This window comes from Erythrolamprus reginae, chromosome 1 (genome assembly GCF_031021105.1).
Source record: "Erythrolamprus reginae isolate rEryReg1 chromosome 1, rEryReg1.hap1, whole genome shotgun sequence".
NCBI classification, from domain to species: Eukaryota; Metazoa; Chordata; class Lepidosauria; order Squamata; family Dipsadidae; genus Erythrolamprus; species Erythrolamprus reginae.
Genome location: NC_091950.1, coordinates 61,579,149 through 61,651,237, shown reverse-complemented (window position 1 = coordinate 61,651,237; position 72,089 = coordinate 61,579,149). Strand labels below are relative to the sequence as shown.

The following is a 72,089-nucleotide window of genomic DNA, read 5'->3' as shown; positions in this document are numbered from 1 at the left end:
CAACATCTGCTTAGTCTTCTATATTGAAGACAGAAAGTGCACACTGCTTCATATTTTCCACTAATCTTGTGGAACAGGAGGAAATATGAAGGAAGTCCTTCCAAGCTTCATGTATATTATTCATGTATATTAGAATATATGAAGTTTCAACTCCTTCAAAATATGGCTGTGTTGACAGTTAAGTGTGATTCTAGAGCAACTCTACTCTGAAACCTGCCAGATTGCCTCTGGATGTGACTCTATTAATGATCAATAGAGTTCTTTATGGTATGGGAACAGGTTACTTGAGCAGCTGGCTCTCCCAATTACATCTAGATATCTCATCAGGTTTGGCAGAGGTAGGTTCCTACCAGTTCTAATCAGTTCTTTAGAACCGTTAGTAAACCGGTGGGCACCGCCATGTTGGATTTTGTTTCAATTACATTCCTGATCAAATATGCTTACATTCAAAATTTGATATACTTCTCTCTTACATGTTCCCAATTCCTATTATTCATTCTTCATCAAGACAGATCTAAGCATAACTCTCTTTCTGATAAATTTCAGTGTCCAGATACAATATCAAAAGCATTCTTCTTGAGAGTCCTCTGGGAGTTGGGCAGCATATAAATTAAATTGATAAATAATAAATGAATTAATAAATTATATCTCTCATTTGAGTTCATTTTAAATCCTATATGAAGGTTCTGTTGTATATGGCAGTTTTAAATCTGATAATCCTATTCAGAAGAACAAAATAATGTGTATTTAAAATCATTGATGAAAGTAATTTGTGTTGCAGTTAGGCAAAGCTTTGACTGAATTTTTGAATTTGCATCAAAACTAACTGGCTGGATATTTAAATATATTGGTTCAATAGTACTAACCTTATATGAGTTAAGCCTGAATTTCAAATGATCCTAGCCACCCACAAGTTTAGGAAATAGTAATTTTGGAACAAATAACATTCCTCGGCATTGTCCCAGCTTCCCCATTTTATCATCCTCATGTTACCAATTTCATCTAAAACCATTCTTCTCCTCCCCACCCCATTCCACAACAGTCTTGGTAAAATAGAGAATCTTCCTCCAACTCAGTACCTGTCTCTTTAGAGCCCATTTGCTGGACTATCTTTCTCATTACTCCTTTTTAGTATGACCACTGTAGATAATGAAAATATACATCTGAGGTAAGTTAAGTTTTCTAATTCTGAACTATTTAGTATTTCAGCCATGCAGTGTCAGCTGGACAGCCATATAAATGTGTTTAATTGATTACATACATACATACATACATACATACATACATACATACATGCATGCATGCATGCATGCATGCATACATCAGTACACATGCCCCAGAGCATTAAACTCAATTTCATTGAGAGCCACATCAGGGCTGTGTTTGACATCAGAAGGCTGAATTGGCATGGCCAACTGGTTGGATGTGGCAAACTGGTTGGGTGTGGCAAACTGGTTGGGTGTGGCCAGCTTGACACCACTCCCTAAACTGCTGGCATGTTTCTTCTTTGCATTGGGTAGACTGGGCTGAATCCATGCAGACCCAAAGTTTCCTCTTCAGACTGGGTAGACTGGGCCAAAGTGATGCGGGCTGGCCCCTTACATTTTCCAGGACAGTCCCACGGGCTGAATCCTATGGACCTTGAGTTTGAGACCACTGCCCTAGAGTAAATTGCCATCCAGTGTAGTTATTCATACTAAACAAGTAACTTGACTTAACAGAATCCGTCTAAATAAACACATCATATTTAATTTTGATATTCCATAAGCTTGAAAGAGAAATACCTGTATACTAGAATTGTGCTCTGAAGATTTATTTTGGGCAATGGTTTAGTTCCATTCTTATTTTTCGGAAAAGAAAATGTAGATAAAGGTTTCTTTCTTTAGACTGATATTTTCATAAGTGTTCTAAAATAGAATAGATAGTTGCAGAAGAGACGGAGTAACGACTCGGACACAAGAGCTGGATTTAAACTTGGGTCATTTTTATTATAATAAATTTGCATAATTTATTAATTAAATTAGCATGAATTAGCATAAATTTGCATAAATCAACATACTTAACTATGACCCGGAACCAATGGACCTGCAGGGTCAAACAAACACTTCCGGGGCGGAAATGACGTAAAAGGTCAACATTCCTGGGCAACTATGGGCGTAATCGATGCTGGTCCAGGTGAGGGACCTCTCCCTCACCTGAGACCCTGCCATACACTCGCATGAGGGGGGTCCCGCCGGCTCACCCCTACCCTGGGACTTCAATAGCGGGACCCAAAGACAGGTTCCCCCCAAGTGCGCAGGTAGCACCCACCATGGTCTTGGAGAGAACCTGTCAATCATCCCCAAAGATGCCCAAGGGAGAACGCGCAGTTGCTGAAACCACCCAGATTTCCGCCCCTAACCTGCCACGGAGCGGGGGTCAGATCTCTATCTTGGCCCCCCGACTCCCCCCTCTATCTGCACCAGCTCACGCAGAGACCTCTGCAGGTCCTGTAAGAAAATGGCGTTCCCCTGTTCTGACAGGTGAACGCCATCGGCCCGGTAAAGCCACGGCCGATCTACAGTGATGAGGGGATGGGCAACTACAATCCCCCCTAATTCTTTGACAGTTTTTCCCACGGCCTTATTCACCCTACGTCTAACCCGGTGGATGGCCCTAAGGGAAATGGCGTCCCTCCAAACGATCCGTGGGAGGATCTCTGACCACACCACTTGCGTGGTGGGCCATAACGTGCGAAGCCGCCGCAGGTCTTCGCGCGCCTGGACGATCAACGGTAGACCGCCAAGCAGGCATAGGTCATTGCCACCGAGGTGCAAGACCAGCCATCTGGGTGCGGCTATGGGCTGCCGACCACCCAGTCCCATCTGGGCGTGACCCTGGGTAGCCGCCCGCCCAGCAGCGCCGGGTACCGCCCTGAGATGCTGCGTACCCAGCAGCGTCGGTAGGAGGCCCTCCCACCGCATACCCCTCCGGCCCATCCAAACAACATTGACCCACCGTCCCAACGACAGCTGGGTCCCGATGGCACTTCTGGCTGCTGAGCGGCCGGCCCAGAAGACCATGCTGTGGCCACACAGCAGCGCCGTCGGTTTCTGCCTGGACTGGGAACCTGGAAGAGGACACACACAGAGAGGTTACCTAGCCTAAACCCTGCCCCGGATCCTCAGCGGGCCTAACATAACCCAAATATGCCGCTGACCGCCAGCGGCCGATCTCCTGAATCCGTTGGGCCGGGAGACCCGAAAGTGCCGCGCTAGTGGCGGCGCCGATACGGAACGAATGCGTTCCATAGCCGGCGGGATCCATGCCTACCTGAGACATAGCCTTAGACACTATCGCCCAGAATTGATACCGGGTCAGGGGGGAACCATCCTGGTGTATAAAAAGGTACCCACGCCCTGATCCACGCAAAACACAAAATTGCTGCAAAGCAGCCACCGGGCAAACAGACTTATCGGTGGCTGCGCTAAGTTCAAGTCTAACCCCTCTGTGTAACTGATCTGTCTTGGAGTGTCTCACCAAAAGAGAGACACCCCCCTGTCTAAAGGTCAGATCAGCGAGCTGGAAGGCGCGGAGCGACAAGTCAGACTGCGAGGAGGCCATTGCCTCGCTGACCCTGAGGGCCCCAAAAAACATAACGCAAGTCGCTGCCCTGAACAGCCGAGCCTCGTAAGGAGAGGCACACAGACTGCCAAATGTCTGATTAATCAGAGACAGCTGCTGAACCGTCAGGGCCCGACGAGTGTCAGAGGGAAACCCCTGTCGCTCCCTCACCCAACCTTCCAGCATCCTCCGGATGCGAAAATCACCCGTAAAATCACCAACCCCCCCCGCCTTGGACAGAAAGGCGAGGCCGGCTAACCTAGCCCTGATAGTCCTCACTGAAAGGCCACGCCCCTTCAGCAGGACACAGAATTCAGCTAGGTGCTCAACCGGGGCAGGCCAGCAATGGGGGTAACCCTTACCCAGCCTGAAATCCCCAAACTCCTTACCTGCACGCTGATAAGCTCGCAGGGTACTAGGAGCTACCGATAAGGCGATCGCCCTGGAGGCCTCGTCTCTCCAGCTCTCGAGAGCCCGCCCAGGCTCCACAGGTGGGCTGGAAACACCTCCGGCGACTCTCGGGCCCACGGGGCCAGGGTCCGAAACCTGGACAACTGACCACGGGACAAGGCGTCAGCCACCCCGTTATCTAAACCAGGGACGTGCCTAGCCAAAAACAAGGCGTTCAAAGACAAGGACCTGTGCACAAAATGGCGGACAAGCCGCATCACCCTATCACTCTTAGAGGACAGGGCGTTCACAACATGGACAACCGCTAGATTGTCACACCAAAAATGCACAGTCTTATCCCTGAACTGCTCCCCCCAGAGCTCTAAGGCCACTATTAAAGGGAAAAGCTCCAAAAAAGTTAAGTCCTTAACCAATGAACAGGCACTCCATTCCGGAGGCCATGCCGACCAGCACCACTGGTCACCTAACACTACCCCAAAACCGCAAGTCCCTGCGGCGTCGGAACACAGCTGCAGCTCCGCTTCCAAAAGAAGCTCCTGCCGCCAAAACGACAACCCGTTAAAACGTTCCAAAAACTCCCGCCACACGCAGAGGTCAGCCCTGACCCCTGCACATAAGCGGGTACGATGGTGGGGCAAACTTAGCCCCTTCATCGCATCATACAACCGGCGAGAAAAAGCCCTACCAGGCACCACTACCCGACAGGCAAAATTAAGAATCCCAGCCAACTCCTGGAGCTGCCGAAGAGTAACCTTCCTGCAGCCCAGGACCGCCTCAAGCTTGGACCTGATTTTAATCAACTTATCCAGGGGCAATCTGGAAGATTGCTCCACTGAATCCAATTCAATACCAAGGAAGGTAATCCTGGTGGCAGGGCCTTCGGTCTTCTCGGAGGCTAAAGGCACCCCCAATTGAGCACAAAGGGCTTCGAAGTCCCGCATCAAAGCAAAGCATTGCTCCGATTGCGCAGGCCCGGCCATCAAGAAATCATCAAGGTAATGAACGACGGACCCCAGGCCACTCCGCCTCCTGAGCACCCATTCGAGGAAGGTACTAAAGCTCTCAAAAAGGAAGCAGGAAATAGAGCAGCCCATCGGCAATGCCCTATCCACGTAAAACCCACCTTCGAAATGGAAGCCCAGCAGCTCGAAGTCGCCTGGGTGAATGGGGAGGAGCCGAAATGCCGACTTAATGTCGCATTTACCCATAAGGGCTCCCACCCCACACTCCCTAACCATAGCCACGGCCGCATCAAAGGATGCGTACCGGACAGAACAAAGCTCGTCAGGAATGAAGTCATTCACTGACTCCCCTTTCGGAAAAGACAAATGGTGAATCAACCTAAATTCACCACTCGCCTTTTTGGGGACCACACCTAAGGGGGACACACGAAGATTCGGAAAGGGCGGCTCCGGGAAGGGCCCAAGGACCCTGCCCTCAGCCACCTCCTTTCGAATCTTAGCCCGTACAATGTCTTCATGTCCGACAACCGACCTGAGGTTGTCGGACATGAAGGCCCTCCTAATACCCACATAAGGGATCCTAAATCCCTCGGAGAAGCCCCTCAAGAGCAACTCGGCTCTCGGGCGAGGGTGGTAGTCGATCAACCAACCCTCAAGCACAGAAACATTAATTGGGCTGGGCCCCTTTTCCCCCAGCTGGTGGGGGAGGTTTTCCTGGACCCCCGCCCTTCTTCTCCGCCCCTTTCTTGGGGCGGGGACAGACTGAAGCCGCATGGGACCCCCCACAATTCCCGCAGGCATGCTTGTACTTACAAAAGGGACGAAAACACGCCCCTTTTGCAGCAAACTCATGACAAGCGGGCGAGGCCCCCTTGCCAGCCACACCCGGAGTCGCCTTGGCCGGCGAAGCCGCGCCGGGCTCCTCCTCCATAAAGTGCCCACTATCCGTGCGCTCACACCCTTCCTTCCCGGACATATGCGTGGCCCGGAACCACAGGTCCGGGACCACCATATCCCACGGCAAGTTGGGCTCCACCGACATCCTCATGCGGAAACCCTTATCATAATGGCGCCAGATGGTGCCCTTATATTCAAAGTGGGCCCTGGCAATTAAGTCTATATACTTAAACATGGCAGAGGCCATAGCCGGCTGCCGTTGGATCACCACCGACCCATAGGTAAGAAAGGCATACAGCCAGGAGCTGAAGCATTTCGTTACCTTGGTCTTCTTCGTTTTCTCCCCCGGGACAATCTCTTTCTCCTGCTTGGGAACCTCACGGTTCAAAAGCGAAAAGAGATCCACGTACTCACCCCGCCAAATAGCCTCCTTGACCGACGGGTGAAGGTGGCAACCTAGAGGGGTGGACGGCAGCCCGCACGGTATGGCCCCCGCTTTAATACAAGCAAAGGGGTCCCACACCGAGTTGGCCGCCACGCCAAAAACACCCGCCCCATGGGGGTAGGGGAAAACCGGGAGCGGGGGCATGACAGGAGGGGCCGGAGGAACCCACCCCCCTGCCCCTGGCACCGCAGGTGTCCCCGCAGGACCCGTCCCGGACAGCGGAGCAGCGCTGGCCGCCGACTGCCCCGGAGGAGGAACCGGCGGAGCCCACACCTGCCCGCAGGTGCCCGCGAGGGACCCCAAAAGGCTGGACCCACTCCCGACCCCCGCCGGGGGAAAACCCGGGGCGGGGGGAGGAAGAAAAGACAGGGATGTGGTGTGTGGTGCAGCCTCACCTGCCCCGTACGGGGTTGAAGACATCCACGGGGGGCCCAATGGTGTGGGGCCCGGGAAAGCCGCCATCGGCCCTGCAGGGGCCTGCCGTCCGAACGGAGCCGGCTGCCCAGCCTGGGCCGCCGCCGGATCTCTCCCCAACGCCGCGGGCACTTGATCGCTGGACACTCCGGGGACCGCACCGCTCCTCCACTGTTCGAGCTCATCGAGCCTCTCCAACACCCTGGCCCAAGACATAGCAGGAGAGAAATCAGGTTGAGGGGCAGGAGGCAACGAGACCACCCCCCCCTGTTCAGGGACCACCCCAGCAGTCCCCTCCCTGCTGGCCCGGGCCCGGGCAGAAGGCCTAAGGGCCCTCCTGGGGCGCGCTGCTGGCGGAGCCATAGGAGCAGTGGCAGGCCTCTTCTTAGGAGCCATCACCCTTTCCCCTTTGTCAGCAATAAGCCACTAAAACCACCTAGGCCGAAACCCCCAACACGAGTGGCAGGCCCAACTCCCCCCACAAGGCCCTACCTAGGGCCTGGGAGCCCCTGCTACCCCTATTAACCCCTGTATTGGGTATAATACGTACAATTATATATATATATTGACACCGTATTTATTGTTTAATGACAATTATGATTGCAAGCCTCCCTGCGCAGGCAGGCCTCAAAGGCCTGCAATCCAGGAACACCAACCGCCCAAGACCGGGGGCCCAAACCCAACACCCCCACCGCGCCCTCCTCCCAGCCGGGAGGAGGTTACCAGTCCCCCTCGGGCCCGAGGGGGATCGCTGAAGACAGCTCCGGTGAAAGGAGTAAGGCCTCAACGACGTCTTGAAGCAAGAGAAGTATTAGTAAAGCACTTTTCGCCCCCTCGGTAGCCACAAAATGGCGGCTGCAACACGAGGGAGACACAAAATGGCGGCCGAGCAGCACCAAACAAGTGTCTGCTCAGGCAACCAGGTCCGGGCGAAAAGGCTGTTTCCCGGCCTGCTGCCCCTTAAATAGGGCCAGCAGGCCCCGCCCGGACCCGACGTCATGCCCGGCCACGTGGGCAGGGCATTCCCGGCCGAAATCTCGTCTCGCGAGATTTCGGCCGAAAACAAGATGGCGGCCGCCATCTGAAGGGTCCGAGTCTGCCCGGCCCTTCAGCAACATCGCCGTGGGGCCGGTGAGTCAGCCGGCGTTAATCTTTTGGGGGATTCACTATATGCATGCAAGGTTTCAAACTAAAATGAAATAAGTTGAAATAAGTTCTGCCAAGCATTTTTTGAGATTCTGTTGCCTTTGTAAAAGAGGTTAAAATATTTCTTTTAAAAAATCCAGAACAAGATAACATTCAGAAGTGCTCAGGAAGATGCCCTCCTAAATCAGAGGGAGTACTTTATATTTGCAAGATTTATTATATTTAGTCTCAGTACAAGTAGAGTTAGCTTTCCCATGAGGCTGATTTCAACACCAATCTACCTAGTGAAGTTGACAGGGCGGATAAGAGCAGCTCATCCATATCCTTGGTTGAATTTGAAGTTTTCTGTATGGGAGCTGTGATGTTCCTTCAATATACCAGGGTGATTCGACACAAAATGTAACTCTTCCCTGGTACAGAGCTGAAAGGATTGGATAATGTAGCCCAAAGGTTAATTCTCTGCCTTACAAGGCAAAGGTTGCAGGTTCAAGTCCCAGTGAGGGTATGGCTAGCTGATGAGGCCAAAATAAGTCTGAAATAGATCTATCCTAGTCTCCCTTAATTTTCAAATTCAGCAAAAACATGTGACAAATATATATATATATATATATATATATATATATATATATATATATATATTATATATATATATATATATATATATATATATATATATATATATATATATATATATATATATAAAGATGTGCATTAAATTAATAATTGGAATAACATTTTTTCAAAAGACATGATTTCAGTGCAGTATAAAGCAATAGTAATGTTTCAACGATCTTGATACAATCCCTCTGTTGATAGTTAAGTGATTGTCCACTAGGACTTAAAGAATCAGACAGAGAAGATTTGGTGCCAGAGGCAGGCATTCAACCAGGGCTTTCAGAACCTCCAAAGGCTGCCATGAGTGAAGAAGAAGAAGAGGACAAGCCTGTTCTCAATGCACACTTGCACAGAGTGCAAAAAGGCAAGACTAGCTCTTGAGAAGGACTCTTGAGAATAGGGCTTGGGGTAATTGGCCACTCCCATAGCCTCTTTAAGGGATGAAATCAAAGGGGGGATTTGCAGGCAGCAACTTGGTTCATTTCACATCCTGATCTTTGCATTCAAGCCTCTTTCTCTATTCCCGTTTGAAGTCATCAAAGTTGCCTGAAAACTGTTCCTGGGCATTCAGTCAAAAATAACAAAAAAACTAACACCCCTTTGCTGGAAATGTCAAAAAGAATACGGATCATACTACCACATATGGTGGCAGTGTGAAAAAGCCCAGATTTTCTGGAAAAAAATTGGGACGTGGATTGATGAAATACTAGAGATAAACATAGAAAAAAAATCCACAATGCTTCCTATTAGGGGTTATCCACCAGCAGCTTAATCAAAATTACATTTATCTGATTATTCATACTACCACTGCAGCAAGACTAGCTTTTGCCCAAATGTGGAAGAAAGGAGAAATCCCACAAGAAGAGTTAGTATTAGAAAAAATAACTCAATGCGCAGAAATGTCTAAATTAATCTTCAAAATTAAAGACAAAGAAGACTCACAATTTTATGATTGCTGGAATTTACTCTACTACTGGTTAGAAAACAGAAAAAACTCTAGCTAAGTACACTACAAACACTTAAATATGTAAAAAAATAAACTATACCTGATGAAAGCTAACAGAGCAAATAAGATAAAGTGATGAATTATTAAGTTAGACTATCATCTGATTTCTATGTTACTTATATATTTTGCTTCTATTTTCTTTTCTGTGTTATCTAAAAGAGACAAATTGATCTTTGACAATAACTATAACTGGGCTAAAGAGAATTTACACAGTTTCAGAAGAATATATAGACCGATCTTGTACTCGCCTATATTTTAATATGTATTTTCGATGTATTGGGGGGGGGGAGTTATCACTTCTTTTTTCCCCTTTTTCTGTATTATATTTGTAAATAAAACTTTTTCAAAAAAAATAGCAAGGTTCATGTGATTTATCTGCCATTATCTGGAAGACTCATCATCTGACTTAAGTTCTTTCGTTTGGACTATTGCCAACTGTTAAAAACCCTAATTAACAGCTGTTGCACTGAAAAGATGGATTTATACTTTATTTGACTTTAGAACAACCGCTAAACAAGCCAATTAGTAGCCGTTATTATTAAGCAAAGTTAGTACCGACATTGTGTTAGGGTCTGTTATTGGAAGTTGAGTCAGAACAGTGATGCTATCTGCCATCCCTAGCTTACCAAGAAATACACCGTAGTCTATTTTGAAGAATGCCTTATTGAAGTCTAAATAAACTATGACTAGTGTTGCAAAGTTCTGGTTCGTGCCGAACTTTGCAGTGTTCGGCATGCCAAACCCGAACTTTTTTAAAAGTTTGGGGTAAAGTTCTGCTTCTGGTTCGGTGTTCGCTGGAACACTGAGAAGCGGCAGTGCCCGGGAGGAGAGTGGGGAATCCCATTGTGGGATTTCCCATCTCCTTTTCCTTGCAGTGCTGCAAGCAAAAGGAGGTGGGAAATCCCACGATGAGATTCCGGGGGTGGGGCTTTGACATCATGGAGACTACTTCCTGGCTGGCCGAAATGGGGAGGAAGGAGTCTCTGTGATGTCAAAGCCCTGCCCCCAGAACTCCACTGTGGGATTTCCCACCTCCTTTTGCTTGCAGCCCCGCTGCGGCATCCTTTTCTGTAAAAATAAAAGGAAGCAAAAAGAGGTGGGGAATTCGCCACCTCCTTGTTTATTTTTACAGAAAAGGACACTGCAGCAGCTTGCTGCTGCTCGAGTTCGGGTTCAGGTTCGGGTTTGACGAACTCACCCGAACTTCATGGCAAAGTTCAGTGAGTTCGCCAAACCCTAACTTTGTTTGGTTCGCCCAACACCAGCTATGACCACAGTCACTGTCAAAGAGTGCAATAATATTTGTCTGGCATGATCTGTTTTTTAAAAAACAGTATTGGCTTCTAGTAATACATTTGCTTTTTTTCTAGGCATTCACCGATCTGTTGCTTGATTCTCTTTTCCAAGATATTTTCAAGTATTCATGTCAGGATGATTGGTCTGTATTTTCCTGGAACCAATTCCCCTTCCCCTCTTTTTTTCAAGATTGGAACCAATCTTATCCAATCTGCTATTAATTCCTTGGTCTCCAGGATCTTTGATAGATTTGGTTCAGTGGTTTTGAGATCCCATCTGCCAGCTGTTTCAGAACTCATAATCCATTTGGCCCTGGTGATTTGAACTCATATAGAATGAATACATGTTCTCTTAGCATTTTCTTTCCTACTTTGACTTGTGTACCTAATCTTTCCTTTTACAGTACTGCTTTTGATGGGTTGTGTTCTGTCCCCAGTTATGAATGTATCACAAGCACATGGTTGGAACTAAGCTTGTTTAATTAACGAACCACTGCTAATCACTGGCTTAGCAGTGGAAAATACACAAATCAAAAGAAACAATTCATTCAGAAAGTCAGCTGCTAATTATTCTTCATTAGCAGCTGGCATAGGTTCAATCAGTTTTAGGTCATGTAATGTCCCAAGGCTTGACCAAATGCGCCCGATAAGAAATCCTATGCAGGAAAAACAGGACTTCACAATACAACAGATATCTGAGTCTGAATGAATTGATTCCTGCAGCTTTCCAGCTGTCTCTATTGTTCTTAAATAGACTATAGAGTGGCCAACTAGCCCCCAGTCTTACTCCCAAGAAGACCTCCTCTGGAGTAAACCATCCTGCCTCTTGGCAGCCTTGTGTGCTCTTGCATTCAGGAAAGGAATAGCCCCTCCTTTCTCATCACTGACAAGAGGTGCTATAGGTTCCAAAGCTGTAGAGGCTGGAATTTCCTCTCCCACTTTTTTTTTTGTAATGATGGATGCAAAGAATGAATTAAGCAGTTTTTCTTTCTCATTGCTATCTGACACCTTCTTGCTATCTTCTCCCATTAGCAGACTGATCATTTTCTCTTTTTTTGCTTACTTTTTTTTAATTGAAACATTTTTCATTGCTTTTGACATTCATTGCATGTCTTAGTTCATTCTGTGCCTTAACTTTCCTGAGTTCATCTTTGCTGATTTGGGCTACTTGCCAATATTCTGCTTTAGTTATGTGTCTATCTTTCCATGCCACTTATGTCCAGTGTCTTTTTTTTTTCTTTCTTAGTGGTATTGTGCTAGGCAGAGCTATTTGTTCTACATATTTATGGTTTAAGAGTTAATAAAAATGATGTTTTTAATTCCCATATCCATTTATATCACACATAATATGTATTTCTGTGCTGTTAGTGTTTATATTATCTTCCATTAGTTTAGATGTGTAAAAATTCAATAAATTTGTAACTCTAGCAAACCAATTTGTGATTTCCCAGCTGCACACTACACTACCCTTCTCCAAAAGAAATGCTGCAAGAATTCACACTTTGCATATAAAATTATCTATTAATACCAATAAAACTAATGTGAATATTTGTCATCTAGATTTTATTCTAAGTGTCTGCTAAGTACTTGTATATGAATCCTACTTATATAAAGGTTATGAGACCTGGATGTATGATTTTATATTTATGGTAATAAATTTGCAAGCTTACTTTGCTGGAGAGACGGAGTAACGACACGGACACCAGAGCTGGATTTAAAATTGGGTCATTTTTATTAACATAAATTTGCATAATTTATTCAAATACTTTGCATAAATTAGCATAAACAACTATGACCCGGAACTGGACCTGCAGGGTCAAACAAATACTTCCGGGGCGGAAATGACGTTATGCCAGTAAACATTCCTGGGCAACTCATGGGCGTATCTCGATGCAAGGTCCAGGTGAGGGCCAGGCCGTCACCTGTGACCTTTTCTGCCATGCTGTGCATGAGGGGGGTCCCACCGGCTAACCCGAATCGGGGAATTAAAGGTGCAGGACCCAAAGACAGGTTCCCCCCAGCTGCTCAGGCAGAAACTCCCTCCATGAGCTTGCAGAGAACCTGTCAATCATCCCCAAAGATGCCCAAGGGAGAACGCGCGGTTGCTAAACCACCCAATTTTCCGCCCCTAACCTGCCTACCCAAATGACCAAAGGTAAGCCAATTAACCTAATTAATGCAAGCACCCCCTAACCGCACAGCCATCACCCCAGTGTGGAATGGGCGAAAAAACAGCTCAGCTAAGAGGCAGAACTGCAAAAAATTCCCATTCGGCCCCCTAAGGGCGACCCCTAAGCACACTGCAAAATAGTGGAGGGCGGGCGGGTGTCTGCTCAGAAGCTTGGTCCGGGCGAAAAGGAAGAGCCCCGGGCCTGCTCGCCCTTATATAGGGCAAGCAGGCCCCGCCCGGACCAATCAGGGCCTGGCCAATCAGGCCCCGATCTCCCGAGCGAAGTCTCGCATCGCGAGACTTTGCCCGGGATCCAAAATGGCGGCCGCCATGAGGGACCGTGTGTCCCGGTCCCTCCAGCAAAGCCTGCCTGCCGGGTAAGTCCGGCGCTGCCCTTGCTGGAGAGACGGAGTAACGACACGGACACCAGAGCTGGATTTAAAATTGGGTCATTTTTATTAACATAAATTTGCATAATTTATTCAAATACTTTGCATAAATTAGCATAAACAACTATGACCCGGAACTGGACCTGCAGGGTCAAACAAATACTTCCGGGGCGGAAATGACGTTATGCCAGTAAACATTCCTGGGCAACTCATGGGCGTATCTCGATGCAAGGTCCAGGTGAGGGCCAGGCCGTCACCTGTGACCTTTTCTGCCATGCTGTGCATGAGGGGGGTCCCACCGGCTAACCCGAATCGGGGAATTAAAGGTGCAGGACCCAAAGACAGGTTCCCCCCAGCTGCTCAGGCAGAAACTCCCTCCATGAGCTTGCAGAGAACCTGTCAATCATCCCCAAAGATGCCCAAGGGAGAACGCGCGGTTGCTAAACCACCCAATTTTCCGCCCCTAACCTGCCACAGGAGCGGGGGTCAGATCTCTATCTTGGCCCCCCGACTCCCCCCTCTATCTGCGCCAGCTCACGCAGAGACCGCTGCAGGTCCTGTAAGAAGATGGCGTTCCCCTGGTCAGACAGGTGAACGCCATCATCACGGTAGAGCCATGGCTGGTCTATTGATATAAGGGGATGAGGTATTACTACTCCACCCAACTCTCTAACTGTTTTACCCATAGCCCTATTCACCCGTCGCCTAGCCCGGTGAATGGCCCTAAGGGAAGAGGCATCCCTCCACACAATCCTAGGTAATATTTCTGACCACACCACTTGCGTGGTGGGCCATACCTCACGAAGCCTTCGCAGGTCTTCGCGTGCCTGGATGAGCAGCGCCAGGCCTCCCAGTATGCACAGGTCATTGCCACCTAAGTGCAATACCAGCCACCTGGGTGCGGCCACAGGACGCTGCCCTCCCAGACCCCTTTGGGCGCGACTCCAGGAGCCGCCCCCCATATTGCCGGGCGCAGCCACAGAATGCTGACCGCCCAGCAACGCCGGTAGGAGACCCTCCCACCGCATACCTCTCCGGCCCATCCAGGCAACGTTGACCCACCGCCCCAGGGACAGGTGGGTCCCGATGGCGCTCCTGGCTGCCGCGCGGCCGGCCCAGAAAATCATGCTGTGGCCACACAGCAGCGCCGTCGGTTTCGTGTTAGCCTGGGGACCTGCAAGAGGACACAGACACAGAGAGGTTACCTAGCCTAAGCCCTGCCTGGGATCCTCAGCGGGCCTAACATAACCCAAATATGCCGCTGACCGCCAGCGGCCGATCTCCCGAATCCGATGGGCCGGGAAACCAGAAAGTGCCGCGCTAGTGGCGGCGCCGATACGGAACGAATGCGTTCCATAGCCGGCGGGATCCATGCCCACCTGGGCCATCGCCCTAGATACTAAAGCCCAGAATTGGAAACGGGTCAGAGGGGTACCATCACAATGCCTGAACAGGTACCCCTGACCTGACCCCCTTATACCACAATAAAGCTGTAGGGCGGCCACCGGACACACCGACTGGTCGGAGGCCGCACTAAGATTCAAGGTAACCCCTCTGCGCAGCTGATCCGTTTTAGACCTCCTCACTACAAGGGACACCCCCCCTTGTCTAAAGGCCAGATCAGCGAACTGGAAGGCCCGGAGCGAAGTGTCAGCCTGAGACGAAACCATGGCCTCGCTGACCCGAAGGGCCCCAAAAAACATGACACAAGCCGCTGCTCTAAAAAGACGGGCCTCGTACAATGAGGAACACAGACTGCCAAAAACCACGTTGATTAAAGACAGCTGCTCCACCGTCAGAGCCTGACGAGTGTCACCTGGGGCCCCCGCTTGCTCCCTAAGCCAGCCCTCCAGCATCTTCCGGATGCGAAAGTCACCCGAAAGATCAGCAAACCCCCCCGCCTTGGACAGAAAGGCGAGGCCGGCTAACCGGGACCGGATCGTCCTAACTGACAGGCCACGCTGCCTGAGTTGGACGCAAAACTCGGCCAAATGCTCTACAGGGACAGGCCAACTAAGCTGGTAACCCCTGCCCTGCCTAAACTCCCCAAACTCCTTACCTGCACGCTGGTATGCCCTGAGGGTGCCGGGCGCTACAGACAAGGAGATTGCCCGGGATGCCTCGCCTCTCCACCACTCTGGATCCCTCCCAGACTCCAGAGGTGGCTGGGGAACACTTCTGGCAATTCTCGGGCCCACGGGGCCAGGGTCCGAAACCTGGACAACTGACCACGGGACAAGGCATCAGCAACCCCTTTATCTAACCCGGGGACATGCTTAGCCAAAAACAATGCGTTTAGAGACAAGGACCTGTGCACAAAATGGCGGACAAGCCGCATGACCCTGTCGCTCTTCGAGGACAGGGCATTCACCACATGGACAACCGCTAGGTTGTCACACCAGAAGTGCACGGTCTTGTCCCTAAACTGCTCCCCCCAAAGCTCTAAGGCCACTATTAAGGGGAAGAGCTCCAAGAACGTTAGGTCCTTAACCAACGAAGAGGCACTCCATTCCGGAGGCCATGCCGACCAGCACCACTGGTCACCTAACACTACCCCGAAACCACAAGTCCCCGCGGCGTCAGAGCAGAGCTGCAACTCAGCTTCCAACAGAAGCTCGTGCCTCCAGAAAGACAACCCGTTAAATCTATCCACAAAATCCCGCCACACGCCGAGGTCAGCCCTGACCCCAGCGCAAAGGCGGGTACGATGATGGGGCAAACGGAGCCCCTTCATCGCATCATACAACCTCCTGGAAAAAGCCCTTCCAGGAACAACTACCCGACAGGCAAAATTAAGAATGCCTGCCAATTCCTGGAGCTGCCGTAGGGTCACCTTCCGGCAGCCCAGGACCTCATCAAGCTTCCGCTTAATCTTAACCAACTTCTCTAGGGGCAATCTAGAAGATTGCTCCTCCGAGTCCAATTCAATACCCAGGAAGGTAATCCTGGTAGCGGGGCCTTCGGTCTTCTCAGAGGCTAAAGGCACCCCTAATTGAGCACAAAGGGCTTCGAAGTCCCGCATCAAAGCAAAACATTGCTCCGAATGCGCAGGCCCCGCTAACAGGAAATCATCAAGGTAGTGAACGACCGTACCCAGACCACTTTGCCTCCTGAGCGCCCACTCCAAGAAGGTGCTAAAACTCTCAAAAAGAGAGCACGAGACAGAGCACCCCATGGGCAAAGCTCTGTCCACGTAATAGCCCCCCTCGAAATGGAAGCCCAACAGCTCAAAGTCGTCTGGATGTATGGGGAGGAGCCGGAATGCCGACTTAATGTCGCATTTACCCATAAGGGCTCCCACCCCACACTTCCTAACCATGGTCACGGCTGCATCAAAGGACGCATACCGGACCGAACACAACTCGTCAGGAATGAAATCATTCACTGACTCCCCTTTCGGAAAAGACAAATGGTGAATCAACCGAAATTCACCACTCGCCTTTTTGGGGACCACACCTAAGGGAGACACCCGAAGATTCGGGAAGGGCGGCTCCGAGAAGGGCCCAAGGACCCTGCCCTCGGCAACCTCCTTCCCAATCTTCTCCCTAACAATGTCTTCATGACCAACAACCGACCTAAGGTTGTCAGACATGAAGGCCTTCCTAACACCCTGATAAGGGATCCTAAATCCCTCTGAAAAACCTAGCAAGAGAGCGGCCGCTCTCGAGCGAGGGTGGTAGTCGCCCAACCAACCCTCAAGCACCACTAAATTAATTGGGCTGGGCCCCTTTTCCCCCAGCAGGTGGGGGAGGCTTTGGGGGACCCGAGCCTTTCTTTTCAATCCCCTTCTTGGGGCGGGGGCACACGGCTGCGGAATGGTTTCCCCCACAACTTCCGCAGGCGTGACGAAACCGGCAAATGGGGCGAAAACACGCCCCCTTCGCCGCAAATTCGTGACACACGAGAGTGGCCCCTTTACCGACTACCCCCGCCACGGCCTTGGCCGGCGCGGGCGTAGCCGGCTCTTCCTCCATAAAGTGACCGCTATCGGTCCTATCACAGCCCTCCTTCCCCGACATATGTGTGGCCTGGAACCACAGGTCCGGAACCACCATATCCCAGGGCAAGTAGGGGTCATGGGCAATACGCATACGGAAGCCCTTGTCATAATGCCTCCATATGGTGCCCCCATATTCGAAATGGGCCCTCGCTATAAGGTCGATGTACTTCAGCAAGGCAGCGGCCCTCCCCGGCTGCCTCTGAATGACCACCGACGCAAAGGTCAGAAAGGCATACAGCCACGAGCTAAAGCATTTCGTGACCTTTGTCTTTTTCACCTTCTCCCCAGGGACCACCTCCTTGTCCTGTTTAGGGACCTCCCTGTTCAAGATGGAGAACAAATCAACGTACTCCCCCCGCCAGATTGCCTCCTTAACTGACGGGTGCAGATGGTACCCTAAAGGCGTAGCGGGCAACCCGCAAGGGATGGCCCCAGGCTTGATGCTGGCGAACGGGTCCCACACCGTGGTGGCCCCCGAGCCCAGCACCCCAAGCCCAGGTGGATACATGAATGGGACCGGTGGCATAATGGCCGGTGGGGGAGGAATCCAACCCCCCACCCCCGCCCCAGGTGGGACAGGTACCCCCAGCGCCCCCACTGGCGGAGCTGGTGGAGACCAGACCTGACTACAGGTGCCTGCTGCCGCCCCCGTAAAGCTGTTGCCACCCCCCAAAGCTGGCGGGATGAACCCAGGACCCTGTATGGGCAGGAGCGGAGATGTGCCTGCATGTGGTGCAACCTCACCTGCCCAGTAAGGGGTAGAAGACATCCACGGTGGGCCCATCCTGGTTGGGCCCTGGAACGATGGCCATTGCCCAGGCTGGGCCATCTGTCCAGCGTGGCCCGTCTGACCGATGCTGCCCGCCTGTCCGGTGCCCGCCATCTGTACTTCGTGGGCCACTTGCCCTGCTGGGGCCGACTCCTCTTCGGGGTCTGCGCCCCATGCTGCGGTGGCAGCCGAGGAAAGCCCCTCCGGGCCTGCCCCCGACCGCCACCTCTCCAACTCATCGAGCCGCTCCAGTACCCTGGCCCAGGAGAGAGAAGGGGACACCGCGGGTTGAGGGACTGTGGGTGTAAACCCAACCCCCCCCCCACCGGGATCCCCCCCGGGGGCCCCTCTGCCGCCGCCCGAGCCCGGGCAGACGGCCTGGCAGCCCTCCTAGGCCGCACCACTGGTTGGGCCGAGAGGGCCTTAGCTGGCCGCTTCTTAGGGGCCATTACAGGAAGAATAAATCTACTTTCACAGAAGGGATAGAGCAGAAACAAAGCCACCAACGAACCCTGCCCCGCGTTGGCAAAGGCCTGCCTGAAGCCGCAGGCCTCCGCAGAAAAAACCCCCTCAGGAGGCTAATCCCTCCTCCCCTCGGGCAACAAGGCCCGACACCAGGCCTTTATCCCAGGCCACAAGCCACCCCGGGAACACCGCAAGCCCGCGGGGCCTCCCAAAGGCAGCACCACCCACCACCCCCTAAAGGGCAATGAGGCTCCAAACCGGAGCGGAGTCCAGCCGATGCTGGCTCCGCTAGGCACAGAATAAGGCTCTTCGCTAGAACACAGGCCACAAAATGGCGCCTCGCACGAGGTCGCCACCTAAAATGGCCGCCGGAGCAGACGAACGAACGTCTGCTCAGAAGCTTGGTCCGGGCGAAAAGGAAGAGCCCCGGGCCTGCTCGCCCTTATATAGGGCAAGCAGGCCCCGCCCGGACCAATCAGGGCCTGGCCAATCAGGCCCCGATCTCCCGAGCGAAGTCTTGCATCGCGAGACTTCGCCCGGGATCCAAAATGGCGGCCGCCATGAGGGACCGTGTCTCCCGGTCCCTCCAGCAAAGCCTGCCTGCCGGGTAAGTCCGGCGCTGCCCTTTTGGAATTGCTTTCCCTAATTCTATTTTGGCCTGTGTGTTGTAGACAATTTGTAATCAATTACAACATGCCAGACCTCAAGAACACTTAATAGGATGACTTTAATGGGATATATGGCAAAACAGCCTCTAGCAGAAGTAAATCCGCTGGGCTCTTTTGGAAAAGCAAAACAGAGCAAAGATAAAACATTATGCTATTGCAATATTTGAGAACTCTGATTGCAATTTCACACATATTGACACTCTTTGTACAAACTTGAATTTAATATTACAAAAATCAAAAATGCAATGTCATAACTTTGTAAAGCAAGTATCCATATTATTATAATTACCCATATTATTATGTTGTACTGAATACTGTCTTGTGCTACATTCATTTATACTCCAGCTGAGCACACTTTGCAAATGTTCTGAAGAAGTACTTTGTACGTCTGCTCTTAATTAAAATGATATTCATTCATACATTCATACATTCATTCATGGTTCCACCTTAAAAATTTGAAATAAAGATTTTACTCTATAAAGTACAGTGGTACCTCTACTTACGAACTTAATTCGTTCCGTGACCAGGTTCTTAAGTAGAAAAGTTTGTAAGAAGAAGCAATTTTTCCCATAGGAATCAATGTAAAAGCAAATAATGTGTGTGATTGGGAAAACCACAGGGAGGGTGGAGGCCCTGTTTCCTCCCAGGAGATTCCTAAAGAAGCCCCAAGGAGGCTTCTCCCCACCTTTTCCAGCCCTGTTTCCTCCTAGGAGATTCTTAGAGAGGCCCCACGGAGGCTTCTCCCTGCCTTTTCTGGTTACAGTTTCGGAGGCTCGGGTTTGTAAGTGGAAAATGGTTCTTGAGAAGAGGCAAAAAAATCTTGAACACCCAGTTCTTATCTAGAAATGTTCGTAAGTAGAGGCATTTGTAGGTATGTCCATTGAATTTATATGACGTTAAAGCACCATCACCATTGTTTGTGATGGATTTTTTAAAAATGCAGACACACAAAAAAATTTGTCCATATTTCTACCTACTAACTTGGTCCTGGGTGACCACAGAAAACTTCAGAAGATCTGACATGAGAGGCTTCTGTGACAGTACTTTGGGAAATCCTGCCTTTATTTAAAATTATAGATTTTAGCTTTCAGGGTTGAATTCTTTCAAGTCAATTCCTAAGTATTTGTGCATAGTGTAAAATCAGTATAATTTTAAAATCACGAAGTACAGAAGTGTGAGTTTAGTTTAAAGAACAGGAAATAGTGAGAAGATTAAAATAATACAGGTAAAACTAAAATACAATAGCAGAGCCTAGACTTCAATCTGCTTAAATTCAAATATACTGGAACAGTTATAGTGGTTGAGCATTATGTATTTCAGCATAATGTGTGATGATCTGTTCACATCTGCACATCAACACTTGTTCTAGCAATGAGTAGTGAGTTAACGATGTGAGCATTATACCCTAAGTATGTGAAATGACTGAAAATGTTGAAATCTATGACTATAATTCAACTCTGTGCTTGTTCTAAAAATGCAGTTATGTTAGCAGACTATTTATTTGTTTGTTTGTTTGTTTGTTTGTTTATTTGTTTGTTTATTTGTTTGTTTATTTATTTATTTATTTCAATGAATGAAATAAATAAAAATGTGTCTTCCTGGCAAGCCTTCAGCTGTTAAAGTCAACAGCACAAATTTATACAGCAAGTTTTGGCAAATTGTTTAATGAATGACATAGCATTGACTAAGAACCCATGATTTCAAAATAAAAATAAATCCAAAACCAACCACTTTGTTTCATTTTATTGAGGAATAGTTCCAAATCCTGATCGTTTAATAGGAACTGAGAGTTACGGAGCTATAAAACCTTCACTTCAGACCAGGTCAAATCTCCATTTAAGTGATATAAAATTCACTTGCCTGAATTGGGCAGTTAACTGGGACCAAGTTTATAAAACATAGTGTTTTCCCCCATCGCAAACATTATTTCAGTGGGATTCACCGGTTAGGTGAATTGAATTGTATTTATTAAGTGCCTCTTTCTATCAATTCCACCTTCTCGTCTCGTTCACACGCAAGAGCTCAAAATAGGAAATATGAGGATCACCTTTTATTTTAACCTCAAAGCAGCATCTCTATTTGTTAATTTAGGCTATGCGAATGTGAAAAGCTCCAAGTCAACTAATGTAAATTTCAGGATGTATTTCTTAGTCCTTATCCAAGACTTCATGCACTACCCAACAGAGGCTCTTTGTAATGTTTGGCAGCATTGCTACATACAGCAGCAACAACAATTTGATTTTTTTAAACTCATACAATTGATAAACTACAATTTTAATTCTTAAATTTGAACAGAAATGGGACCCCCCCCCCTTTTTTTTACTGGCAATCACAAACACCTTAGTTTAGTAAAGGACTATTGGCAGTAGTGGGTTGCTACCAATACAGTAGAGGATGGTGCAGAGGTAGCAAATATTGTGCTGTGTGAGCAGCTTCAGTTCTTTTGTGTGTGCACACATCCTAGCATATTTTTGCTTCATGCACATCCACAGAAGCAAAATATTGTGAAGGGACACATGCAAGAGATTTCAGTGATTTCTGCCCCTTACCTGCTAAACCCCAGTGACCAAAGGGATAAGCCAATTGAAACCAGATTGAAACTAATGTGTGCCTCACCTCCTAACTTGTCCATCCTCACTCTCCAGTGTGAAGTAGGCAAAAAAACAAATAAATTTTGGAACCGTAAAAACTATCCTACTTGGCCCCTAAAAGGCGACCCTAGAAGCACACTGAAAAATAGAGGAGGGTGGGCAGGTGTTTGCTCTTGCTGTGACAGCCAGGTTGAAAAGGATGAGCCCCCGCTGCGCAGCCCTATTTATAGGGCCGCAGCGCAAGCCTCTGGCTGTCAAAACAGCCCCAGCCTGTTACCAAGGCAACAGGAAGATGGGGCACAAAATAATATTCTCTGCATGCACAGAAGTGAAAAAACCACCGAAATCTCATGCATGCGTCCCCTTGTGAGATTTTTCTTCCTGCGCATGCACAGAAGCAAAAACATGCTGGGACACATATATACACAAAGGAGAAGCAAAGCTGCATGTGCAGTGCACCAGCAATCCGCCCCTGACTATTGGGCTACTGAGTCTAATCCTTGTTCATTGCAGGAATTCAATGGTTATCTATGTGCCAGAGGTGCCTTGAAAGGATTTCACTTCTTCCCCATTCCCCAGGAGAACTAGAGATAAATTCTTCTTATTGAATAGCAGTAAGCCCTTGCAGAGTGCTATCCCTTCCCCCAAACACACACACACACCTTCTCTTCTTAGAATTATAGATTCCTTGTTCCCCAGACAATCCAGGTTGCTCTTGTCTGATTTTGTTGCAAATTGTCCAACATGGTACTTGTTATGCCGCGCTTCATGTTACAAGCCCCCAATTAAGTCCAAAGGAGAAATTAAAACACACACATTTGTAAAGTAAACAAAGTTGGTTTATGAAAAGTAAAATACTGTCCAAAATGCACTTTTAATCAGCCAAAGTGCTCTCTCACACACAACAAGCCTTGAATGCTGTGAAAAACATAAAACAAAAGCAAAGCAGATAAAAAGCAGCTGTGGAGATGGCACAGTCACCCCCCTTCAAGAATCCTCACAGTTAAACTTAACTGTGAATTAGTCCAAGAGTCCTGTAAAATCCTGAAACAGTTCAAATAGTCCTTGTACAATCCAGACATAAAACACAGTTCTCTTTCTCCCTCTCTTCAAACGGATAAACTCCCACACCAAGAGGCAACAATGCTGGCAATTTATCAACAGCCCCTGTAGGCTAATTGCCCCAACCACAGATATTCTCCCTTATTTCCTGTAATACTTGCACAGTTGTTCCTTCCTTGACATCAACCTGCACCTGAGAACATCTATGAATGCCTCCTCTTCTGAACCTAATGATGATAATGATGATTATGGTTCACATGGGGTAATTAGTGAATGGGCTGCCTGCAATTACCTCCTCCATTGATCCTACTTCACTAGAATCTTCCCTGACACAAATACTTCACTGTTGGAAGCTGTTGGCAGTAAAACTGGCCTCTGATAATGTGAAGATTCTCCCACATCAACCCCCAAGTCCTTGGAGCAGGAGCTGGCCCAGAGTCAACCACAACACCACTCAGAACAGAAACCAGTAGGTAAGTGGAGTTTAACTGATGCAGAATAAAAATGGAACATTTGCTTCCTTGTAATTTTGAAACTGTACTTTATCAATGGAGCTTGAAATTTTGATGGTTTTCTTTACAGCCACATCACCCTGCTGAGCAATCAATTTGTAATCTAAGATATTTCTGACATGTAAAACTAGTAACTTTACCTGGATGCTTTCCATGTGAAGAATCTGCATGGTCTGTGTTACATTTCATTGTTACATCTAACTTGCTTTCCTATATATCAAGATTTTCAATTACTTTTCTGTCTTCTAGGTTATTAGCTATCCTACCTAGTTTGATATAAATTGAAAAAAGTAATGTGTTTTTCTCTTCTTTATTAATAAAGAAGTGTAGCACCACCCTTCTCTTAGGAAAATGAAATATTCTCCATAGTGTGTAGAGCTAGCCTCAAAGGGTGGGAATACACTGCCCTTTAGCCAATCAGGACCGAGTCTGAAGTATAAAAGCACTTCACTACTGTCATCCCCCTTCTTTTGACTCAGTCCTAGCCATAAAGGACAATTGCTATCCTATCCTTGGAAGGTATTACACCAACTACCAGTATCCTGTTTCAACATCTTATTGCATGAGTTACCTCCCCAGTGACACTTGTTATTGGGTAGAAGGGAACGACGGGCTTCTGCCCATTTGCTGTTTGAGCTCTTTCATTGTTACTCTCTCTGAATAAAGTTTTTTTAAAGCCCTAACCAGGGGATAAAATAATGTGCTAAAGCTGACCAGACTAAGGCTGTTAGCCAGATGAATACTTGGTAAGCATATTATTTTCCCTATTTTCCTCCCAAAAATCTAAGGTGTGTCTTATACTCCGGTGCATCTTATACTCCAAAAATATGGTCGATACAAAACAGAGGAGGAGATAGTGAACAATATGATTAGTTGGGAAAAAAATTGGATGTCTGATAGAATTAGACAAATGGGAAAGACTATGGTCTTTCAAATGGCAAATTACATGATCAAATACACTCAAGAAAAACTAGTGCAAGATGTTTTATTGCTGGCACGTATCACCAGAAACAATATCAAAAATGTTCCCGAATGCATCCCCTAGGTGCTGGAAATGTAAAAAAGAAAATAAAACATTCTATCACCTATGGTGGACTTACGCAGAGGCAAGAACTTATTGGAATATGATAGGGAAATGGTTAAAAGAAGTTACAAAAGAAGAAATAGAGAAAAAAACCAGAAATATTTCCATTAGGTGTTATTAACAAGATGTACAAAAAGGAAATTTAATACCTGATTATCCATATTCTCACAGCATCAAGGATCACCTATGCACAGTAAAGGAGAAGTGAAGAGGTGTCAAAAGAAGGAATGATAATTTTAAAAAATCATGGACTGTGCAGAGATGGACACGTTGACAAGGAAATTAGAAATTGGACTGTGCAGAGATGGAAACATTGACAAGGAAAGAAGATTCAGACTGTAAGATAATGGATAAATTTTATAAGTGGATAAAAGAAAGAAATGATAAAGGAAGTGTCTTCAGAGAGGGTTGGCATACAAATCCAATAAATAAAATAATAAATAAATAAAGTGAAATTAAATAGAAATATATCCTAAGAGATTAATAATAGACAAAAATAACTTTATTTGTAGTTTAAATAAAAACATGCAAGCAAAATGTTAACAAAAATAAGGTAAAAATGGGGATGTAAGTATCCCAAATGTATGTTTTTATGCTTGTTTTTGTTTGTGTATTTCTAAATCAAAAAATAATATTTTTTTAAAGGAACTTTGATATGGATCTTTCTGTTAAAAGAAAAACCACTCAGGCAAGATTTCTTCAGAGGCTCTGCTATGGTTTTTATTCCTTGCCTGCTGTAACTTCCTCAACCCTGAGAAAAAAGCTTTCATAGCAATTCTGTGTCAAGTGCATAATTGTAACCAAATGCAGGATAGTAACTGTGGTCTGCCTTATTCCTGTTTATTGAAAAATAGTTTGGAATGGTATGAACTACAATGTCAATTTATGCTGAATCTACTGTCTTTGAGCACAGTGGTGTTTTAATGACAGGCTTGGGGTTGAGTTACTTTGATTCACTGCAGTAACTGAAACCAAGCCAGAGAAATAGGCTGCTGTATCATTACCACAGGAAAACTGACTTTTAAATTCAAATGATATACAGGACTGACTAGCTATTTTTAACAAAATCACATTTTGTCAGGTAAGTCAGTAGATTCCCTTTGATTTATTGCATTCACTAAACATATCTACCAAATAATGTTTTGATGATACAGGGAATCTTATGAGCATAATCGAGCCCAATTTTTTTTAATTGTAAATCATTGTAGTTGTTACATGAAACAACCACCTGATTGTCTTCCTCAATGAGTACAATCTGAGTTTTCCCCATTGCAGTTGTTAAGCAATTGCATAGGATGTTAATCGTTCAGGGATGCCTCAGGGAATGGCGGAATTCTGGTGTCCACCAGCCCACAGAAACCTATTGCAGCTGAAAAGCCTCAGCCAACCAGGCCTAGCAATGCATGGGCTTCCTTCTTTTCTCAGGACTCTCAAGACACTTGACTTTACTCAAGTTTGCCTCAGAAAATCACATTTAATCATGCCCTATTGTTTTCTGGCCACAGAAGATTTCAATCTAATATTAGAAAGTGGGACATGGGAACAGAGGAAAATTCCATAAGTAACTTATTATTCAGATGGGGAACTTCCATGGATTGGATTAGCCCCATATAGTGAAATTTTCCTAGGTGTGTTCAAAAGACCACGAAGGCTTTCAAATTTAATTCAGGTAATAAACAAGACATATTTATATACTACATGCTAGATCAGAATCCATTTCATTCATTCAGGTAGCATTCTTTGATTATAGACATGTGCAAGAGACATGTTTATCAAAGTGAATGCTAGGAAATTATCTAAACACTTTGATTGGAAGCATAAACTCACAGGTCTTGCTCTTCTGTGTTGTAGCACTGTTTCACTGTAATGATCAGAATTTAGGCAGCGCCACAAAGTATATATGTCACTTAGGACAACCTTTCTGTGTTTTCAAAGAGAGAAAGTGGAGGAGAGAACAAGAGATTGTTTGTTCTCTTCAAGAATCACTCAGATTTTCAACAGAGCTTCTAAGATGGAAACACAGCTATTACAATATACAATTTTTTTTTGCATAAAATAAGTGTTACTGGTCTTAAAAAGAGATATGGAGAGGCCATCACTTCCATTTAATCATACCAAACAAGCTCTTTAAACAATTTGTTCTGAAATTCTTCTAATTAGAGCATGCCCTCCAGGTAATGCTCTGATCCGATTTACCAGTAGGTATAAATTAGGGACATTATGTAATTAGCCCAAAGACCACAAATGAAAGAACAGCTGGGTGGCTTGGAAGGGAAGCAAATAAATAGTTCCCTTGTGGCTCCTTAGCTGGTATTCTTACAACTGTGACAAAAAAGAAGAGGGCATCTATTTTAATTAGTCTGCAAACAAAATATTTTATATTTCCCCCAGTGTTCTCTTTAGTAATTCCTAGGCTGTTGATGCTCATTCCATATACATTGTTCTGATTACAGTTTCTTCCTTCTGAGCTTTCATTTCCAACATGTGGCATGCTTGGTTGGTTTGGAGGATACACAAGCCACATTGATTTAAAATTTGCATTGCCTCTTTGTATAAAATTTAATTTGTAAGATGAGAGCCGGGGTGGCGCAGCAGGTAGAGTGCTTTACTGCAGGCCAATGAAGCTGACTGTAGATCTGCAGGTCAGCGGTTCAAATCTCATCACCGGCTCAAGGTTGACTCAGCCTTCCATCCTTCTGAGGTGGGTAAAATGAGGACCCAAATTGTGGGGGCAATAGGCTGGCTCTGTTCAAAAGTGCTATTGCTAACATGTTGTAAGCCGCCCTGAGTCTAAGGAGAAGGGCGGCATAAAAATTGAATAAATAAAATAAAATAAATAAATAAATGATGAGATGCACCAAATATAATAAAAGTATGGAAGCCTTCTCAAGTTACATTTTACTCATATTATGGCATCTCCTGCTTGAGCAGAGGGTTGGACTAGAAGACCTCCAAGGTCCTTTTCAACTCTATTATTTTGCATGCATTTATTTAATTTTTATAGTTTCCGAATTCAACTAAGTGATTCTGACTGTACTAATACTATACTATTACACCCAGAAAGACCCACATAGACACAGACACAATATGTGTATAGGCTTCTTTTACAGCATTTTAAAAACTCCCAACTTTTAAAGTTGTAAATTACAACTTTACCCAATGAAAAAAACAAACAAACAGAAAAGGACCTAACCTCTGACTGATTTGAAGAAAGAAGAAATGAATGCCATAGAGTAACCTAGGAATTACAATCGTTGGGGCAAAAAACTCCACATTCTCTTAAAATATGATTTTAAAAATGAAATGCAATACAAAATAAAGCCCAATATTGGAATCAAAAGTGTGGTGGGAAAGGAAAGTAAAGCAAATTAATAAATGGCTTGAATGAGATCTAAAACTAAAAATCATGAACTAAAAAGTTATTTCTTGCAAGAAATATTTATTGTCATTTGTAAAATCACTCAAAAGAGTCTTGAGGAAAAACTGTTTTTTCTTTCAAAATTTTACACAAACACACACGCACACTGCTCAAAAAAATAAAGGGAACACTTAAACAACACAATATAACTCCAAGTAAATCAAACTTCTGTGAAATCAAACTGTCCATTTAGGAAGCAACACTGATTGACAATCAATTTCACATGCTGTTGTGCACATTCAACTTTGTACAAAACAAAAGTACATTGTGCAAAGAAAAAGTACAAGCCATATGGATTTATGTGTATCCAACTATATCAAATGTCTTATCAATAAACATTCTTTTTTCTCTCCAGGGAACATATTGGGTCTGCTTGCACATCTTTAAAAATTATGTTTTGTAATCCAGGACTTTTCTAAAGAATTTTGCCATGAAGGCTTTCCCATCGTCTGGTTCCTGATATATAACCATCTATCTATCTAGTCTAACTGCATCCTTAAACCTTGATATTTCTGTGAATTGCACACTGATCTATGAATGTGAATCACAATATGCAATATGGCAAGAGGAAGTACACTGAGGGATGCAAAAATACAAAAGGTAAATACCTCATCGAGATATAGGTATTCTTTTATCTGTAAAACATTTATTAAACAAAGAAAACACAATGTTATGTGGTCTTTTCTTTCTTGATTCTAAATCTTTATTTCAGAGTCAATTATTATGTTTAGGTAATACCAGAATGGAATAACAATTTTGAGACCACCCAACACCTTAAGAATTTTGCATACAATTAAGAGAGGGAAAAAACCCAGCATAAATAAAAAATAAATAGAAAAATAACAACCAAATTAAAGAATATATGCTCCCAATTTTTAAAAAAACCACGAGGGTCTCTGCTAAACCTTTAATGATTTTCTGAATATCATTATCTCTTCGAAGATGTCATTCCATTGTTAATCCTATTAAAAATTAATTATGCTCATGATAAAAGAAAGGAAGCTCCATTCATATAACTTTATGGATTCAATCTATAAAGTAAAACATGTTAGAATACAAGAAGAATGTGCTTAATATGAACAAATATTAAGGATTTATATTTAAATCCATTCTTCTAATATGTTACTAAGTAATTTCAGTAGATACATTTGTTTTTGAATAAATAATCCTTTCAAAGAAATCATTCTTCCTTCATATATATATTTTTTTAAATTAAATATTTTCCAGCAATGCATGTGAAACACAAATGTATCATCAGTTGATAGCCTTGTAAATGTTTTATATCACCGTCTTCTTTTACTTTAATATCTTCCCCTTTGGGTACCATACTAAAAGCAAGTGTTCTTCCATCCCTTACATTATGTATAATGCTATATTGGCAAACCAGATTCTAACCAAAAACTGAATTTCTGCAGGAATGTGTAAAATACCACCAAGCACAGTTTCATCAAAATGTTATTATATTTCTTAAGTCTATATAAAAGTACACTTTACTGCCCCGCTCCACCCCGTATCATAGAGTAATGGTCACAGCTTGACATTTTCTTCAGAAATTTCTTGCAAAAGGGGTGGTACTGCTGACAAAAATATTCAGAACAGATTCCCATAAGTTGGACAGCAGCAGGTTGGGCAACATAATAATTGCTAGCACATAAAATGCCTTTAAGCATTTGAACATTTGTAAGAGTGCATGCTATTCAGAAGCTCGGCATGTATATAGATTACCTAGGTAGCATGCTACAATGAAAGCATTTATAGCAGTAAGTGTTTCAATATCCCATATTGTGTTCACAATTCGATCAAGTGTGATGACTAAAACAGCTAAGAGAAGCTTCAGTTGCCAGAACAGCTGGGATTTGTATGCTGCATTTTATCACACCCAAACAGGTTTTTTTCCCGCTACTTCTTCATTTTAAATTAACGAAAGTAGGTATTACGAGATGTGGTTTCATATCTATTCAAGAATGAAAGTATTCTTCCCCCATCAGACAATAGTGTTGGTGTTCAAGGAGAAGAATCCAAGACCTGTACAATAAAAAGTATCCAGTGACTGATTGACAGGAAGAAGGCATCAATTCAGTTCATGATCAGAAGCCAAATCTGCTTAATGCCCTGAGCTCCACCCCTCCAGGTCTTATCATCTTGGCTATGAAAAGTTCTGTTGTTGAGATCTCCACGATGATCCCTTTCTTAATAAGAACATTTACCAAATTTTTATATGAAGAATCATCATCATCATCAAACCATCAAGTGCCACCAGACAGAATCCTACAGATACTTGGGCATCTTGCAACTGGATAATATCAAGCATGGTCATGTGAAAACTGTGATCAGCAAAGAGTACATCCAGAGGACCATAAATTTTTTGAAGAGCAAACTGAATGGTGGCAACACAATCAAGGCTATAAATACTTGGGCCATACCTGTCATTAGTTACACAGCTGGTATAGTGAACTGGACTCAAGCAGAGCTGGACAACTTGGATAGGAAAACCAGAAAATTAATGACAATCCATTATGCACTACACCTCTACAGTAACATTAATGAGATCGGCATACATAATTCACCACTACATCACGCAGTCCTAAGTGCTTGGGAAGCACCTGACTGGTGATGAAATATGAAATCCAGCAAACCTTCCCAAGCTGAATGAAATCAGCAACTGACAGATGATCTGGATGTGTTTTACCGCAGACTTGAAAGGAAACTACAGCCACCTGTCTCCACAACCTCCATCCCAGACACACCAACAAAGCCAAACCTCCTACAACTAATCCCATTTCATTGGGTTCACAATCCCTGGTGATCACAGAAAAGCAAAAGCAAGATCTATTTGGCATACAGAAGCCAGTAAAAGCACCAGACCTAGCCAAGATAACTCCTTCTTGCTTAAAGTCTGTGCTGATCATTTGGCCCCATCTTCATCCAAATCTTCAATAAATTGCTAGACATGTTCTTTCTTGCTTCAAATGCTCCACTATCATCCCAGTGCTGAAGAAGCCCTCTATCAAGGAACTGTTGCTCTAATATCTGTAGATTACGAAAACCTTTGAAAGGCTAGTGATGTCCCATTTGAAAACCATCATGGATCCACTGTTAAACCCCCTTCAATTTGCATTCTGAGCAAATAGATCCACAGATTATGCTGTTAATATGGCTCTGCACCACATACCAGACATTATTCTAATTAAACTAAATCAGCTAGCGGTACCTGAACAAACTTGTAGGTGGATCACACACTTCCTAATGGACAGGAAGTAGCAGGTGAAACTAGGCAAAATAGCAATAGCATTTAGACTTATATACTACTTCACAGTGCTTTACAGCGCTCTCTAAACAGTTTACAGAGTCAACATATATTGCCCCCAACAATCTGGGTCCTCATTTTACCCACCTTGGAAGGATGGAAAGCTGGATCAACCTTGAGCCTGGTGACATTCAATCTGCCAAACTGCTGGGGGCTGATGGTCAGCATAAGTAGCTTTCTGTACTGCACTCTAACAACTGCGCCACCTGTACAATTAGCACACAGAGGACACAGCCTTGGGTGGGGGTGCTAACTGTACAGGTGGTGCAGTGGTTAGAGTGCAGTACTGCAAGCTACCTCTGCTGATCTCTTCTCTCTCTATACCAATGATTGCATCTCAAACGATCCATCTGTTAAACTACTGAAGTTTGCAGATGCTACAACAGTGATTTGTCTCATTTGACATGACAGTGAAACCACATACAACTAACCTCGTGGTGTGACCAGAACAATCTGGAACTGAACACACTAAAAACTGTAGAAATGGTAGTAGACTTTAAGAGAAATCATCCTATTCTACTACCTCTTATGATACTAGACAACACAGTATCAACAGTAGAGTGTTCGGAGACTGAAGATAGTCTACAATGCAGCAGCACGAGCTTTTATGGGTGTACCTTGGTAGGCCCATATAACACCAACACTCCCTGTGTTGCACTGCCAATTAGTCTCCAGTTACAATTCAAGGTGTTGGTTATCACCTATAAATCCCTACATGGCTTAGGGCATGATTATTTTCAGGACTGTCTCCTGCCACCTACCTCCCAGAGGCCTAATAGATTGTACAAAATTGTGCTCCTCCAGGTCCCATCGACTAAACAATGTAGGTTGGCGGGACCATGGGGGAGGGCCTTTCCTGTTGCTGCCCCGGCTCTATGGAGCCAACTCTCCCCCGATGTTCGCACTGCTCCCACTCTACTGGCTTTTTGAAAAGCTATTAAGACCTAGCTTTGTTGACAGGACTGGGGGCTGTGAACTCTAACATCAGACATGCCCGAATTATGTTCATCTGGATGTATGTTTGTTAGATTAATTTTTTAGGGTTTTTATAATGGGTTCATTAGGGTTATAATTGAGTTTTAATCTACTGTTGATGTTCGACTTCTTTTTATTATTGTATTATTTTTTATTGTTGTAAGCCGCCCTGAGTCCTATGGGATTGGGCGGCATACAAATTGAATAAATTTAAATTAAATAAAATTAGAGAGCTTCAGCTTTCTAGGTTCTATCATATCTCAAAACCTGAAATGGACACCTAACATCAAAAATGTCATCAAAAAAGCACAACAAAGAATGTTTCTTCAGTGCCAATCAGGAAGCTCAAACTGCCCAAGGAGCTGCTGATACAGTTCTACAGAGGAATAATTGAGTCTGTCATCGGCACATCTATAACTGTCTGGTTTGGTGCTGCAACCCAACAGGACTGACAGAGACTTCAGAGGATAATCAGAACTGCAGAAAAAAAAATTAGTGCCAACCTGCCTTCCATTGTTTACTGCATGAATCAAAAAGAGGGCCTTGAAAATATTTACTAATCCCTCGTATCCTGGACATAAATTGTTTCAACTCCTACCCTCAATGATGCTACAGAGCACTGCACACCAAGACAGCTAGACACTGCTAAACAAATATTTCCCTCACCACTATCAAACTATCCACTAAGGCTGCATTACTATTATCTACCGCATGAATCCCAGCGGCCAATAAGGTCCCACAGAGTTGGCCTTCTCCGGGTCCCGTCGACCAAACAATGTCGTTTGGCGGCCCCCAAGGGAAGAGCCTTCTCTGTGGCGGCCCCGGCCCTCTGGAACCAACTCCTCCCGGAGATTAGAATGGCCCCCACCCTCCTTGTCTTTTGAAAATTACTTAAGACCCACCTTTGTCGCCAGGCATGAGGGAGTTAAGTTATCCTTTCCCCCTAGGCTATTACAAGCTATGCATGGTATGTTTGTGTGTATGTTTGGTTTTTTATAATAAGGGTTTTTTAGTTGTTTTTATTAATTGGATTGTTCATGTTGTTTTACCACTGTTGTTAGCCGCCCTGAGTCTACGGAGAGGGGCGGCATACAAATCCAATAAATAATAATAATAATTAGTCTTCTCATCGTTCCTATCATCCATCTCCTCCCATTTTGACTGTAACTTGTTGGTTGCATCCTTATGATTTATATTAATACCGATTGCTTATTTGTACCCTATGCCAATCATTAAATGTTGTACGTAATGATTCTTGATGAAAGTATCTTTTATTTTACGAACACTAAGAGCATATGCATTAAAGACAAATTCCTTGTGTGTCCAATCACACTTGGAAAATAAAGAATTCCATTCCATTCCATTTTATTCCATTCTTATTCTCAACAGGCTTTCATACACGGCTCACTCACAAGCACACTTCATTGAAGTAACTTCTAAAACACAATCTCATCTATAAAACAAAGGCTGCAACTTGAATACCAAATTCCGTACCTTGTTCAGAAAGTTAAGAGCATGAGACAGTGAAATGCTGAACCCCAAAGAGCATAAGCCAACAATTTAGCACAAAATTGCTAGCTAAAAACATTTAACTGGACTTTTCTTTTTCCATGAATTCCACATTTTAAATGTGGGCATGAGAAGAGTAGCACTCTTATGTTTTCCCCTTGAGTTATGCATTTGTATTAAAATTCCCAAACCATTGGAAACCTTTAATCCTTGAATATTCAGATTAGCCTTGGCTAAAATAAAAAGCAAGTGAAGTGTAATATGACACAAAAACCATAATAGAACACTGTACAATCCCCTCTGGTTAGGCTGTGTAGTCAGAAATAAATAGCTGATCAGTTTCCACACTGCAGAAACATTTTTATCCAGAACCACAACAAAATATACAGACACACATTGTTTTTTAGGAGGGAAAATGCTTCTTTGTCAGTAGGAACGAATTCTGACATGCTCAGGTCAATTATGAAACAGCCCAGGGCTTGAGTTTGGAATTTTATTACCTTGATAGCAAAGTAAACACTTTTGTAAAGTGTTATTCAGAAACTTATAGGTATCTCTCTACTACATTTACCAATCTGGAGGATTCTGGAGTATAGGGGGTGCAACTGCAAACACCATCTGGCTCATGTGTGAAGCTGAAATTATGACTAATTCTCAGATTATTATGTGTGCACAGAGTACACTTATCCGGCCTTAGCAACACTCATACAAACATGCATCTAACAAAAGTAAAAGTTTAAAAAAGAAGAAGAAGAAATGAAAGTATAGGGAGCAAGCACATATTTCTGGCCCATAAATATAGTAGAATTCATTTTCCATTGATAATAAAAACCCACGAAATGTTGATGCTAATTTGACAGAAGAATCATGTGCTTCCTGACATCTGGTGCCTTCTTGTGACTATACTTCTGACTATTAATTACTGGCAGTCTACAGAACAGCATTCTATGTTATAATTAGTGATGGGCAAACCCAACGGTGTTCGGGTTCGGTAAGTTCGGATGAAATTTACGCAAAATTCAGCCGAACCCGAACCGAACCCAAACCCAAACCCAAACCCGAATGGGAAATCCCACCAAAAGATTCCAGGGGCGGAGCTTTGACGTCACGTATACTGGCAGGTTGCTAAGGATGCCAAGGTGATCACTTCCTGGATTCCATGGAATCCAGGAAGTGGTCACCTTGGCGTCCTTAGCAACCTGTCGGCGACGTCAAGGTTCAGCCCCCGGAATCACTTTGTGGGAGGGATTCCCCAGCTCCTTCAAAGGGAGGTCTTCACATAAAAATAAACATTGTTATTTTTACAAAAAAGGACGCCGCAGCGGCACTGCAAGCAAAGGGCGGTCCTTTCATGTAAAAATAAACATGGAATCCAGGAAGTGATCATCTTGGCGTCCTTAGCAACCTGCCTGTGACATCAAAGCTCCGAACACCGAACGCGACCCCGAACTTTGCCTGAAGTTTCAAAAAAATTTCAGGTTCGTGTTCGGCATACCAAACACAGCAAAATTTGGTATGGACCTGAATTGTGTGGGTTCGGTTCACCTATCACTAGTTATCATCTAAGATTCGGAGACACAAGAGCCTTAGGCTTCATATACAAAGAACACTGGTGGTTCTGGGAATACATCTTTCATGTTTTCTTCCAAAGAAACTGTTTTGTTTCATTTTCATATTTGGCCATCTTGTTTTGCATTTTGTCCTGAAGTTTGCCATGGCCTGGAAACAGCTTGCAAACATTTTAAACTTCAGCTATTTTCATATAAGGCTTTCTTTGAACAGCCTCTATGGTCATATATGCCTCTATTATAAGAGAAATCTATGGCCAGAAATGCTGTATTTCTTTCTGTATTTATTATATTAATTTATTGTATTTAGTCCTATTTAAAATAAATAGTTGTAAACATAGACGTTGATAAGAAAAATGGAGCAATACTTGTTACTTTTATACTCAAGGCCTCTCGGGTCTAGGACAACTCACCACTGCCAGCTTGCTGCTGCTAGCTCACCCTGGCTGACTCAACCTGGCTACTATACCTTGTCCAGCTCACTGTGGTAACTCACCCTGGCCAATGGAAAGTGCTGGGGGGAACTTTCTCCTCCTTATAGAGTTCAAGAGGTATGTATGTATGTATGTATGTATGTATGTATGTATGTATGTATGTATGTAGTTAGTTAGTTAGTTAGTTAGTTAGTTAGTTAGTTAGTTAGTTAGTTAGTTAGTTAGTTAGTTTTTATGCCGCCCTTCTCCTTAGACTCAGGGCAGCTTACAATATGTTAGCAACAGCACTTTTTAACAGAACAGGCATATTGCCCCCACAATCCGGGTATTGGTGGGAATGGTAAGATAGATCAAGGAGAGATGAGTGAAGGAGAAGGAGAAAGAAGGAAGAGGAGGAGGTTCCTCTTGCCTCTGGCTTTCTCCCACAGCAACTTGTCCCACAGCGAGAGAGGGAGAGAAAGAGGAAGGAAGTTTCCTTCGCCTCTGCAATCTCCCATAGCAAGCTGTCCTACTGCAAGTAGGCTGCGGTATATCAGCCAGGGTGAGTCAGCCAGGATGAGTGACTGGGGTGAGCCAGTAACTGTGAGCTGGCCTGGGCAAACTGGTGGTGGTGCCCCAGTGGCAGCAAATTGTTCCATTTCAAGCTCACTTGGATCACAAGTTGAACAGCAAGGGCACAAACTATAAATATTAAGTGTAATATAAATGTCCCAAAATGGGTGCACAGAGGTTGTATGTGACCATCCTGATTTAAGTATTAATCTTATTTAATTATATTATTATTTATATGAACAATCCACACATATGATGTTGACAAACAGAAAGACCTGCATGAAATAAGACTAATTCTAAATTATTCATATATGGCAACCATTTATTTATTGGATTTGTATGCCGCCCCTCTCTGGAGACTTGGGGCGGCTAACTGCTACCTATTCGATTATCTCTGATCTTGCTTGTTTTCTTGCAAATATTTTATTATCCAAACTAGGCAACGTCATCAGTGCTAATCCTGATCACACTATCAACAATGATGTTACCTATCATATTTTTCAGAGTATAAGATGCACTGGAGTATAAGACGCACCTTAGAAAATAGGAAAAATATCCACCTACCAGATATTAATCTGGATAGCCTCCTTTTTGGTCAGTTCAGCATACTATTTTACCCCCTGGTTAGGGCTTAAAAAACCTTATTTGGAGATAGTAACAATGAAAGAGCTTGCAAGCTGGTAAAAGCTGGGAACATTGTTAGCACCTGGTTAGAGCTGGAAAGAAACATTCAGAGCAAATAGAACAATGGAAAAAAATGCAAAGACTTAGGATTGGAAAACATTCTTTGCAGAGAATAACAATGAAATAGATTGCAAGTCTTAAGAACTGGGAACATTGTTAGCACCTCATTAGGGCTAGAAAGAAACATTCTGAGCAAGTAGAGCAATGAAAAAAATCCTGCATGGACTTAGGGCTTGGAAAACATTTTTCACAGAGAAAAACAATGAAAGAGCTTGCAAGGTAAGAGCTGGGAAGATAATTAGCAGCTAGTTATGTCTGGGGAAAAATGTTACATTCAGAGTATAAGATGCCGCCAAATCTTTAGTCTCTTTTAAGGAGGAAAAATATGTGTCTTATACTCTGAAAAATATGGTAGTTGGATAATGAAACATCTGCAAGAAAACAACCAAGTTCAAAGAGCACCAGGAATGTTATCCATTCAAAGGTGTTGAACTTGTTGATTCTATGAGCCAGGTATCTCCTCATCTTCCAATCTTGCACTATTTCTTTGAGTTTTTCTGTACTCTATTTGGTTTCAGCTTTGATGGTGTCCAGTCACTGTGTTGTTTGGTGACCTGGTTTCATTTTACTGCTAAGTCTTCCAAATACAATTGCTTTCTACTGTGAGGGTATAAAATACTTTTTGAAAATGTCCACCAAATGGATGGCCAGAAAGATTATTTAAATACATTTAAATAATGTATTTAAAGTGGGGTATGGGGTATTTTTTCCTCCCCTTTGTAATAATGGTAACTGCCACATTTAACAGAAGTCACAGTTAATAGCCTAGAGAAATGATTGCACACAGAAAGAAGGTCTTTCACATGCACTCTTTGGCCATCATATAATTAAATAAATGCAATCCAAACAGGAACATTTCTCTAAAATAATCCTTTTCTATGAAAGAATGAAAAAGAATTAAATTGATTTCCCCGCCCCTATATTCTAATATAATTTGTACATATGGGTGGATACATTTATGGAAAAAATGATAACTCTGGATAAAATAAATGAAAGGAGAAGAAGATGCCAACAGTCCATGAGATGAACAGATAAAATACAGGAAACTATAGGAATGCACCTGCAAAAATTGTGTAATACAGGGGAAAAAGGTGCAGTTCAGAGAGTTTTTCTCCATAGTCATCCAGAGTGGCTATGATTCAGTGGAACATAACAGCAACGTGAGTTACGAGAATGAGAACTGGTAAATAAAATGCAAGTTTGTTTGTTTTTCTGCCCAGCCTATGTTGGCTTTTGAAACTTCACAATAAATAAAGCTGGGCAATGGAATTTACCAATATAATCTGTATTAATTGCAGAGAAACCATTGAAATATAACTGATGCTAACATCAAAGAAAGAGCCAGTACTTGAGGTGGTTTCAAGTGGGAAGAAACACTGGAAACATGGAGGCTGGCTGGAAAGATGGTTTATTGAGGGACAAGACCTGGCCACATATGGCCACATGGAATGCAGAGTGAGAGGTATTTATACCCTCTCTTGTGCTTTGAATTTGAGCTTCCTTTATTTTATTGGCTGCTGTCAGACTTCCATGGGGCTGTGCAGGGGTCATAACTGAGGTTGTCTGAGATAAGTTTGGATGAACCTTGCTGGGTGATGCAATGTCCTTAGGAAATTTTGAAATGCAGTGAGCCCTAGATGATAGAAGGCTAATCCTATTATATCCTGAGGGTCATATCTTAATCCCATCACCCTGGAGCTGAAGATCTAATTGTCATGTAGATAGTCTGGCCCAGTCCTGCTCAATGGGCACCAAATATCTACTGGGAGCAGAGAGCTGCTCTTTATCTTTAAAAATATGTTTCTCCCTTTCTCATCCAGGGAAGTTTAATATTCTGCCTTTTTAATATTTCTTAGAATACTTCATTTGTCTAGGGGAGGAGCGGGTGCTAACTTTCTCGAGATGCAAGCCTTTCACCCGGGAATTAAAGCACAAAGTGGAGTAGGAGTGGGATTTACAGGACTTCTGGCTTTAGATTTGATTTGATTTGATTTGATTTGATTTGATTGGATTGGATTGGATTGGATTGGATTGGATTGGATTGGATTGGATTGGATTGGATTTCCACCCAATCCCGATGGACTCAGAGCAGCTTACAATGATATAAAAATACAAATACAATAAAAAAGAAGCCAAATAAGGAAGATCTAAAACTGTAAACTCCAATTAAAACCCCCCATAACTCAATCAATCCAGGCAACACACACACATACATACAGCATAATTGACCCTGACAGATGTCAGTTTCATGGTCCCCAGGTCTGATGGCACAGTCAGGTCTTTGTGGCCTTTTGGAAGGCCAGTAGGGTGGGAGCAGTATGGGCCATCGGGACGGGATTTCATAGAGCCGGGACGGCCATAGAGAAGGCCCTCCCACACAGTCCCACCAACCTGCATTGCTTAGTTGATGGAACTCGGAGGAGGCCAACTCTGTGTGATCTTATTGGTCTCTGGGAGTCATGCAGCAGGCTTGTAGCATGTAGCAAAATAAATTGCTGCCATTGAGCAAGGCTGTCAAGAAGGCACACAAAGTGGAGTGGTGGAATTTATCTTTGCAAAATACTGCACTTGAAAACACAACAGTTTGCAAAATACAGTACTTAAAAAGAAGCAAAGCAGTTTTCAGAGTGCTTTCAAACAAACAGTTATACAGTAACCAAACAGAATATTTTAAAATACTTCAAAAAACAACCATAGAACTCCAGTCCTCTCCTCCACACAGCAGAATGGGAAACAAAATGGGTGCCAGCTGCAAAAACCCTGGATCTTGTTTGGCCATGTGACTAGGGAAATATAAAAACAGCCGACCATATGGGCTTCTGGAAATTGCCTGTCATAACCCCAAATGGTCATAAGGTTAAAAATGGCCACCGCTGCAGAGTGATTGAATCCAAGTCAGACTGCAGAGGCTTCTTCTTACTTGCAATTTTGAATTCCTTGTGTAAATACACTTTTGGAGTAAATTACCTGTTTATTTAGCATATACTTGTGATTGATTGCTAAATGGACATTTGTACCCGAGGCATTCCATATGCTCCATGAGTAAAAATCTGTTGCCTTGTTTTTATTATTGTTATGGATGGCACGAAGAGCCACTTAGCAAGGTGAACAACTAAACAAGTCAGTCTGCCTGACTCCATATACAATGTCAATCAGAGTAACAGTGAAAGATTTGCTCAACAATAATAGTTTAACATCTAGGTTGAAGCCAGAGGACCCACCTATCTTTTACTCATTATATTGGCCTGTTGAAAGTATCACTATGAGAAATTACTTTCTCTTTAGTTTTCTGTGTTTGCAGCAGTAACCACTCTGTTGAATTCTCCTTTTTTCCTATTTTCATCTTAATTTGGCCTGGCATCTCAATCTCCAGATATTTATTGTATTGCTTATGCAACTGCTATCCACAAAATTATATCATTTTATTACTCTGCTCTACTTTTGGCAAGACATAATCAAAGAGAAGAAATATGAAAAAGAACCAAGGAGAAGAACAGATACATACCAATTAAGGTGTCCCAGGTTTCTTCAAAACAAGGGTTTTCTACTCCTCCTGTATGCTTATATGGAGAATTAATTCCTGAAACATAGAAAATATATGTACTTTTTCAAATGATATAATACTCTTTTTATAGAAAACTATCTTACAGGTATTCCTCAGTTTATAACCAGAAATAGAACTGGAACTTTCATTGTTAAGTCCAATTTCGCAACCTCTTTTGCTAAAGTTATTAAGTCACCCCATTTGTTTAGTGACTCACGTGGTTGCTAAATAAATCTGGTTTCCCCCATTGACTTGACTTGTTGGGAGCCAGTGGGGAAATTTGCAAATATTGATCATACGACTCTAAGACATTTATCACTACTATAACTGTCAAAAATACACAATGGTTGCTAAGCATATGAATTTTGATCACATGACCAAGGGGATACTGCAATGGTTGTAAGTGTGAGGACCAGTTATAGGTAAGTCATTTTTTTCAGTTCTGTTGCTATTGCAGATAGTTGTTAAACTAAGGGTTGAGGACTACCGATATTTGCCTTGTTAGATTTAATCAAAAACTATTCTAATCGCAGATTGTGTTTCACCAGTAAAAAGAAAGAGTCCCTTGTTGTGATGGGTGGCTATAGAAATTGAATAAATAAGTAAATAACCTGCTGTGAAATTTACAAACAAATAGTGGATGTTGTGTCAAAACATGTTCCTCCCAGATAATTAGAATAATTATTCTAAGGATTATTTTGTTGAAAATACTATATTTATCTGCCAGTTCTCTCTTTCTAAAAGAAAATAAATCAATATAATAGAGATAGCCGAAGTACATTCTTGGCACTTTCCTCTAGCATTCAATATACTGAACCAAATATAGACTCAATGGAAGTAAGATGGAGTCCTAACAGGACAATTAACTAGTGGAACAACTTCCCTTCATAAATTGTGGGTGCTTCATCAATGGAAGTTTTTAAGAAAAGATTAGATAGTCTGGAATATTATAGGATCTCCTGCTTGAGCAGGGGGCTGGACTAGAAGACCTTTCTTTTCTTTCTTTTTTTAAATATTTTTTTTATTAATTTTCTTAAAATAAACAGACACACATACAAACATTAAACATAAAGTGGGGGTGCATTTCCCCCACTTCTCTTGAAAGTATAAATTCAAGTACAGAAAAAGAATACATAATTGAATATATGTTGAATATTAAAAGGTCTAGTAAATTTGGGTTAGGATTTTAAAAGTCTTAAGTACTATGTATATATAAAGTAAAGTTCTTAATATATTGCTTATACATAGATTAATATACCATAATCATCAAAAAATACCTTTAATCTAATTTTAACTACTATACGTGTATAAACCAAAATTCTTTATATATTGCTTATATATAAACTAACATGCCATAATCATCAAACAATACATTTAAACTAATTTCAACTACTATACGTATATAAACCATAGTTCTTCATATGTTGCTTGTACTTAAACTACTGTATCATAGTCATCAAAAAATACATTTAAACTAATATTAATATTGTTATCACCTAGGTAAAAACAAATACAAAAAATTAACTAAAGATAAATTTGCATATCTTATTTTTTCTTATCTATCCATTTATAAACATTGTTCCATGTTTCATAGAATTTAGTATCTTCTTGATCATTTAATCGTCTTGTCATCATATCCATTTCAGCGCAATCTAATATTTTAGCTATAACTTCTTCTTCCTTGGGGATTTCTTCCCCCTTCCAATTTTGCGCATATATTATTCTAGCCGCAGTTAATATGTGTATAATTAAGTAAAGAATTTCTTTCTTATAAGTCTGGTTGGTAATTCCTAATAAATAGAATTCCGGGGTATTTTCTATATCTTGCTTTACTATTTCTTTTATTATTTTCTCTATCATCTTCCAGTATATTTTAGCTTTACCACATGTCCACCATTGATGGTAATAGGTTCCTATTTCATTCTTGCATTTCCAACATAATGGGGATGTTTTGGGAAACATTTTTGCTATCCTATTTGGTGGGAGATGCCACCTGTAGAACATTTTAATTTGATTTTCTTTTAGTGAGACTGATTTAGTCATTTTCCAGTTATTAATCCAAACTTTCTCCCATGTGTCTATGTCTATTTCCTTGCCAATATTTCTGCACCATCTTATCATAGTATCTTTTAAAGTCAACTCTATGTTTTTATGAGCAATGAGGAATTTGTATATTTTACCTATCATTTTTGTTGGATTGGTAGTAATTAGATTACTTAACAAATTTTTACTTTTGTTAAAAATATAAAGAGTTTTATCCTTCTGGTATCTAGATCAAATCTGAGCATAATGCCACCAGTCTATTATTATCCCTTCTTCTTGTAATTTAATCCTAGATTTTAACTTCATCTGGTCATTTAGTAAGTCTTTATATCTAAAAGATATTTTCTTGTCTTTTATAGACTTCGGATGCGTTATTGCTTCAAGTGGGGCAAGCCATTCTGGGATATTTAGAAAATGATTTCTCCTTATGTCTTTCCAAACCTCTAGTAGATACTTCCTTAGTGTATGTCTTTTAAAATATGAATGGTTTTTTTCCTTGTCGTACCATATAAATGCGTGCCATCCAAGCATAAGATCATGTCCTTCTAAATTTAATATTCTTTTGTTCTCTAGAGTTATCCAATCTCTAACCCATGTTAATGCGGCAGCCTGGTAATATAATTTCCAGTTTGGAAGGCCAAATCCTCCTCGTTCTTTGATATCTTCTAGACAATTTATTTTTATCCTTGCTTTTTTCCCTTGCCATATAAATTTTTTAACTAGATTTGTCAAAGTTTTAAAAAAGATTCCCCCTGGACTTATTGGAATTACCTGGAAGAGAAACAAGACCTTGGGTAGAATATTCATCTTAATTGTTGCCACTCTTCCTAGAAATGATATTTTCAGGTTATTCCACATTGCTAAATCTTTTTTAATTTCTGTTAGTAATTTTATATAGTTATCATTTTTTAATGTTATTGTTTTCACTGTTAGATTTATTCCTAGGTATTTTACTTTTTAAACAATCTTTATTCCAGAAATGCTTTCTAATTTGGTTTCTTGTGTTTTGCTCATATTTTTAGTTAAAAAAAGTGTTTTACTTTTGTTTATCTTTAAACCTGCTACCTTTCCATATTGTTCAATAGCTTGCAATAATGTGGGGACTGTTATTATCGGTTCTTCAATTATAAACGTTAAATCATCTGCAAAGGCTTGGACTTTATAAGTTTCATCTCCTACAGTTAAACCTTTTATTTTAGGATCTGCTCTTATTTTAATTAATAGAGTTTCAAGAATCATAATAAATAGCAATGGTGATATAGGGCAACCTTGACGAACTCCCTTATTTATCTCAAGTGTTGGTAGTTGGTTATTGTTCAATATTATATTGGTTGTTTGTTTTGAATAGATATTCTCTATTAAATTAACAAATTTTGGGCCAAATCTCATTTTATTTAGTTGCATTTTTATGAATATCCAATTGACGTTATCGAAGGCCTTTTGGGCATCTAGGAACATTAAAGATACTGTCTTACCTGGATATTGTTCATAGTACTCTAGTGTGTTTATAACTGTTCTGAGATTATTTTTAATTTGTCTCCCTGGTAGAAACCCATTTTGATCTTGGTGTATTATTCCATTTATGACTCTTTTAAGTCTGTCTGCATAAATAGCAATAAATATCTTGTAGTCTACATTTAATAATGATATAGGCCTGTAATTTTTAATTTTTTCTGGGTCTGTACCCGGTTTGTGTATTAAAGTTGTTAGTGATTCTGTCCAAGATTTAGGAATTTTGCCCTCGAGTCTACATAGATTAAAGGTTTCTAACATGTGATTTCTTATTGTTTCATTTTCTATTTTGTACCATTCTGCCGGTATGGAATCTGGGCCTGTGGCCTTATTACTTTTCTGTTTTTTAATTGTTATTAGGAGTTCTTCCATTGTTATTGGTCCATCCATGGTGGCCTGTTGGTCCTCTGTTATTTGTGGTAATTTTGAAGATTGTAAATAGTTAAAGACTTCATCTTCACTAATATTATCTTTTGCATATAGATCTTTATAAAAATTATACACAATGTCTGCCTTTCCTTCTGTATCATATTTTATTGTACCATCTTTGTCTTCTAGTTTTTTAATTAATTTTGATTGACTCTGTTTTCTAAGTTTATATGCTAGCCATCTGCCTGGTTTGTTTGCATGTTCAAAATAGTGTTGCTTTGCTCTTTTAATTTTTTCAGTTATTTGATTTTGTTCTATAATTCTTATTTTATGTTTAATTACGTTTATTTCTGTTTTTAAATCTCTATTCTTAATATGTTGCTGCGATAAAAATTCTAATTGTTTTAATTCATTTATTAATTGTACATACTTTAATTTGTTTTCCTTGTTATATTTTGCTGTGTAGGATATTGTTAATCCTCTTATGTAGGCTTTAGCTGTATCCCATAAATTTTGTGGAGTGGTGTCTGAGTTTTTGTTAATTTCAAAAAATATTTTTAATTCTTTTTCAATCCAATCCTTATATTTCTTATCATTTAAGATATTTCTATTCATCCGCCAATTATTCTGTTTATTATTCATTCTCATAGAGACCACTATTGGATTGTGATCAGCCCATGTATTGACATCTATCTCAACCTCTTTTATTTGTTCTGCAACCATTTTTGGTGCCCATACCATGTCAATTCTTGTCCAAATTTTATGGGGGTTGGAGTAGAAGGTATATTGTCTCTTGTGAAGGTGTCTTTCCCTCCAGACATCATTTAACAATAATTCCGCTTTCATTTTTTGAAAAGTGCTAGGTAGCAAATTCCTTCTTGTTTTTTTATTTTTTCCCTTTTATTATTACCTCCCCCCCCCGAATGGTCTAGTTGTCTGTTCGCAATAGCATTAAAATTACCAATTATTAATAAATTTTCAATAGCTAGTTTTATTATTGTTTGGTGTAAATTTTTATAAAATGTCATTTGATCTTCATTAGGGGCATAAATAGAAACAATAACTAGAGGTCTAGGTTCAATATCAACTTGTACAATCAATATTCTACCCTCATTATCCTTAAATATTTGTTTGGAATTTATAGAATTCTCAACATACATCACTACTCCTCTTTTTTTTTGGTCTGCTAATGCAGCATACATTTTTCCAATTTTGGGATTCAACAGTAATTTTTGGTTATTTTTTTTAATATGCACTTCTTGTAATATTGCAATTTGAGCATTTTGATTTCTGATTTTAGAGAAGATTTGTTTCCTTTTCCTTGGTTCATTAAGTCCATTGACATTTACAGAAAAGATTTTTAAATCTTTAGTTATTGTCATTTAGTAGGTTTTTTGGTTTCTCGCTGAGGTTGAACTCTTCTGGCGCCTTGGTCCTGCTCTATTGTCTGAGCAGTAGCCCCCAGGTCTTCTTCTTGTTGGATTACTGGTTTTTCCCCTGGTTGCTGTTGTACTGGTTGTTGTTGGACCGCTTGTTGTTTGGTTGTATAGTCCAGATGGCTGATGCCACTGTTTTCAAAGAAGTACATCGCTTGATCTACGTTTTCCAATTTGTATCTTGTAGAACGCTAAGTCAGAGAAAGGCCTTGTGCAATAAGCCAACGGAAAGTTATATTTTCTTTGATCAAAATTCTAGTTAGAAAGTGATAGTCTCTTCTGCTTTCTCTGACACTTCTTGGAACTTGTTTTAATATTTTTATTTCAATTCCTTGATGTTGGAGTTTGGAGTTTCTTGACCAGTGGAGTATGTCATCTCGCAAAGCTTTTCTTGTGAACTTGATGTGTATCTCTCTCGGGAGGTTATGGCGACGAATGTAGCTATTCGAAGTTCTGTAAACTTCATCGATTTCTTTCAGTAGTGCTGTGGGATCCTCTTGGAGTATTCCTCCAATAGTTTCAGCCATAGTCATTTTTAAATCTTCATCTTTTTCCTCTTTTATATTCTGAAATCTTAGCCCATACGAAGCACGTTGCATCTCCAACTGAGTGATTGATTCATCATATCTTCTGTATCTTGCATCAGCTCTGCCTTCAAGGTAGTCCATTCTTTTTTCAGTTTTGTCAGACTTCTCTTCAACTTTTTTAACTCGGTCATCACTTTCTTGTAATGTTTGTTGCATCTCCTTTATCTGATCTTTCATCTCTCCCATGTCAACTTTCAATTGAGCCATCTCCGTTTTAAATTCTGCCAGCTCGGATTTTATAGCTTCTCTTTGTTGTGTTGCGTCCTCTTTTATGGCCTCTCGTTGTTGGGTAGCATCTTCTTGAGATTTAAACATAAAGTCTTTCAAAGTATTTAAAGTTTCTTGTAGTGTTGCAAAGTTGGACTGCATTGTTCTGTCTTTGTCTTTCTCCCTGGTAGACATGGTTAACACCTGGTGCGATGGGGAAGGATGCGGTGACCCTTGTGGGGAGGGAATTGTTGCTGTAGTTTGTTTTTTGACCGTTTTAACAAAGGTTGAGGTATTTGACATTATCAAATTTGAATCCACTATTTGAAATTTAAAATTACTTTCAATTTATATGTAGTAAAAGGAAAAGAATTCCTATAAATTCCAAATCTGTTCAATTTATCTAGTTAACAATTTCCCTTCAAGTATAACTATATATATCAATCCAATTACTAACAAAATTCAAAATATGTTATTATTTTTAAAACTTTAGATATGCAATACCAAAAAGACCAGGTGTAAAACTTTTAAAAATAAGAAAGAAATAAGAGCTGAAAAGAAGTAGTCTGACAAGCGGACAGAATAGGTGAAAAAAAAAATTAGCTATTCATAAAAAATAGAGGGGAGCATAGAAAAGGAAAATTATGGGAGAGAAAAGGAAAAGGGAGAGAGGAAAGAAAAGAAAATTAGTAAAAAAAGTGGAGAAAATTATTCTAGGGGAGGGAAAAAAGAAGGAGGTGATATTTTAATTCACTAAAAAGGGAGCAGGAAACCAAGGTTTATTAACAATGCATATGTTTCAAATCAGTTTTCTTTTGAAAATAGCAGTGCACAGAAAAAAAAAAGAATTCTAAAAGAGACCAAGGAAAAAAATAATTATTCAAAAGACAAAATATCAGTATTATATACTTATATTCTTCTTATAGGTCAAATAGTTGTGCTGGGAAGTAAGGGTTGTAAATCCAAGTGTCAAGGGATATAGTTATATTTAGTTCCAATTTCAAATCCAAAGGCAAAATCAAATTAAGAGTTTTCGTTTGCTTAGAATAAAGTCAGTTTATTTTCCAAATTCAAGACAGAAGTAGAGAGGCAAATCCCAAAATGGAGTCAGGTTAAGCTTCGTACAACAAGGCAGATGTTGAAAAGTTCTCAGCAAATAATCCAGAAACGATCAGCAAGTAATCCAAATAGGTTAATCCAGAAGTAAATAATCCAAAAGAAAGATTGAATAGACTCTTTGTGATCTAATATTTCAGTTCCTTTTATTTTCCATTTATTTTCTAATTATTGCGTTATTTCATTATTGCAAAAAATCAACAAGGTGAGAAGAAAGGCAGCAAAGCTGTGTTCCTCCGCTGTCAGAATTTAAGCCCGGAACACTATGGTTTTAACGATCTAAAAAAAACGAATTCCAGTCATCATTGCAGATTTCCTTTAGCAGTTTAGATTTTCTATATGGTCATATCTAATTTAAATTATTTTATTAATCCATAGAGTAAGGAAAATATTTTTTAAGTTCCAAAGTTCAAGTTCAAGATGGAAAAAACGAAAGTGAAAAAATTAGATCCGGCTGTTATTTGCGGATGAATCCAAGAAAAAAAGAAACAACTTTCACCTTCGCCTTATTGGAAAAAAAAACTTTCACTTGAAACTTTCGCTGCGATCAAATCTTCGGTTTTTAAACATGAAACGAAAAAAAGTTTTTTACCTTGGGTCTTTTATCTGCTGTATTCCTTTTCAATCGGATAAGTTGCAATAATTTTACTTTCTTAAACTTTTTTTTGCTTCCCGCTGGGTGAGGGGAGAATGCGCTGGCCGAATCTTCCTAGGCAAGGAAGATCGGTTCTCCCTTCTCCGAAGCTGCGGGGCGAACCGCTGCCTCCGGAGCTTCAGCGACGGCTCCTTGGTCAGAGGGGAGCCCCCTGTTCTGGGATCGGGCCATCCGATCGCGATTTGCGACCTTCGGAGGGGTAGAAGGGATCTCGGGGCAGAGCGCTGCCAAAGAGATCCCGCTGCGGTCTCCTCCAGACCGGAAGTCCAGAAGACCTTTCTTTTCAATGGTCAAATGCCACAAAGATAGCCATTGTATATTGGAGAGCACAGAAACACGTTTTCTTCAACCTATCCACTTGGGAAACATTTTTGTTAATATCTATACTTTTGTAAAACATATCTGCGTCATTTGGAGTACTGTGTACAGTTCTGGTCAAGAAGGATATAATGGAACTGGAAAAGATGCAAAAAAGGGCAACAAGAATGATAAAGGAAATGGACCACTTCTCTTATAATACCAGGTTGCAACGCCTTGGTCTCTTCAGCCTTGAAAGATGGCATTTAAAAGGTGACTTGATCAAAAGTGTATTAAATTATGCATGGGATAAAAAAGGTGGATAGAGTATAAATATTTTCTCTATCACACAATTGCCCCAGAAGCAGAGTAAAGATGCTGAGACATTGTATGGATTAAATATAGGGTCACTTTATTAAATTAACATATATTTAAATAACGTAACTTTAAATACATAAATTTAAATATTCAAATTCAACTATAAGAAAGGACCTGCAGAGGCCAAAAACTAGTGGGGCAGAAATTCCTGCCAGAACCTTCCTTGGCAACATTGGGCATAACTCTTGATGAACCAGGTAAAGGTAGCCACCTTCACCTGGATCCGAGCCATGCCCCTTGGCGTGTGGGAGGAGCTCACCCTCCAATCACCCAAGGGAAATTGGATCCAGTGAGTCCCATGGGCATCTTCTCTCCAAACCCCGATGTTGTGATAACCTCTAGTTCCTGGAGAGAGGCGGTCCATCACCTTTTAAAAAGATGCCCAAAGGAGCATGTGCAGTCGCTCTTACTGCCCATTTCCGCCCCTAACCTGCCATGGAGGGGGGGGGTCAGATCTCAATCTTGGGCCCCCCGACTCCCCCCCAACCTCCTGTACTAATTCCTGAAGGCACCTCTGCAGGTCCGACAGGAAAATGGCATTCCCCTCATCTGAGAGGTGAATGCTGTCGGCTCAGTAGAGCCAGGGCGTTGAGAATTTTATCAGGGGATGTTTCACTACGTGACCCCCCAACTCCCTTACCACCTTGCCAACAGCCTGATTAACTTGGCCTTGTTGACTGCCTTAGGTGATATGGCATTCCGCCAAACAAGTCTGGGCAGAATCTCGGACCACACGATACGCATGTCCAGAAAAGCAGAAGCGATGGCCCAGAGGTCATCATGGGCTTGGCCGCTCACTGCCAAGCCCTTCAAAACTCCAAGGTCATTTCCCCCAAGGTGGATAACCAACAACTTGGGGGCTCTCTCGGAACGGCACCGGCCAAAACCAAGAGGAAGAAGCCCCTCCCAACAAAGACCCCTTCAGGAAACTTAAGATAAAAACCGGAAGTTTGGGGCTCCGTGGAGCCGACAGCAGCGTCGCCCGGCTCCGGGGGCAATTTCGGCCAGCAGTTTAAGCTGCTTCTGTGTTGGTTGAGGCAGGCAAGATTCCCTTGAGTACCATTTGTTGGGGTTCAGGGGAAAGGGAGGGTCTTGCCTTCTCTTTCTGCTCAAGATCCCCAAGGACAATTGGTGGGCCACTGTGTGACACAGAATGCTAGACTCGATGGGCTTTTGCCTAATTCAGGATGGCTCTTCTTATGTTCTTATATTCTTATGTTCAAATTTCTATTTTATTTGATTTCCTATTTAAGAATTTTTCTTATAATTTCACTGTTTCATTACTTTTCAATTTTTCTGCATAACAGATTCTGGCTGCTGTTATAATGTGGATTATTAAGTAATACATTTCTTTATATAAAAATAACCTAGGTATACATATATGGAGGAAAATTGAAACAAACCACAAATGTCCAAAGAAATTGTTAAGCTAAATGACAAATGTAAAAAAAAAATGAATAGACTGATCTAGAGCTATAGTTTAATAGGAACTCTACCTCTAATATAAACATAAACATGACTAAATAATATATACATGCATACATACATACATAATTATGCATGGACTCACATATATTATATAACACGGAGAAACAACACTGTCTAGTTCAAATACATACATGTCCATGACAAGAGAAACAAATCTTGCAAGTTTACCAGACATAGGGAATAAAGCTGTTACAGAATCAGTAGTCCTTCTAGAAATACTTTGAAAATTCCTCCCAGTGGGGAGCAACAGAAACAGACTGTCAAGTGGGTGTCTGGGTCTCTAACAATGCTTTGAGCTCTAAGCACATAGCACTTGTAAGCAATATCCTGAAAGATTGGAAGCAAGCTTCCTCTGCTGTTCTTACCACTCTCGTTGTCTCTTTGTTGCTTTACATCTGAATGTCAGTGGTTGAATCTTGGAAGGGAGCAAGAAGTGCTGTAGACAAATTGCATTATTCCCTTAGATTGCAGATCCTATAATAAAATTGCAAATGATAATATATACTTAGTTTGAAACTTTTTGAAGACTGAAGTCCCTCATACCTATCTCATAATGGATTCAAATTCACAGCAAAAAGAAAAAAACAAACAAACAATTTACAACTCTGGGGCAGAGAGCATAGGAACACTGCTCTTTCATGTGTTATTCTGTAGAATAGGATATTCTGTAGAATAGGATATTCTGTAGAATAGGATATTTTGTAGAATAAAATAAGGTTTTTCTGGCTGAATGCCTCATTAGTAGAACTGCTTGTTAGAACTTAAATGTTCTTTCATATCACTTGGGTCCCATCCATGCTTTAAGAGACTGAGTATTGTTGTTTTTGAAGAAGCATTTGATTTAATTGTTCTTTCAGTTAACATCTAGTAAATGTACAGTAGCTCTCCAGGAATTCTTGTGTACACAGAGGTAAATTATTTACTCTTGCTCGACTAGTACATAGGTGTCGTTGATTCCAAGAGGTCTACTATGCCACATCTGAACCAATATGATCCACTGTTTTGTTCAGATCAGATTAACAGAAATGCACGACAGGCGGCTTAAAACTGCCAGTCGAAATTACTTACGGAGCCGGGGTATGCTGCTGGCCGCTCTTCGGAGCTCTATACTTCCGGGTTCCTTTGGAACCTGGAAATTCAGCTTCTGGCAGCGCGCCAGGAAAGCGCGCTGCCTGCTGGTCTGGGGAAGGTCCGAGATCGCCCTATTTAAGGGCGATCTGGATAGGACCTCCCCCTTGCTGGGTGAGATTCAAGCGAACACCCACCCACCCTCCGCTATTATCAGTGTGTCCTGAGGAGGTCGCCTCGGGGCCGAATAGGAATTTTTTATGGCCTCCCCTTTAGAGGCGGCCGTTTTTTCGCCTATTCCACACTGGCGGTGCGGACTGGATTGGTTAGGGGGTGCGGCGCACTTAGATATCTGTATAGGCCTCCCTTTGGTCATTGGGGTTCGGCAGGTTAGGGGCGGAAATGGGCATTTAGAAGCGACTGCGCATGCTCCTTTGGGCATCCTTAAAGGGTGATGGACCGCCACTCTCCAGGAACTAGAGGTTGGAACAACGTCGGGGATTGGAGAGGGGATGTCCATGGGAATCACTGGATCCAATTTCCCACGGGGATTGGAGGGTGAACTCCTCCCACGCAATGAACGAGCGTGGCTTGGATCCAGGTGAAGGTGGTACCTTCACCTGGTTCAGCAAGGAGTTTTTGCCCAATGTTGCCAAGTAATTTTCTGGTAGGAATTTCCGCCCCATTAGTTTTGGCCTCTGCAGGTCCCTAGTTCGTTTTGATTTAAATATTTAAATTGGTGCATGCAATGTATTTAAATTTATGGTAATTTAATAAAATGACCCTTATTTATTCCACAATATGTCTCAGCATCTTTACTCCGCTTCCATGGGTAATTGGAAGGGACTTTGCAGGTCATCTAGTCGAACACCCTGTCCAAGCAGAAGAATTCAACTTTATTCACATTCATATCCATATTCAACTTTATGCACATGTTGTTCTCACTGTGAACACTGTGTTGTTCTCCATAGGAGAATAAAGGCAGCCAAAAATATTGTTCATGCTTACATGCCCACACACATACACGATATCTCTCTCTCTCTCACACACACACACACACACACAGAGCAAAGATTAAGACATGAAATGGCTGACCATGAATTCTTTTCATCTTTTGAATTATTTCCTTTTTCCTTGCTAACAGCATTCATAAAATTTCAGAAAGCTACTTTAGAAAATTGCCTTCTCTGGCAAATATTTCCTATAAACCGACAGTGCAAAATGAATAATGATGGAATCAAGCACAGCTAAAATGAAAACAACACCCAATTCCGGGGAGAGACACATCTGCCCACCCTCTCTTGTTTCTTCTAGGATGGTGACAGCATTTGATCTTTCCCAAAACATATCTGTTATTGTTGATGTTCTTTCAGACTTATAAAGATGGAAGTTAAATCTCTATACAAACTTCCATTCTGATCAACAGAGTGCTTAAAGGAAGAAGTACTAGAAATCCACACAAGTGGAAAGGTTGACGCTTCTACTTCCCTTAAACCACACTATATATGGCTGCTGTTAAACTGACATCTTGCCATTTTCCCTTCTGCTTTTCTTTATTACCACATCATTTATAACCCTTATGGTGCATAATTCTGGGCTTACTGAGATGTCACATACTTTATGACCTTTACTCTTTTGAGCTGAATTTGTTCTTCCCAAGCAATCTGGCAATACATAAGAAGTGACTTGTCCCTGTGCTTTCTGTGACCAGATGCTGTCATATCTGTCCTTTAATTTGTGTCATGTATTTAAACACATGAAATCTCTCTATGAGATGAACCACAAAAATATTGCCTCCCTCCAGGGAGTGGGGAACAATCTCTCTGTGAGATGAACCACAAAAATATTGTCTCCCTCCAGGGAGTGGTGAACAATCTTCTTTGTAGCAAAACAAGAAGAGGGCTTCCAAGAGATAGCACATAGAGTGCATATGTAATAGTACTTTTTGTCAACTGGCATGCTTTATCTCAGTGTTTCCCAACCTTTTTTGAGCCGCGGCACATTATTCATATTTTCAAAATCCTGGGGAACACTGAAGGGGGGCGGGGCGGGGGGGCGGGCTAAAGAAAAGTTTGGACAAAAAAACCCTCTCCCTCCCTTTCGCTCTATTTCTCCCTCTTTCTCTCTTTTCCTTCCTTCCCTTCTTTCTCTCTCTCCATCCCTTTCTTTCTTCCTCTCTTTTTTTTCTCTTTCTCTCTCCCTCCTTCCCTTCCTCTATGTCTTTCTCTCTCCCTTGCTCTCTCTCTCTGTCTCTCTTGCTATCTCTTTCTTGCTTTTCTCTCTCTCTCTTGCTCTCTCTCTCTCTTTCACTGTCTTGCTATATGTCCCTTTCTTTCTTTTTGCCTCTCTTGCTATCTCTCTTTCTTTCTTTCTTTCTTTCTCTCTCTTTCTCTCTCTCTGTCTCTCTTGCTATGTCTCTCTTTCTTTCTCTTTCTCTCTCTCTCTGCCTCTCTTGCTAAGTCTCTCTTTTTCTCTTGCTATGTCTCTCTTTCTTTCTCTCTCTCTCTGCCTCTCTTGCTATGTCTCTCTTTCTCTTTCTCTTTCTCTATCTCTCTCTCTTTCTCTGCCTCTCTTTCTTGCTCTGTCTCTCTTTCTCTGCCTCTCTTGCTATGTCTCTCTTTCTTTCTCTCTCTCTCTCAGCTGACTGCAAGCGGGAGCCCTGACGGCGGCAGCTGGACATGCTGCTGGACACCGTATATGCCAGGCCCGCAGCGCCAGCAGCACGTCCAACCGCCACCGTCAGGGCTCCCGCTTGCAGTCAGCTGAGAGAGAGAGAGAGCTCCCTCTCGCCGCCAACATCTCCCTGCGACTGCCTGCGGCCACCACCACCCCCGCTCCCATCGCCAGTGCCCTCCCGCCGGGCCACAAAGGACACTTGCCGCAGGTCCAACCGCCACCGTCAGGGCTCCCGCTTGCAGTCAGCTGAGAGAGAGAGAGAGAGCTCCCTCTTGCAGCCGACATCTCCTCGCGACTGCCTGCGGCCGCTGCGGCCACCCCCCCTGCTCCCAACGCCAGTGCCCTCCCGCGGGGCCACAAAGGACACTTGCCGTGGATGCCAGAGAAGCTCCAGCTGGGCGGGGCGCTGCCGGTACTTCCGTCCTGGGGCTCCCGCTCGCAGCTGTCCCCCGGCTCCTGCTCGATGCCGCGGTTTTCGGCGCTCTCCTGCTGGGCTCCAAAGAAGGAAGGCGGGAAAAAGGCTTTTTCCCGCCTTCCTTCTTTGGAGCCCAGCAGGAGAGCGCCGAAAACCGCGGCATCGAGCAGGAGCCGGGGGACAGCTGCGAGCGGGAGCCCCAGGACGGAAGTACCGGCAGCGCCCCGCCCAGCCGGAGCTTGGCGGCACACCTGGCCATGTCTTGCGGCACACCGGTGTGCCGCGGCACACCGGTTGGGAAACGCTGCTTTATCTGATCAGTCAGCCCATGTTGCACAGTCAGATACCATGCTACCATGTTTGCTCTCCAAACTTTCTCTAAAATAACACATCTCTGTGCATGTTTATATGGTTATTTTGAACTCTAAAGGTTCCTATTGAAAATGACAGCTTTATATTTATCATACATTTTCAAAGATACTCTGCAGGTTACCAGAAAAAAGATAATCTCCAAGAACGATCATAATCGTTCTGTTCTTCAGAAGAATGTTTCCTGGTTTTCCAGTCCAAGTTGGTTGAAAGATGAAATAACATAAGAAAGATGTTCTTTTTGTCTTTGTTATTATATGAAGCTAAGTCTAGATGGTGAAAGATTGAGATACAAAGAAGTGTAGAGAAACATCTTTAGAACATTAAATATGAGAGATGGAACATTTCTGCAGTTCATTAAACCTTTGCATACAGACTGATGAAGTGGATTATGAGCCATGAAATATTATTTAAAAATTTGTTCAACTTTATGTTTTTGCAAATGTGTAACTAAAAACTAACAGAGATCCCTGTGTAATCCAACCATTTTTGTCCCAGAATTAAAAGACTAAAAACTCTGCATTTTGGTTCCTAACAAGGGCATGTATTATTTTACACATTAATATAAATAACTGATCATTTAGAACAAATACATTTCTAAAAGCCAGGCTGGCATAAATTGCTTATCCAATAATACCTGAGTTAAATATTTTATTCTTCATTCCACACCTTCATTTATCATTGGTTGTGAAAAATGCAAGCTACAGTATCAGAACTGGTACAGGTAGTTATTGTTTGGCAATGCTTAAATAATATGGTTTAGCCATTCAGCAGTTGGTTCTAGCAAAATGGTCACTAAGCAAACCATATGACTGACACAAAGAGAGTGAGAGAGCAAAAAAATCTGCTTGCTGCTGTCCTATTTAAATAAAGTTCTCTGGCAACAATTCTAGTATTATTCTCATTCTGGTGTGCATTGTTGTCAGGCACCTGTAGGTATAAGTGTGTGTGCAAGCCTATATTTTGGTCAGAAATGATTTGTTTTTTAATATATTATCTTACACTTTTTAACTCTAAGCTTTTATCTGTGAATGTTTGCTATCCAGGCAGTTGCTACATGAGGACTGCCCATATTATATACTGCTTAGGGCTATAGAAAGGGAGCAGATGGCAAGGGGCCTTCAATTTCAGCACTTCAACACTCCTAGTTTTATCCAAACACATCCATTTGGAAGGTTATATTTCAAAGATTAATATTCTTTCCAATAAGAATAATTGTGCTTGTGGGCTTGAAAGAGCCATAGAATTTTGATAGTATTGAACATATACGGTGAGAAGGGAAGCCACCTTTTTTTAAGGATGTGTTCAATATTTCAAGCTGTTCTATGTAATAGTGAAGAAAGTGAGATCCAGATGTGACCTTTAAAACATCCTTTAATGTTTCTTCTGTGCAGGACATTCCAATCCCCTATCCAGCCCTCACGAGAGGCCAACTACAGATTGCCAAGGCTTTTTATTACCTCTTGTAGTATCAGTTTTTAGTGACACTATATTCCTAAAGCTCATATTAAGGATTAAATCTATAATTTGTCCCCAATTTCACATTCACCTATATCAGTGATGGCCAATCTTTTTCTTCTTGCATGCCAAAAATGGGAGTGCACACATGCTGGCATACAAACCCCTGTGTGCTACACTACACATGCATGCATTCCCATGTATGCATGCCTCCATTGGACCGTCTTTCACCTTCAGGCTTCTCTGAAGCCTCTGGGATGCAAAAAAGGGCCCAAAAGCAAACAGGAAGTCCATTTTTCTGAACTTCTGGTTTGCTTGTTGGGCTGTTTTTCGCACTCCAGAGGCTTTAGGGAAGCCTCCTAAAGTTCAGAGAAACCAGTCTTCCCCAAGGCCAAAAATCAGCTGGCCAGCAGGTGCATGCACACTGGAGCTGACAGGACAGCACTTCAGATATGGCTCCACATGCCACCTGTAGCTCAAATGCTATAGGTTTGCCATTACTGATCTTAGAAACATAGAAACATAGAAGACTGACGGCAGAAAAAGGCCTCATGATCCATCTAGTCTGCCCTTATACTATTTTCTGTATTTTATCTTAGGATGGATATATGATATATCTTATTCTTATTCTTTTATTCTTATTCTTATTCTTTTATTCTTATTCTTATTCTTAATTAGATTTGTATGTTGCCCCTCTCCATAGACTCAGAGTGGCTCACAACGATAACAACAATGTAACAAATCTAATACATATTATTTAAAAACCATACAACACACTCATACCATACATAAATAATATAACCCAGGGGCTCAGCTTCCCCATGCCTGACGACATAGGTGGGTCTTTAATAGCTTATGAAAGGCAAGGAGGGTGGGGGCAGTTCTAATCTCTGGGGGGCGGAGTTGGTTCCAGAGGGCCAGGGCCACCACAGAGAAGGCTCTTCCCCTGTGGCCCGCCAGATGGCATTGTTTTGTCGACGGGACCCGGAGAAGGCCAACTCTGTGGAGCCTAATTGGTTTCTTAATAAGATGGCTTTTTTCCCCCTCTAAAACAAGATTCTAGAAATGTACTCATTATTTCTATTTATGTTTTAGTGAATATATACATTTCTGGAATTATGTTTTTAAGCAAATTAACTCAAATGTATTTATAAATTATTTCTAGCCAGTGTGTGTGTGTGTGTGTGTGTGTGTGTGTGTGTGTGTGTGTTCGTGTAGCAGTAACCTATACAGTATAAAATATATGCATACAATCTCATTTTAAAAAAATAGGAAATTGCTTGGATGAACTTAAAGTAGTGCATATACTAGAGTATGATACTTGGATCTCTGGCTGGGTACTGCTTTTGAAAATATGGCCTGGGCAGATTTCCTTCGTTCTGCAATTTTTCCCCAAGGATGTACAGTGGATATTTGAAACTCTAGATATCAAAGCAAGTTTAAATATACTGCTGAAATGCAGTTCATTTAATCATCAGCCTCTTATTCAAATGTTACAATAAATATTGATAGACAACTTTATAACCCTGACCCCTTGCTTGTAGCATCTTTACAACATGGGTTTGAAAAATATAATAAAGCTTCTTCAAAGAATGGCTTTTCATGTCTTCTGTCTATAAAATGACTAGCTTCTTAATTTTTTAAAGAGATTGCACAAATAAGCATGCCTTTAAACATAAACATTTCTACTTAATATCCCTATTTGAATCTGATGAAGCATTTAGTTATCTGATTTTTTGCTATTTGTGGGAGCATTAGAGCAGATGATCAATTGGCCACTTACAGTGTAGAGAAAGACTTTGGAAAGAAATTATCAGATCTTCCCCAGTGCAACCTGAAAGTAATGCATGGAATAATAAGAAAAATAAAATAAAGTGAACCCCTTAAAATTGGAAGGAAACTTTATTCAGTAACAATAATGTGAAAGGGACTTATTTTATCCCGTTTTATTTAGTTCCTGCCTGGTTGCTAGGTCATTAAGTGAAAGATTAGAAAATGAATAAAATCCCCGATGAAAATGAATAAAATCCCTAGGGCAGCTAGGGCAAATGATGCAAGAAAAAGAAAATCACCAAGAACACCTTTCTAACTTCTGAGAATTCAAACATCTGTGTTCTCTCTCAAGAGGAAATTATGCACTTCGTATGGCTTAACTCAATATAGGGAAAAGCTGTTAGCTGTTTTCTTTTTGGTTCCTGTTGTTTCTGGTAGTAGACAAGAACTGACAGATTAGAACAACACAACTGTGGAATAGATCAGATACTAACCAGTTGTAAGGACTCAGAAAAGATCATTCTTGTTTCCTTTTTTTAGGGATTTTTATTTTCATAAAATATAATTGCAAAGTTGATATATTTCTTTCTTCATAAAAAGAAAAGGGTCAGCATTCCTAAACTATGCTATGTACAGACAGTAGATAAATTTGCATTCACTGGGACATCAGAGATAGTTAATTCATCTCTGTTTAGAGCCACGAAATAGCTATGTGTGAATTACCCGAATTCATTCTGAGTTTTGAGAGAAGCATATTATGTGACATTTGAAATTCAAGGACAAACCAAGTTTTGACACTTGGAGACAGTGGTGGGTTCCTACCAGTGCTGCCCAGAGTGCCACACAGGTAGGAAACCACTGATGATGCAATTTCCGGTGATATTTTTCTGGCATTTCCATGTTGGAAGAAGCCCTTCTGCCCACCCTCATCTTAATGCAGACCTTTATTCTTTGTCCAAAGCACAGCTGAGAACACAGCTCCTCAATTGTGTTTCAGCTTGTAATGTGGTCCTGAACATGTGGGGAAGTGAAATTGCATGGTGGGACATGTGCGCAGATGCGCACAGGTACAAAATTCAACTGGAATCTGCCCCTGATTGGAGATCAGAGTTAAAATAATATCCATCTAATAGAAAATCAAAACATGGTTGCTGCTTTGTGTTTTTGCAGAATAAGACCAAAATGGAGATGGCAGAGCTGCTTGAGAAATTTCTACTGAGGAATTTTGTTGCCTGCCTCAATCAATAGAATTTATTTATTCTATTTATTCTATTTTTATGCCGCCCTTCTCCTTAGACTCAGGGTGGCGTACAACATGTTAGCAATAGCACTTTTAACAGAGCCAGCATATTGCCTCCACAATCCAGGTCCTCATTTTACCCGCCTCGGAAGAATGGAAGGCTGAGTCAACCTTGAGCCGGTGATGAGATTTGAACTGCTGACCTACAGATCTAGTCAGCTTCAGTAGCCTGCAGTACAGCACTCTACCTGATGCGCCACCCCGGCTCTCAGAATTAGCAATGTACAAGAGTAAAAAGTACAGTTTGAATCAGAAGAGAACAGTATAACAGAGTTTGAAGGGACCTTGGAGGTCTTACAAGTTTAGATTACTACTAGACTTGGAAGGGACCTTGGAGGTCATCTAGTCCTGCCCCCCGCTCAAGCAAGAGTTTCTACACCATTTCAGACAAGTGGCTGTCCAATCTCCTCTTGAAAGTATCAACCTCTTTCTAGTCTTACTTTTGGTCTTCTAATCCAAGTCCCTGCTTAAGCAGGAAATCTTATAACATTCTGGATAAATGGCTCTCCAATCTCTTCTTAAAAGCCTCCAGTGATGTAGCACCCCCACCTTCTGAAGGCAAGATATTCAGCTGATCGATTGTTCTCACTCATGAAAGTTCTCCTTAGTCCTAGGTTGACTGTATCCTTGATTTGGTTCCATCCATTGTTTCTTGTCCTGCCTTCTGGAGCTTTGGATAATAGTCTGACTTCCTCTTATTTGTGGCAACCCCTCAAATATTTGAAGGGATTGTGGAAAAATCAAAAGTGCTTCTTGGACTGATCAGACGTTTGCTTCTACAACTGAGCTGAACTCAATATTATCATTTCATAAGCATAACAGACAACAAAGTCTGTTTTTTTAAAAAAACAGGTTTTTTTTTTCTTGAACACCATCCCTCTGCCAAACAAATAATTTCCCCACCACTTTCAAATTATTCATTAAGGCTGCATTAGTATTACTATTGGTCTTCTCATTGTTCCTATCACCCATCTCCTCCTGATTATGACTATATGACTGTATGACTGTAACTTGTTGCTTGTATCCTAACAATTTATATTAACATTGATTGTTGCCTGATTGCTTATTTGTATCCTATGACAATCATTAAGTGTCGTACCTCATGATTCTTGGTAAGTGTATCTTTTCTTTTATGCACACTGAGAGCATATGCACCAAAGACAAATTTGGCCAATAAAGAATTCTATTCTATTCTATTCAAAGTTAAGTCTTCTTGCTGGCCACATTAAAGAAACTAAAACTGGAGAAAGTGAATACTGCCCAGAGCAATGACAGTGTCCCTACCCCAAAAGATCTCTGGTGGGCATAGAGTGTAATAAGGTAATAAATTTCATTAGCTCATATCACTGTCAGAGTCCCCATCCCATCACTCAACCTCCCCTGCAGCATTCTTCGTCTATTGCACTGAAGAGTTATATATTGTCTGTAACAATCCCAGAAGCAGAAGATATGAAATTTCAAAGGAAAGCAGTTATCTGATTCAATTTGCAAATCAGATTCAATACAGTAGTATGATGAAGCATCTATTCCAAGTGCCATTTTGAAGTTTTGCAAAGGACTTGTAGAAAAACCTGGTTTGAGCAAAACTTTATTAAATTCACTAATTATTTACTGGAGAAATTCAAATTTATTCTGAGAAAATGTTTGGGGTTTTTCTCCTTAGGAGCTATTTAACTGGGCTTTGCCAACAGTGTGAGACACAAGAGAAAGAGTCAAAAGTTATGAAAACAATTATTTTGAATGTCCAAATTCTAAAAATGAGTATGACATAAACAGTTCATTAAAATGTAAGAATTAGATTGAATTTTTAAGACAATCTAGTTGAAAGTCCTTCCCAATGCAAAAAAAATCCATTATTACATATCCATGGGTACATGGATGTAGGAACGCTTTTCAGAAATCCTATTGCAGAATAGAAGCAGCCCTTCATATCTTTCTTCCAGCATTTCTGAAGGAAGCTCAGTAAGACATATTGATTATAAATCACAGCCACTGGGTAAGAGGAAGACAGAAACAAGCCAGCAGTTAGTACTAAAGCATCATATGGTATGTGAATCCTCCAAATTAGGAAAAAGAGTCAAGATACAACCCGGAAATCAGAATAAAGACTTCAGGAAAACCACAATGCTTGGGAAAGACCATACAAGAATATTAAACCTTTGTTTGTTTGTTTGTTTGTTTGTTTGTTTGTTTGCATTTCTATGCCACCCTTCTCCGTAGACTCAGGGTGGCTTAAAAAATAAGGATAAAGTACAAGATACAACAGGAGAAACCCAAACATAAAACTAGTACTAAAACTTCAAAGTAATTTAAAATCAGACATTCATATTCATTCAATCAATCACACTTCTACATTCATATCATTGGCTGGAGCAAGATGTTAGTGCTCAATGATCTCAGGCCTGCTGGCAAAGGTGAGGTTTTAGGACTTTTAAGGCCAGGCGGGTGAGGGCAGTATGAATATCTTGAGGGAGTTGATTCCAGAGGGCTGAGGCACCCACAGAGAAGGTTCTTCCCCTAGATCCCGCCAGTCAGCATTGCTTAGCCCAGTGATGGGGAACTTTTTTTCCTCAAGCACATGCATGGATGCTATTGTGAAAGCACATGCATGGATGCTATTGTGCATGCCCAAGTACCCACACCAATAATTCAATGCCTGGGGAGGGCAAAAACATCCCCCCTGAGGCCCTCAAGAGGTTGGAAATGGCCTATTTCCCAAATTCCAGTGGGTCTGGTAGGCCCATTTTCCACCCTCCCCAGTCTCCAGGGGCTTCCCTGGATCCTAGGGAGGGCAAAAACACCTTCCCCCATTCCCTCAAGAGGCCCTCTGGAAGCTGAAAATGCCCTCCCAGAGCCTCTGTGTGAGCCAAAAATCAGCTGGCCTGTGCATGCTGGAGCTGATCTGGGGCAATGACTTGCATGCTGATCTGGGGCAATGACTTGCATGCATGCTGGAGCTGATCTGGGGCAATGACTTGCGTTCCAGCAGATATGACTCTACGTGCCACCTGTGACCTGCATGCCATAGGTTTGCCATCACTGGCTTAGCCGATGGGACCAGCTGCTGGGATATGTGAGGCAGAAGATGGTCCTGTAAGTAATCTGGTCCTAAGCCATGTATGTTACTGATCTTTCCTATCTCACAGCAATCCTGGGATGTGGAATTAATCCAGAACTTCCTTAAAAAGTTTCAGCCTAAAGTTCATTGGTTTACTGCATGGAGTAATTCTAAAGAGAGCCCAGAAGTTCTTAATGCCCAGTCTGTCTTCTTTTAATCTTCACTGCAGTAAATGTTTGATATTTAGAACAACAGAGAATAGTTCATTCAAAATGAGCTTTATTGATGACTGGAAATGTAGACCTATGCTTCCCCATCAGACGCACTACCACCTACTCCACACTAGGTATCTGATAAAGAACCTGCTGAGAAGTATGATGTTTCTTTGCACAAAGGAGATGTACTATGGCCCCCGGGGATCCTTGCAATATTAAAATCTCTCTGCACACACAATCCATCATAATGATGGACATTTTGCTAGTTTTTAATATCCACATCTTACCTATCTCAGCAGGCCATGCTATATCCTTGGGAAAGAGAGAGAAAAAACTTCCTTCACATCTCATCCACCTCAGCTGAAAGGAGGAGGATGGTACATAGTGCAAAGGTAGTATTTGATTATGTGCATGATAACCATGGCATAATCTTACAAGCATTTATACAGGGAAGGGAAGATTATCCTGTTTGGTTAACCATGTCTAAAATAGGTTAGCCTCTGTCTCTGGGAGCAGTAGGGGATTAAATATAGGATTAACATACAATTGTTCAAATAGTGTGAAATCCTTTCCATAATTGTAGTTTTGAAAATGCTTTTATGCCCTCTTCATTATGCCTTTCTTGTATACACTAACATTTGCCTGCAGAAAATATTCTACTCTAGTGTCTTTCAAAGAATGGATTTGGTTTTGCTCTTAGATTAAGTGGCATCTGGATGGTGAACAATAGATCTTTTGTAATTAGGAAAGAAAAGGGATGAAAAAGCATAAACTGAAAACTAAGTGGTTAGTGTAAAGAGACCACTGTTTAAAATGTCTCACCTTTTAATCATCCCCATTTTCTCATTAAGCCTCTAGTATCCTAATGGGATTCAAAAAGATATTCACAGATACAAAGGCAGAGCTTAATTTTGATATTTGCATGACCCAAAGTCAATTAGGGACATTTTCTTCATTGAAGATAAAGTTCAATATAATTTTTCTTCAGATAGGTTTTTAAAAAGGGAAAGGCATGCTAAATTGTCTATATTTATTGCATGCATTATGAAGGCAGCTTGTATAAGTTTAATATCACACTGGAAGGCCCTTTAGAAATACATATCAAGAGCTGATAAAGGAAGAAGCTAGTTTGCATGTGAAAGGTGCAGATAATTAACATATGTTAACTCCAAGCCAATGCAGAGATACAGTGGAACCTCGACATACGAGCAGCTCTACTTACGAGCTACTCGAGATAAGAGCTGGGAGGGGAGCGACATTTTTGTTCGCCTCCCGAGCTCACATTCGGGATACGAGCGCCAAGGAGCTGTCTCCTGAAGCCGAACACTAACTTCCGCTTTCGGCTTCAGGAGACAGCTCCTTGGCGCTCGTATCCCGCGTGTTTTAAAAGGTTGCAGCCGGGCTCGGGGGCTTCCCCCCGAGCCCCCCAGGCCGGCTGCCACGTTTTAAAACACGCGCGCTGCTTCGCAGCTGTCTGCTGAATCCGAATGCGGAAGTTAGCGTTCCGGATTCAGCAGAGAGCTGCGAAGCAGCGCACGTGTTTTAAAATGTCACAGCCGCCCTGGGGGGCTCGGGGGCTTCCCCCCGAGCCCCCCAGGCCGGCTGCAACCTTTTAAAACACGCGCACTGCTTCGCAGCTGTCTGCTGAATCCGAATGCGGAAGTTAGCGTTCCGGATTCAGCAGAGAGCTGCGAAGCGGCGCGCGTGTTTTAAAAGGTTGCAGCCGGCCTGGGGGGCTCGGGGGCTTTCCCCCGAGCCCCCCAGGCCGGCTGCCACGTTTTAAAACACGCGCGCTGCTTCGCAGCTGTCTCTGAACGCTAACTTCCGCGTTCGGCGGCAGCGGTTTTTTTTTGTTGTTGCACGGATTAATTGACTTTACATTGTTTCCTATGGGAAACAATGTTTCGTCATACGAGCGTTCCGACTTACGAGCCTCCTTCCGGAACCAATTAGTCTCGTAAGTCGGGGTTCTACTGTATATGATTTAAATCAAGGTTGACTCATACTTGCATCCTTCCAAGATCAGAAAAATGAGGGTACAGATTGTTGGGGGCAATATACCAACTCTGTAAACTGCTCAGAGAGTGCTAAAAAACCCACTATAGAGCGGTATATAAGTCTAACTGCTATTGCTATTTAACATACTCTTCTTCTAAATTAAATATCAATAAAATTGATACATTTTAATGAATATATGTTTATCATCAGTATAAAATTGCATTTCAAATTCTATCTTCCTTTGTTTGCTGTAAATCTTTCTATATTTAAAAAAAATCTTTCAGATACCATAAATGGGACAAATATTGACAGCTATATTGTTCTACTATTAATTGTTTTCTTAATTTGATTTTCAATTTCCCTTGATTTGCTCATTCTTGCCTTTTTGGGCTTGGGGGAACTGGTCAGAGCTTTGGCGTTTTGTTTCTGGGTCATATTCAGCAACCTAGGTTTCATCGCCAGTTATGATGTTGTCCAAATAATCAGGTTCAATTTCTATATGTTGCAAAAGTTCACTTGTAATTTCCGCTCGATTGGTTTTTTGATTGTCTGACAACACCTTGGGCATGAGCTTGGAGCACAATGCAAAACACAACAGTAGACAACAAGTTCAGTTCATTGGCAACCATCTTGATACTCAATCAATGGTCAGAGTCCAACAATTATTAATAATAATAATAATAATAATAATAATAATAATAATAATAATAATAATAATAATAATAATATCCATTCTTTCATCCAAACCAAACAAGCAGTGAAACAAAATTCCAAATCTGGTATAAGTTCATTGATGATAATAATAACTTTAAGTTATCCTAAACGGTATTGTATTTTGGCTGCAGTGTATACAGTTTTAAATCAGGACAAGTATATGGAAAATTCTGTGTTTTATTTTGTTACTTTTCAAATGTTTTCTTCTCAAAATGACCAGAGTTGGTGGAGAATTAAGAGCACAATGTGCAAAAATCATTTTTCTCATAACATTTTATGCTCAAACTTAGCATCTGAGTCAGAACATTGAGATCACTATATCTTCTCCCACCCACACAGAAAATATTATAAGGCAAATGATTCTAAAGATGGCATGGCATGCTTGCATAATATTCTGAGACTCAAAGACATTTTGCTGTTTTTCTATAGTCTTTGCTGTAGCAATAATTCCCTTTTGGCCAGGGGAGAGACTAAGTGACCTAGCTTTTACATTAAGAACATTTACGTTAAGATGGGAAACCTGGGATATTCCTTGGATTAGATTGCTTCAACACAGGTAAGTATCTGTTCTGATAAACCAATTTTATCAAATTTCAGGCCTAATACTATGGTGTAAATCATACTCTTTTATTAAAGATCTATACTTCAGGGCAGTTGGAAAAATTCTTAATTAAAGAGACAGGATAGATATGAGAGAGAGTGGGAGTGGGAGAGGGGAAGGTAGGGAGGAAGAGAAAAGAGAAAAGAGAGAGAGAGATCTAAACATTCTATCAAGCTTTGACTTATATCAGAACAAACTAGAGTCTCAAATGGATAAATCCAACACAATGTACAATTCAAAAGTGTTTTTAAGGTAGTTGCTGCTAGCCGGCAAAGAGAGTAGTTGGATTTGTTAAAGTTGGAATCATTATTCAACTAGCATTGTTTCTTTTCCCAAAAGGGAGACTTGTAAGGCCTCAATCAATTGAAGAAAGGCACAGTAGCATTCTTATAACATTCTTTCCACTCTTCTACCCTTCACCCTTAAATCTCTTGGCAATTATAGAAATGAGCTTTACCCTCTAGCTCCTCTCTAAAAGTAGCTATAATAGTTCAGTCAAGAACAGCTTTCAAAACCCATAGGCTAATTGTTTAAAAGTCCTAGGTTCTACCCCTGAGCAGTCTTGCGCATCATATCTCCACCTATCACACTCAACATTCAAATATATCTGAGTAGTAATGCTCCAGCAGTAGTTACCTGAGGATCTGTCTCTTCAACAGAGAAATCTATATACATAAAAGTGAAAACCACTCATATCGTAATCACAAAATCTCCAGATCCATAAAACTTACAAACCTGAAATTTACCACATATGTTCCTCTTGGCTTCTAGGTGCTCATTGAGAAATGATTTCTCAAAATGACCACCAGAAGAGGTTGTGCACACATGCATGACAGGTAAGGGTGATTATGATGAAAAAATATCTGGGCTGTGCTGGGTCATCCGCTAGTTTATGAATAAGGGCTACATTGCAAGAAAACTGAGTCCAAATGCCTATGGGAAAAGATAGTGATATTTAGATAATTGCTCAATGATCAATACCAGTTTGTCTGACAAGTTCACTGTCTTGCAGCAAATAAACATGTAGAATAGACTTATTTCACTCATCATTTTCCAGTTATTTTTTTTTCTTGAGTTCCATTATCTACAGATGATAGCTAAATGAATCTGATAAATCTGACAACAAAATCAACATCATATACCTGCCTCATCATTTGGAAAGATGAATAATTCTAGTAGTCCTCTCTGCTCCATTTTCACCCATTTTGGGAAAGGGGAGAAAAAGAAGGGGGATAACAGCCTACATTATGAATCTCAGCAGGGCATCTTAAGTTGGTTAATTGGTAGCACTTTTCACAAATTAAATTGGAAATATGCACCAGGAAAGCCTTAATTTTGATCCAATTAATATTTAAAGCAGCTTTTTAAAATTCCAGGTTCCCTTTCTTTGTTATATTCACAAATATGTTATCTTATATTATTCATGCATTATTAAATGAGCCATGTTTTACATATGCAGGTATTATAATGTTTTGTTTCAAAGGAATGTTTTTATGATCAAATACATCTAAGAAGTATAAATGTATACAGTCATTTTTGGCCACTAATAATATTAAAATAATATTTTACTACATTTTGGAAAAAAGCACAAATAAAATGTTTATTCATTCGTTTATTCAGACTAGTTTTCAAAAGGTACATGGTACCAGATTTAAAAGTAGAAGGATTTTTTTTATTTACTGAAAAAAATTAGTAAGAATGTTATAATCTTTATTCATGTAGCTATGTATTTTGTGAATTTCCTAACACCTAATATTGCACAATCCTTTTTGCTTAGGACAAATAAGAGCTAAATTTTGTTTACCCATCCAAAAGATCCTTTGAGGTAGGAGGAGTTGGCCCTTTTGATGCTCATGAAAATTGCTCATCTGGTTCTCCTATCTGGAGTTGCCTGCCATTCTTGGCCAGCCACTGGGAGGAGACCATCTCAGATGCCTGGATCAGGGAGATGGTAAGTTTGGGCCTCTCACTGGATTTTCTGTCTGTCCCCCACCCCAAGGTTCTTCATCTGTTGCCCAGTCTCAAAGGATTGGAGAAAACAGCTCCTCGTGGAATTGGCTAAAAGAAAAGAGGATGAAGGAAGAAGGAGGGAAAAAGGGAAAAGAAGAGAGGGAAAGAAAGTGATGATATAGAAATGATGAAGGAGAGAAAGGAGAGGGAGAGGAGAAGAGGAGGGAAGTAGGAAGTGATAGGAGGAGAGGAAATAGAAAAGAAGGAAGGATAGTTTTGATGGTAAACATGGGGAAAATATGATAAATGAAAAAGCAAACAGAAAAATAATTCTTTTTTGGTTGATTTGATTGCTGTATGATTAATATTAAAATAAAAGATGCTTAAAAGTTTTTAAAAATATTTATTTATTTGTTTGTTTGTTTGTTTGTTTGTTTGTTGATTTATCTATCTATCTATCTATCTATCTATCTATCTATCTATCTATCTATCTATCGATTTGATTTGATTTGATTTTTATGCCGCCCTTCTCCTTAGACTCAGGGCGGCTTACAACATATTAGCAATAGCACTTTTTTAACAGAGCAAGGCTATTGCCCCCACAATCTGGGTCCTCATTTTACCAACCTCGGAAGGATGGAAGGCTGAGTCAACCTTGCGCCGGTGATGAGATTTGAATTGCTGACCTTCAGATCTACAAGTCAGCTTCAGTGGCCTGCAGTACACCATTCTACCTGCTGCGCCACCCCAGCTCATTATTAAATGAATATGATTAAAATTTTAAAGTATACTGATGTATGTAGGTATAAGCACTGTGACAACACATTGTTTGAATTGAAAATGAGCCTTTTGTATTATAAAATAAAATTTAAAAAATAATTTAAAAAACCCCAAAATTACATATATATGAATATATTTAAGAGCATACACTTCAGACAAACCTATTTTTAACCTTTCATGGAATAGAAATGTAATTGTGGAAGTGTAATTGTGGAAGTATAGAGGCAAAATCTGGGCCTTGGGAAAGATAATGCAAATAATTTAATTCTTCCAGAAGCAACATTAAAAAAGTCACACCTGCACAGTTTATATTAAATGGGCCATTTCATGAAAACTGTCCCAGTGCTACAAATTGGATCACAAAAAAAAAAATCATAGTGCAAAGTCAAATGTATATATCACATAGCTTTGCAAAGGGAGGTGGAATGTAAAGAAAGATATTTTTTTAATGATACACAACTATGAAAGGGAAAACAAATTTAAAATACATTTTGAAAATATATTTCATTGGTGTTTATATAGATTTTGACAATCATTTACTTGGCAAAGAGGGCTTCTCCACTGAGAAAATATTTGGTATTAGAAGGTGTGTTGAGAGCATGATAAGCAAACTAACAAAGACAAATATTATTTAAACAGTTCTCTGTCTCTTGCCTCTGCCAAGAAATTTTTGTAAATAAAGATGTGTTTCTTAAACTTACATGTCAGTTGGGTCTGCATATTTGTTTGCTATTTTCCTATTAGGTCTGATAGTTTTGACGGCTGTAAAATTTTCCATAGCATGTATGCAAATGTTGAGGTGTGGCTCAGATCACTTTCAAAACAGTAATAGCTAACTAATATGCCCTCTCAATAACGTGAAAAAAGGAAAGAAGGCTTAGCATTATTATAAAGACAGCAATTTTGAAATTTTCCCTCCATTCTTTGGTTGGTTTTATTTGCCCTGATGCAGGGATGTTGGGCAAGTACTAGTGGTGAGCATACTGCTGTTCTGGAGAAACAAATTATTTAAGGATTTTGTCATAGTCAGGAAATGGGAAGGTAACCTAAGAGCTGTAATGTATCCCAGTGTGTAAGATATCTATTTATTTATTTCATATTTTTGCATTAATTTCAAGCCCTGTCTGAGGAGCTGCTTCCTAATGACACTTTGTGTATGTAGGGGGGGGACATATTTTCATCAATAAAAGGATATTCTTTATTTAGGATCTCCAGCATAGTTGTTTGCGGCGGCCACCACATCTTCAGGAATTTGCAAGACTGTCTCCTCTTCCACTGTACACTAATATGTATATTTATCCTAGTCTAATAACTCCTTACATTTGTATGGGAAATTGGATGTTGCCTTTTAGTAAAGACATTAATATACAGGATATAATCTTACAGAATAAATAAATATAAGAATAATGAAAAGTGATTTCTGATCCCTGCTTATAATGTATCTGCTGTCCCAGTGAATTTAAAAATCACAGGGGAAAATAATAGAGAACTTTGGGGCAGGGGGAATGTAATCCATCTTTACAATGTTGGATGGGGTCAAAGTTAAAATCCTATTGCACACCAGCATGTCAATATTAATAGCCTGGGAAAATATTATAAGGACATAAATGAGAAGAAACCTTATTTTGTCTGGGAAGTAAAATTAATCTGCTTTGATTTTATTTATAATTCCAATTAAGTATATTGGCGGTTTCCAAAAGCTAGAATAATTTAAACAGTGTTTAAAGAGAATTGAGATAATGTTGAGCGAATGGAGTGTCTGTTTTTTATGGGTTTTTTGGTTTTTAGACTTTTAAATCTAATTAATTGGATATAAGATATTGTATATTGTTTATTATATGTTGTAAGCCGCCCTGAGAGGTGTGGCATAAAAGTCCAATAAATAAATAAATAAATAATAAAGAGTAGAGATACAGTGTTTGACTGAAGTTAATTGTTACTTCCTGGTCTTACATATCTTCTATAGCAGTATTACAGAGGGGGAAAAAAATCAGGTTCCATGTTGGGTCACATAATCTGAGGGAATAACTTGTTGATCATATAGATTTCTCCTAACATATAGTTTGTCTGAGAGTGTGAGTGGGTGGATTATTTTTGAAAATGAAAGATATATTAAACCAAGAGGGACTATTCAGAAAAATGGATGAAGCAAGAACAAAAGCTAAATTATTACATATAAATTAAATTATATTTAGTACAGTTAATGACTGCATCTATGGGTTTAAGACTTTAAGTTTCAGTGAGGAGGTCTCTGTGTACATATGTCCCTGAATGCCTAGAATAATTTTGGAAATAAAGGATAAATGCTTCAGAATTGCCAATACAGTGGTACCTGTACTTATGAACGCCTGTACTTACGAACGTTTCGAGATAAAAACCGTGTGTTCAAGTTTTTTTTGCTTCTACTCACGAACCATTTCCTACCTAGGAACCCTCGCTTCTCTCTTGGCTGCTGCTGCTGCTACAAGCAGCAGCCAAAACAGCGTGTTGGAGGAGCCCTCCGCAGCCGCCCCATTTTGCTGTCACTTTCCTCTCTAGCCCTCCACTTCCTCTGCTTCCTGCAGCCGCCCCATCCCACTGCCAAAATCCCCCCTCACTTACCGCTTCTTTCACCCCATTTCGCTTCCAAAATCACCCATCCATACGCCGCCCCAAATCGCTTCCAAAATCTTCCAAAATTACCTCTCCTTTCAAAATTCCTTGCTTCTCCTTTCCTGCATTTCTTCACTCCATTAGCCTTCGTTAGGACCTCCATTCCTTGCTTCTCCTCACTGCCTTTCTTCACTTTGTTAGCCTTCATTAGGACCTCCATTCCTCGCTTCTCCTCGCTGCCTTTCTTCATGATTTGGGGCAGCTTAGGAAGCAGCTGTAGGGGTGATTTTGGAAGTGATTTGGGGCAGCATTAGCCTTTGTTAGGATCTCCATTGTTTGCTTCTCCTCACTGTCTTTCTTCACTCCATTAGCCTTTGTTAGAACCTCCATTACTCACTTCTCTTCACTGCCTTTCTTCACTCCGTTAGCCTTTGCTTTGTCCACCCACTGCTTTTTAAAGCCTTTTTTTGAAAGACTTA

At 41.5% G+C, this 72,089-nt stretch overlaps 1 long non-coding RNA gene across 1 annotated transcript; it reads right to left on the bottom strand.

Moving 5' to 3' along the window:
* Positions 1-18,116: 18,116 nt before the first annotated feature.
* LOC139157209 (uncharacterized) lies at positions 18,117-51,078 on the bottom strand. Its single transcript, XR_011557443.1, has 3 exons — positions 51,009-51,078; positions 40,517-40,591; positions 18,117-18,378 (listed from the first exon to the last, which is right to left on the bottom strand). It is a non-coding gene; the product is annotated as an uncharacterized lncRNA (long non-coding RNA).
* Positions 51,079-72,089: the final 21,011 nt, after the last annotated feature.